Here is a 72089-nt window from a genome sequence, read left to right on the forward strand (position 1 = left end):
GACTGTGTATGTACGTGCGACACATAGTCGAGCTTCGAGCGAGCTTGGAACTCACGTCGTTCATGGGAGAAGCCTTTTTTGTTGGTTCTTTTTGGTTGTATAAGACGATAACAGAGAGGGTCTCGACGAGGCAGCTGGAGGTAGCAGCAAAAGCAGCTTGGTTTTGGAGTGACGAGGTCTGTTTGGACGTAACAGAAGCAGGAGCGAGAGATGGAGGAGGAAACCATTGGAGGTTCGACGACGGGGGAAGATGGACGAAGCAGCAGGGGGTCATTTGGGCGTGAAAGAGAAGGTGGTGGAGGGTTGTTAGTGCTGCTGCCATGGACGAGGCGATGAAGAAGACGAAGCAGACGAAGCAGTGGCAGCGGGGTCGTTTGGTGTGGCTATGGAGGTTCGACGATGACTGTGTATGTGTGTGGTCGTTTGGACTGGGGTGGTGGTGGTTTTGTAGAAGGTGTTGGAGGTGTGAGGGGTGGCAGCCATGGTTGGCTGAGGTTTGGATATGGTGGAGTCTTGGAGAAGAAGAAGAGAGGGTGGCGGATGGGATTAGCTTTTAGGTTTTAGGGTTTTTTGTTTTGTAAAATGTAAGATAGGGGGGTGTTGGGTATTTAGGTTATGGACCGGGTCGACCCGGTTTGAAATGGACCGGGTCATGGGGAAGGTTGGGTATTTTTTGGGCTTGTGGCTTGAATTTGAAGAAGAGCCCAATTCCGATTTTCTTTATATTGTTTGCTCTCTTTTCTTCTTTTATTTTTCTAAAACTAAATTCTAAAAATCCTTAAATTATCATATAGAACTAAATTAAGTTATGAAAGCGCAAATTAACTCCCAACAACAATTAACACACAATTAAGTAATAATTAAGCATGAAATTGTACAATTGGACATTAAATGCTAAAAATGCAAAAAATGCCTATTTTTGTGATTTTCATTTTTTGTAAAACAAACTTAATTATTAACAATTGTAGGATTAAATCCTAAATGCAAATGCGATATATTTTGTATTTTTTATTAATTTAACAAATAAACATGCACAGACAAATACAAATGATACAAGAAAAATAACACAAAAATTCTCAAAATTGCACACCAAGGAAAATCATTTTATTTTGAATTTTTTGGGAGTAATTCTTTCATAGGGCAAAAATCACGTGCTTACAGCTGCCCCTCTTTGCCCGAAGACACGAAGGGTTTTCGTGCAAAGATAAAGTGAGCGATTTTTGCCCATCCGAGTACTCCGTGTGAAGCATTTTTTGAAAAAGATTTAACCGAACCTTTGCTTCAAAGGTTTCCTACATATCCCTGGCTAAAGGGGAATCAGGTTAATGTAGTTCGGGAAATTTTGGTAGCTGGGACTACCGTGGGACTGCAATGTTACTGCTGTTGCATGCTATTACCACTGCTTACCGATCTCCTTGTTACACCGTGCTTAAAGAAAACAAGAAGCTAGGCTAGACTACGGATCATAAGATCATCTATCTTCAACTTGTTCTTGTTGCCTTGCTTTTTTGTCGGCTTGTGCTTCCTCCGGTGCTTTTCTTCTGTGAATTTGGGGATGACACTGGCCTTTTGCCTTTCTGAATACCAGTTTTCATCATTTTGTTCGGTCCACTGGGGATATGGCTTCCTTCATTAAGCTTTTCGGCGGTTCCTCTGGGGATACGGCTTTCTTCATCAGATTTGTTATGCTGGGCATAATTTAATGTTCACAAGCCGCTTCTTTCAAGACGCGTCTTTTCTTCCTTTTGACTCAGGCGCTTGAATTTGTGCTGGGACCTCTTGTTGCAACATTCTGCTTCCCGGTGCTGGGGATTTTTATTGTTTCCTGCTGGGGATTCCTATTGTAAACTTCTACCTTCCGGTGGGTTACTGATTTCAAAATCTGCAGTATAAGACTGAAAAGTATTCCTCTCGTTATACAGGTGGGCGCCTGAAACATGAAATGTAAAGACTGAAAATTATTCCTCTCGTTATGTAGGTGGGCGCCTGAGACATGAAATGAAAAAAAAACTAAAAAGTATTCCTCTCATTATGCAGGTGGGCGCCTGAGACATGAAATGTAAAGACTGAAAAGTATTCCTCTCGTTATGTAGGTGGGCGCCTGAGATATGAAATGTAAAGACTGAAAAGTATTCCTCTCTTTATGTAGGTGGGCGCCTGAGACATCAAATGTAAAGACTGAAAAGTATTCCTCTTGTTATGTAGATGGGCGCCTGAGACATGAAATGTAAAGACTGAAAAGTATTCCTCTCGTTATGTAGGTGGGCGCCTGACATGAAATGTAAAGACTGAAAAGTATTCCTCTCGTTATACAGGTGGGCGCCTGAGACATGAAATGTAAAGACTGAAAAGTATTCCTCTCGTTATACAGGTGGGCGCCTGACATGAAATATAAAGACTGAAAAATATTTCTCTCGTTATACAGGTGGGCGCCTGAGACATGAAATGTATACCCTCATTATACTGGTGGGCGACCTAGGACATGAAATAAACACAGAAATGTATACCCTCATTATACTGGTGGGCGACCAAGGACATGAAATGTAAAGACTGAACTGTATACCTTCATTATACTGGTGGGCGACCTAGGACATGAAATGTAAAGACTGAAATGTATACCCTCATTATACTGGTGCTGGTGGGCGACCTAGGACATGAAATGTAAACACTGAAATGTATACCCTCATTATACTGGTGGGCGACCTAGGACATGAAATGAAAACAGAAATGTATACCCTCATTATACTGGTGGGCGACCTAGGACATGAAATGTAAAGACTGAAATGTATACCCTCATTATACTGGTGGGCGACCTAGGACATGAAATGAAAACAGAAATGTATACCCTCATTATACTGGTGGGCGACCTAGGACATGAAATGTAAAGACTGAAATGTATACCCTCATTATACTGGTGGGCGACCTAGGACATGAAATGAAAACATAAATGTATACCCTCATTATACTGGTGGGCGACCTAGAACATGAAATATAAAGACTGCAAAGTATTCCTCTCGTTATACAGGTGGGCGCCTGTCTTCAACAATAACTTTGAAAATAAAATGCCATTCCTTTCTTCAGGTGGGCTCCTGATTTCAACAACAATTTTGAAAATAAAATCCTATTTGAGGGCGGATGAACCCAACATATCCTATTTGAGGGCGGATGGACCCAACATATCCTATTCGAGGGCGGATGGACCCAAAATATCCTATTCGAGGGTGGATGGACCCAAAATATCCTATTCGAGGGCGGAAGGACCCAAAATATCCTATTCGAGGGCGGATGAACCCAACATATCCTATTCGAGGGCGGATGAACCCAACATATCCTATTCGAGGGCGGATGAACCCCACATATCCTATTCGAGGGCGGATGAACCCGAAATATCCTATTCGAGGGCGGATGAACCCGACATATCCTATTCGAGGGAGGATGAACCCGACATATCCTATTCGAGGGAGGATGAACCCGACATATCCTATTCGAGGGCGGATGAACCCGACATATCCTATTCGAGGGCGGATGAACCCGACATATCCTATTCGAGGGCGGATGAACCCGACATATCCTATTCGAGGGCGGATGAACCCGACATATCCTATTCGAGGGCGGATGAACCCGACATATCCTATTCGAGGGCGGATGAACCCGACATATCCTATTCGAGGGCGGATGAACCCGACATATCCTATTCGAGGGCGGATGAACCCGACATATCCTATTCGAGGGCGGATGAACCCGACATATCCTATTCGAGGGCGGATGAACCCGACATATCCTATTCGAGGGCGGATGAACCCGACATATCCTATTCGAGGGCGGATGAACCCGACATATCCTATTCGAGGGCGGATGAACCCGACATATCCTATTCGAGGGCGGATGAACCCGACATATCCTATTCGAGGGCGGATGAACCCGACATATCCTATTCGAGGGCGGATGAACCCAATATATCCTATTTGAGGGCGGATGAACCCAACATATCCTATTTGAGGGCGGATGAACCCAAAATATCCTATTCGAGGGCGGATGAACCCGACATATCCTATTCGAGGGCGGATGAACCCAAAATATCCTCAAAACTTGAAAATGTCTTACCTCGAAAACTTGTTGGGGATTATTTTGCTGGGGATGAATTTTCCTTTTATCCCTTCCCCACTCTGGGTTGTCCGACCCTCTTGAAACTTGGTCGAAAATTTGTCGAAGATGCTTCTACATCTCGATGATCCGCTGGGGATAATACTGCGAACCGATGAGTAACGATGTTGGGGATAACACTGCTGAGTAAAATATGTTATCTTACTCCTTCCAAAACTACTTCCTTTCAAGTAGGATGTTCCATTCCTCTGCAAACTGTTTTCTTTTGCAAAACTGTTTTTTTTTTGCTAGCTTCTTCCTTCGAAGACTACCTCCCTTAAAAACTCATTTTGCTTTTCCCCGAAAAATCGTTGAGGATACCAATTTTCACCAAACTTGTGTTGGACTCCTCGAAAATTTTCGAAATGAACGAAAATTTTCTGCCCCAGTTTGACAATCTTTCTTGCGGCACCTCTTTCTGTCATCGGTAGCCTTCCTTGTCCCTGCTTTAAATCAAAGGAAATTTGGTCAGTTTAAAACGTGGTGGTTGGTTGCGATACTCCTGCTGGGGATGCCATCAACCATTCTCCATCTATGCGTTGTCTGTCCATCTTGAAGCTTGGGCTGATACCTTCTGCCCTTCTTGATGATTCATTATTCCCAAGCCTCTTAACCATTTTCTTGGTCTCCTTATCTGACCTCACGAATTTTCATGACAGCTGATGTAACTTGAAGATCGTGCATGTTCATTGAGATGATCTGCTGGGGATAACACTCCAAATCTCTATTTATTCGTGTCACTGAAAGCACCCTTTTCTGTTGGGGATATCCCTCTTCTTTTGCGGCATAGCAAGTGAAACTGGCGTTTCCCCCGACCTTTTATATGAATTTCCCAAATCATGCCCATTGCTCTCCGCGTTGTTCTTTCTTGATTTAGACCATTTGGATGTTCTAATCGGATCTGGTCTCGCATAATTGGAAAGCTGATGGCAGATTTTGAAGTCATTTCTCACTTGTTCTGACCAAACAGACTCTACTGGGGAATTTTTCTATGAAAGGAGAAAGATAAACAAAAAGGGAACCGAACAAAAGACAAAGGAAAAAGATGACTCTTTAACAAGAGCAACTATAAATAAAAGCCTATGAAACGCAGATACCGACTCTAATAATCATGACATGCACATGTAGCCGATCCTCTGCCGTCAATCGTCTTTCAAGATCTTCCCTTGGCGATTCCCCATTTGATTCTCAATCTTATTCGACTTGTAGTGCCCGAAGGGTTTTCACTATCAAGCCTCTCTCATTTTGGTTTTCTCTTAGCTTTCATCGTCTTATGGTGTCTGTAAAGATTTTCACCGATAAGACTCTCTCATTTGTATCACTTTTCAGCTGGGGATTTGGAGTGTTGCTGATATGACTCTTTCCGCTGGGGACTCTTTTCGGCTATCAATTCATGTCCAATCCATGATCCTTTTTTTCTGTTTGGGAGTCGGGGTGTTATCCCCGACTTCCGTTTGTATGACTTGGCATCTTTCGAAGATTGGTCAAAAGGTCTTTCTTTGGACCGTAATGTGGGGTTTTGGATATGGTTAGAAAGAAAGGGTATTAAAGGCTCAAAAGCAAAATAAATTTGGGGTTCAAAATTACAACCTTCGGAACCATATTTGCTAACAACAAGCGCAACTCTTGCCCCAGTTTCTAGCTTGGGGATTTTTTATTTTTGTTATACAATGTTACATTATGCATACTATGCACATTATGCACCCTATGACCGAGCCGTGAGGCGCCTACGTATCCTCTTTGAGGAATCAGGTCAAACGTAGTTCCCAATTCCTCTTTTTTCATTTACCTATTATTTTATTTTCTTTCCTTTCTTTTTCTTTTCTCCCCCTTTTTTTGTCGTTTTGTTGTTTTCTTTTCTTTCTCTTTTTTTTTCTTTCTCTTTATCTTCCATGTTCGTGTTTCTAACCTGTTGTTACTGATTCCGAATGAGGGGTATGAAAAGAACAATAAATAAGGCTCAAAAGGGGCTAACGAAGGATAAAGTGTTTAGGTAGCAGAATAAAATGTCTTCGTCATTCCAGTCTTCAAAACATGCCAAGTGCAAACAACACAATTAAATAAAGATTTGTAGCCTCTTCTGATGGTGCTGGACTTGACAATTATATTTACACATTTGCTTTTTCATTTGTCATCTCTAAAGCACCGTTGGGAGACACTCTCACTCTCATTATCATGAAAGGCGAATCTTGCTTTTAACGGTTTTCTTTGTGTTTTACTTGCCCTAGTTCCGTATGACTCGAGCTCCGAATAATCTCAAACCGTCCTTATTTCCTTTAAATGTTCTGATCACCTTTCCAGGGTTTTATGATTAACTTTTAAGATTAGGCCCAAACTGCATGCGTATGTCATGTCACTAGAATCGGCGCTGAACAAAAATGATAAAAGGACTAAACAAAAAGGTGACTGAAAATAATAAAAGACCGGATTTTGTATTAGACTACCGGTGAAATGGTTTGAATAACAAAACAAACAAAAACAAACCAGAATAAAATCCTAAAATAACCTGGACAAAACTTAAACAAACCGCTATGACAAAACGGAAAGATAAGACAGTTTGACACAAGACAATATCCGAATTACAACCCTAATAATCCGAACAACAGAAATGACAACAAAATAAGCCACCACAAGCTTCTCTCTTGCTAATCAAGGAACGGAGCGTCCTCCCATTTTATCAAAACTGGCATCTCAACCACTGAGCTTCGCATCAGTATTGCCCAAACCATTGCCAACTTCAATATCATCAACCTTAGTCAACAAGTCCCAAATAGGATTCGAATGCTTCTGTTATCAGGCCTGATCCCCGCAAAGTGTGTATCATGATGTGCAGGTAAAGGATTCTGTGCGATATTCTGGGTGTCATTGTCCGGCTGACCACAAACCAACCACCTTAACTTTCTTTGCGATTCAAAACAAAACAGGTTAGAATGGACTCAGTCGGTCCTCATTATTAACAACATCCCTTTTTTTCTTCTTTTTTTCTTTCTCTTTCTTTTTTCTTTCTTTTTTTTTTTTCGATTTTTTCATCATTTTTTTTGTTCTTTTTTTTGTTGTTGTTGTGGTCGAATCTTATGGAGATTGCCTACGTATCATGACCCCGCATGAATCAGACCTTGCGTAGTTCGGACAAAAATGAAAGGTAACAACAGTGAAACATTTTTTTTTATCAATTTTCATAATAAAACAAACTGGGTTTCAAAGGTTTAAAGATGACTTACAAACTCGAAAATCAAACAACCCACATATTCTAATCAAAAGATTTACAAACTCAAAAACAAAAGGCCAGCTTCCTTTCTCCGTTTGACAAATGCAACCGAACGGTTATTTTTGCAAATGTGGCCCTTTCCAAATCTCACATGAATTTTGAGGTCGGGGAGGATTATTTTATGACACTTTACAAACTTGTCCGTTCTTTTACGAAAATAGCTTTTCGATAACTGAAAGATACTCTAAGGCTATTTCGGCAAGAACGGTTTAAGACGCGGCCGAAGCTGGCTCGGTTTATTTTTGACTAAAAATCCCAACGGTATTCACCGGACCGCTGACTCTTTGTTTTTTTTTTCAAATTACAATAAAAACCTGGTGTTGCAAACACGGCCCTTCAGCGCCTCGGGGACGAAGATTTTTAAGGCTGTGTGGGTCAACTGTACCAAAATCCTAAAAAAATGACCCAAGGTGGCTGTTTATACAAAATCAGCCCTCCGGCGTCCCTTTCGGAAACATTCGGCTATTTTTGACAAAAACAGCATCACCCGACTTATTTATGACTCTTTTTATCGTTTTTCAAAATAGAAAACTCAATATTGCAAACACGGCCTTTCAACGCCTCGGGGACGAAGATTTTTAAGGCTGTGTGGGTCAACTGGACCAAATCTTAAATATGACCCAAAAGGTGGCTGTTTATGCAAAAGTCAGCCTTCCGGCGTCCCTTTCGGGAACATTCGGCTATATCTTGACAAAACAGCGTCACCCGACTTCTTTATGATGAAATTAAAATTTGACATATATAATTTTTTGCTATTTTTTTTTTTTTTGCAAAAGGGGAGGTTGGACCCGATGAGGGTTGCCTACGTATCTCACATCCGGTGAGAATCAAACTCGCGTAGTTCGGGACATCATGAATAAAATAAATAAACTAACTTTTTTATTATTATTATTATTATTATTTTATTTTTATTTATTTTTTGAAGGAAAGACTTATAAAGAAGAAATGGAGCATTTTCCAAAGAAGGATCTCTAATTTTTTTTTTTTTTTGAATTTTGAAAGAGAAACTTCTAAAGAAGAAAGAAAATATTTTTGGAATTTTATTTTCAATGAAAGAAATGCTTCTAAAAAATATTTTTGAATTTTGACTTTTCTTTTCAATTTTGAAAGAAGAATGAAAATATTTTCGGATTTTTTGGAAGAAATTTAAACAATATATTTTTATTTTTATTTTTTATTTTTATTTTATTTTTTAACACAATTAAAAAGACTTTCTAAAGACATCAATAATGGAAAATATTTTTGGATTTTTTCTTGAAAATTGGGGGTCTAAAAAAACTTTTTTAGAAAGGAAATAAAGAAAATACTTTTTGGATTCATATATATATATATATATATATATATATATTGCAACAAATAATAAAACCGCGTTCAACGCAAGACTCTTTTTATTTTTATTTTTGGCATTTTCATAAACAAATAAATAAATAAATAAAATTAAAAAAAAAAACATTTTTAAAACAAGACTCTTTTTTCATTTTCATTTTTCATGGCAAGACAAACTATTTTTCTTTTTTCTTCTTTTTTTTTCATTTTGAAAACAAGGCAAAGTGAATATTTTTTTTCCTTTCAACAAAATGACCAAACTATTCTTCAACCTAAAAATAAGAGACTCTTTTCTATTTTTTCTTTTGCTTTTTTGAGTGAAACAAACTATATAAAAAAATATTTTTCTTTTTTTTTCACTTTTTCCAAAATTTCGGCAGAATTTTGCCAGTATTTGGGGCATTGGGGTTTTTTTTATATTTCTAAAATAGGCAATTAACTCTCTACACAGTTACTTCTCTCTTTTTCGCAATTTTCCAATATTCCCGATTTTTCAAAACCGGTGAGCATGCAAGTCTGAAGCAAATAAGCGCATAAAGCAAACGGGATGCAGCAGGATGGTCTTTTCATTTCAGGTTGCTAGTCCTAGACGGACCCAACCCCTGTGTTGAGTCCCTTAAGTCAAATGCAACATGATGCAGATAAGCGTTCCTACTAGGGATCCGGCATGAAGTTGAGTTATTCTAGATTCAGAACCTGGGTGTTTGTTCTAGACCTGGCTTACCTGAGCGGACAGCTCGAGCCGAGGGGGGCCAGTGTACCGGGAATACAGAAGCTTCACCGGCTTAGCAACTTGTCCGAACCTCGTTCTAAATTGGGATTTGACACTATACAGAAAAGAAGTCGTACGAAGTACACCCTTCTTCATGATTCAGAAGACTCAGAGAGGAGATGGGTTGCGACACAGTTTATATACAGTTCATGTAATATCAAAGCGGTAAAAGGCAACCAATTAGAACATTGAGCCCAAACATGTAACAAAATCAGATAAAACCAAATATAACAATTTATCTAAGCTCGAATTTTTAACCCTGAACCGGTGGTTCTGGGTCAACCTTCCCCAACTGAGTCGCTAGAGCTGTCACACCTCCTTTTTCCGCCCCCGCGAGGGGCGTAGGAGTTTTTCTAATTAAAGGACAATCGAAACGGGATTTGTTTATTTATTTCAGAGTCGCCACTTGAGAGATTTAGGGTGTCCCAAGTCACCAATTTAATCCCGAATCGAGGAAAAGAATGACTCCATATTACAGTCTGCGAACCAGAAATCCGGATAAGGTATTCTGTTAACCCGGGAGAAGGTGTTAGGCATTCCCGAGTTCCGTAGTTCTAGCACGGTCGCTCAACTATCATATTCGGCTTGTTTATCTGATTTTATACAATTATACGCTCTTGTGCAAGTTTTATTTCTTTACCGCTTTTATTATTATATTTTAAAAGAATGTGAACATCGTTTAAAAACATGTCTTTGGATTGCGTCACATGAAATGCACCCGCAATCTGGAACACATTTTTATTCATTGTTTTGGGATTTGGATTTGGGTCGCATGAAATGCACACCCGAGTTTAAGAAGGTAAGATTATTAAAATGCGCGCCTAAAGCGATTAGCGTATTTATTATTTTTGGGTAAGGCCGTGGAGTTCGCTAAGCGACCGATCCCGAGTTCTAAATAATTAAAGCATACATTTTGTGAGGGCCCCGCAATCTGTACGTTTTATTTGGCGAGGCTCGTCTCATTTTATTTAAAAGGATAGACCTATAGTGACTATATTTTTTTCTATTAAGTTCGTTTTCTAAAATAAATAAAGAAAATGTCCTACTTTATTTACATACTTTCGAGTTATTATAGTCAAGTTTCGAAAATGAGTCATTTAAAGAGTTTACATGGACAACGGATATAATGTTCTATATACAGATAGTAAAAGAAAGAAAAGACTACATTAAACTACAACTTCAAATCTTTCTCATTTTTGCATTCATGCTTCGAGTGGCTTACAAGATGAACCAGTGTATCAGTTTGTGTACCTGGTATTTGGAAAGCAAGGAAAGAAGATGAAGATCAGTAGAAGCAGCAGTAGTGTAAATACACAGCAACAACAGCAACCCAGCAGCAATTCGACCCAGATTAAAGGCCCAGAAAACTTTGAAGAAAAACCGAACAACTCAATAGAACAAACCCAAAAGTTTGTAAACAAACTAAACAGGAGCAACCCATGCATGTATTAAACTTGAAAACTAAACACGTTTCTCACTTTGTTTTTTTGTTTTCTCTTTTTAAACTCTCCAACACTCTGTTAGGATTTTCAGAATGTCTTCCTCTCTTTCTAAGTAAGTCTTTTTAGTTCAAGTCTTTTCTCTCAAGTCTTAAAAGCTCCCTCTAAAATGTGTCAAATGACTCTATTATAACAAGACTCTTGTCTTGAATCCCCAATCCGAAATATTCCCCCCAATTGCATGCTTTTCCCCACTACTTAATGTTTTCTTTACTTTAAACCCTTGTCCCCCGTGCTTACATAAATAATTACATTATTCCCACCCCGCTACATTATGTCTTGTCCCCCATTATATTAAACAATTATATTAACCCCAATCCATTACATCTTGTCCCTCATGCTTAACATAAATAATTACATTATTCCCACCTCACTACATTATGTCTTGTCCCCCATTATATTAAATAATTGTTCAAATGTTTAATTCCAAAAATACCCCTCCGACCTTACTGCAATTACCATTTTACCCCTGAACGTACTGCAATTTACCAAACTACCCCATCAGCTATAACCAATCACCTAATCAATCTTAACAAAAATACAGTAAATATGACCAATTTCTAAACCAATTTCAACAACAAATCTCATGAACACAGATGAATCATACAGCTTCAAATTAACGGGAATAAGTTAACCATATTGGGAACCAATCCGGGTTAACTTAGATCAAAAATGAATGAGCAAAGAGACAACAATATCAACAACAAAAATAAACTGAAACAATATGAATCACAATTAATGGAAATGATGCAAACTGAAATCATACCATGAACAACAAAAAGCATGAATTATTTTGACTGAACAAATTTTTAACAATAATCCTACTTTCAGATTTAACAAAAATAAGAAATTGATCATAACAAACAAATAGATTCAAACTAAACTAAACACTCGCTTGAAAAATTCAAAAAGCAGCAAACTTTAAAAAAAATGCATGAACACAAATTTTCTCCAATACAAACAAAGAACCTGGGTTCGAATGGCAACCTCGACGCGTTGTAACTCGACGAACTCGAACTGTGTATGAACTGTTTCGACAAACTCCGACCAAAGCTTGAATAGGCGAGATAGTGAGTCTCGTTTTTTTTTGGACTGGAGGCGCCGGAAAAAGGGTGAAGCAGCAGCAACGCAGCAGAAGCGATGCTGGACGGGGCTTGACGTTGACGAAACAGCCGGTGAAGGCTGGCCAACGATTGTGTGTGTGCGTGCGACACACAGTCGAGCTTGGAGCGAGCTTGGAACTCACGTCGTTCATGGGAGGATCCTTTTTTGTTGGTTCTTTTTGGTTGTAGAAGACGATGACCGAGAGGGTCTCGACGAGGCAGCTGGAGGTAGCAGCAAAAACAGCTTGGTTTTGGAGTGACAGGGTTTGTTTGGACATAACAGAAGCAGGAGCGAGAGATGGAGGAGGCAACCATAGGAGGTTCAACGACGGGGGAAGCTGGACGAAGCAGCAGGGGGTCGTTTGGGCGTGAAGAAGAAGGTGGTGGAGGGTTGTTGGTGTTGCTGCCATGGACGAGGCGATGAAGAAGACGAAACAGTGGCAGCGGGGTCGTTTGGTGTGGCTATGGAGGTTCGACGACAACTGTGTGTGTGTGTGGTTGTTTGGACTGGGGTGGTGGTGGTTGTGTCGAAGGTGTTGGAGGTGTGAGGGGTGGTAGCCATGGTTGGCTGATGTTTGGAGATGGTGGAGTCTTGGAGAAGAAGAAGAGAGGGTGGCGGATGGGATTAGCTTTTAGGTTTTAGGGTTTTTTGTTTTGTAAAATGTAAGATAGGGGGTGTTGGGTATTTGGGTTATGGACCGGGTCGACCCGGTTTGAAATGGACCGGGTCATGGGGAAGGTTGGGTATTTTTTGGGCTTGTGGCTTGAATTTGAAGAAAAACCCAATTCCGATTTTCTTTATATTTTTTGCTCTCTTTTCTTCTTTTATTTTTCTAAAACTAAATTCTAAAAGTTCTTAAATTATCATATAGAACTAAATTAAGTTATGAAAGCGCAAATTAACTCCCAACAACAATTAACACACAATTAAGCATGAAATTGTACAATTGAACATTAAATGCTAAAAATGCAAAAAATGCCTATTTTTGTGATTTTCATTTTTTTTAAAACAAACTTAATTACTAACAATTATAGGATTAAATCCTAAATGAAAATGCGATATATTTTGTATTTTTTATTAATTTAACAAATAAACATGCACAGAAAAATACAAATGATACAAGAAAAATAACACAAAAATTCTCAAAATTGCACACCAAGGAAAATCGTTTTATTTTGATTTTTTTTGGAGTAATTCTTTCATAGGGCAAAAATCACGTGCTTACACCTGTACCTTTTGGTTTATGGCACTGAAGCCATAATACCCGCGGAAGTTGAAATCCCTTCTCTCCGAATCATTGTTGAAGCTGAAATTGAAGACAGTGAGTGGGTCAAAACCCGTTTGGAACAGTTAACCTTGATCGATGAAAAGCGAATGGCCGCAGTCTGCCACGGGCAGTTGTATCAACAAAGAATGGCCCCGTGCCTACAACAAGAAAGTGCGGCCTAGAAACTTTGAAGTGGGGCAACTTGTTTTAAGGTGTATTCACCCCCATCATCAGGAAGCAAAAGGAAAATTTGCTCCCAATTGGAAAGAACCATACATTATCAGAAAATGTTGCCAAAAGGGGCATTGTATCTGGGAGACATTGAAGGGAATGACCCTGAAACAGCTGTGAATGCAGATGCAGTCAAAAGGTACTATGTCTAATCCTTCTGCAGCAATAGCATTATCCGATTCGGATGACGAAGGCTTTCATTCTCGCTACCCCAAACACTCCAATCTTTTGCTAACCCTTTGAGCCGGTTACCTTTCTTTCATTACCCTCTTTGGAACTCGAAGACACTTAAATAAAATGGAAAAATGAAAAAAATGAAATAATGTAAAAAAAATAAAATGTTTCCCTGAACTATGTTTGACTTGATTCCGAAAGGATACGTAGGCAGCCTCTCTCCTGGGGTACAGTCACACCAAAACAAAAATCAAATTTTCCTAGAAAAGTGAAACTGGGGCAGATGTTATAATGGTTCGGCGATGATCCCGCCTGGATGGTTCCAAAGTTGTAATTCGATCCAAGTTCTTTTTACCCAAACCTTGCTCAAGTTCTTCCGATCAATCGGTGAAAGGTGTTCGAAATCAGAGAAACACAATTGTTTGGATTCGATGCAATCAAGATGAGAGAAATAAAATAAGAGTCTTATTGGTAAAAACCTACGGGCACCGTAAGGCGATGGTGAGCATAGAAACTGAAAAACGAGAGAGTCTTGTTAGTGAAAACTCGTAAAGAGCACTATAAGGCGACGGTGAGAAGAGAAATGAGAGAGGTCGATTGGCGAAAATCCGCAAAAGGCGCCGTTGATCGAAAAGAAGAAACCTCTCACCACCATTGGTACTGAAATAGTCCTGGAAAAGTTTCTTGGTTTTAAAACACGGGTCGCAATGGGTTTATGAGAAGTTGGATAGTTGTGCATATCAGGTATCCAGTCCAAGAAGCATGTCATGTCTATTGAAGTCCGCATGCACTCCAGATAAGTCTTTCTTTCCTCCCTAAAAGGGACACTTCTCCTTAAATTCACTTTCTTGTCCTTTCTTTTATTTTCTTTGAATCCCTTTCGGTTTAACTCTGTTCTGAAACTAATACAAAGAAAATGTGGCAAGATTGGTCTTACCGGGTTATGCTTAACAAAATCCAAGTCCAAAGAAAAATACCCAGCCTCAGCGGGTGCATCAAGTCGATCCCGACTGGCCATGATGACTGATGCTCTGAAATCAGAGTTATTAAAAATGAAAAGAAATACAAGGTCAAAAGCCCCTAGAGGCAAAATAAGGTGAAAGGGCCAAAAGCCCACATGGTTGAATCATCACTTGGAAAGTTTGGAAAGTTGAGTTCCTCGGTTTTAGGAGAGAGATCAATCTTCAGAAAAGCTAGCAAGCAACAGAGGTTCTCACTAGAAGAGTTGGGCCGCGATCAAGTGATCAAAACAATCAAGGCCACAAAACCAACCACCGTTTCAAACTAACAATTGTTCTTTGTTTGAAAAATTAAAACAGGTACAATCTAAAGCAACCGTGCAAGAAGCAGGTGCAACCAAAAAGGAAAAAGAAATGTGCAAGCGCTAGAAACAGTTTTGCAACAATAATCAACCCAAAAGGGAAGTCTCCTCCAAATTCTTTCCTGCATTTTTTTTTACTAAAAAAATGAATTGAACTGAAAGAAAATAGATAAGAAGAAAATCAAAAAAAGAAGAAGGGTAGTTTAGAAGCCCCAATATCAGTCTTTTACCTTTTCGCCAACATTAGGCTCCAATCCCTGAGTTGAGATTTTTAGACATAGGGCCTTCATTCCCTAGTCACCTTTTGCCAACATTAGGGCTCCAATCCATGAGTTGAGATTTTTAGACATATAGCCTCCATTTCCTAGTCGCCTTTTTGCTAACATTAGGGCTTCAATCCCTAAGTTGAGATTTTAGATGTAGGGCCTCCATTCACTAGTTGCCTTTTTGCCAACATTAGGGCGCTAATCCCTAATTTGAGATTTTTAGACATAGGGCCTCCATTCCCTAGTCGTCTTTTGCCAACATTAGGGCTCCAATCCCTAAGTTGAGATTTTTAGACATAGGGCCTCCATTCCCTAGTCGCCTTGTTGCCAACATTAGGGCTTCAATCCCTAAGTTGAGATTTTTAGACATAGGACCTTCATTCCCTAGTCGTCTTTTGCCAACATTAGGGCTCCAATCCCTGAGTTGAGATTTTTAGACATAGGGCCTCCATTCCCTAGTCACATTTTGCCAACATTAGGGCTCCAATCCCTGAGTTGAGATTTTTAGACATAGGGACTTCATTCCCTAGTCGCCTTTTTGCCAACATTAGGGCTCCAATCCCTAAGTTGAGATTTTAGACATAGGGCCTCCATTCCCTAGTCGCCTTTTTGCCAACATTAGGGCTCCAATCCCTAAGTTGAGATTTTTAGACATAGGGCCTCTATTACCTAGTCGCCTTTTGCCAACATTAGGGCTCCAATCCCTATGTTGAGATCTTTAGACATAGGGCATCCATTCCCTAGTCGCTTTGTTGCCAACATTAGGGCTCCAATCCCTAAGTTGAGATTTTTAGACATAGGGCCTCCATTCCCTAGTCGCCTTTTGCCAACATTAGGACTCCAATCCCTGAGTTGAGATTTTTAGACATAGGGCCTCCATTACCTAGTCGCCTTTTGCCAACATTAGGGCTCCAATCCCTAAGTTGAGATTTTAGACATAGGGCCTTCATTCCCTAATCGCCTTTTTGCCAACCTAGGGTCTCCAACCCCTAGTTGAGATTTTTAGACATAGGGTCTAGTTGAGAGTTTTAGGCATAATACCTCCATTCCCTAGTCGCCTTTTGCCAATATAGGGCTTCAATCCCTAATTGTGATTATTTTTAGACATAGGGTCTCTATCCCTTTGTCGCCTTTTGACAACATAGGGTCTCCAATCCCTAGTTGAGATTATTTTTAGACATAGGATCTCCATCCCCGAGTCGCCTTTTGCCAACATAGGGTCTCCACTCCCTAGTTGAGATTATTTTTAGACATAGGGTCTTCATCCCCTAGTCGCCTTTTCCAACACGGGGTCTCCACTCCATGGTTGAGTTTTTATAGAAATAGGGCTCTACTCCCTAATCTCTTTCTCCTAAAGACACACGATCCTTGTTTTATTGTTTTCAATAGAGAAATAGTGTAGGGTTTGTTACAATAACTCACGAAATTTTCCTCGTGAAAACTGGGGCAGAAAAATTTCGTTCGTTTGTTTGTTTTTGGTGTCTGAGCAGGTTTTACCTCGAGGCACAGGGTTCGAGACGACCAAAAGAATTAGTCTCAATCCAGAACAAAGAAAAGAACAAAAATAACAAAAAAGAAGTGAACTCAAGGTGTGGAAGCGGATAAAGATGCGGGTTGCTCAAGATATGATTGAAGTCACAAGCTTCGCATGTCCCGCCTTGATCCGAAAAGCTGAAGAAGAAAGAACCAGCACATACAGCTGATGAGCATCGAGATTCAGATCAGAGTCTTCATGAAGAACCAGATAAGACTCAAGATCAAGCTTCAAAAGACTCATAGATATGAATCTTTTAACTCGTAGCTGATGGGCTTAGTTAGTCTTTTTTTGATTTTGATGTAATGACAGGACCACGGAAGGAGCCTCGACGGGACCTCACTCAACTCTCGAACTCTTCACTCCATCATTTTTCTTGAACTACACGCGACCTGATTCTCTTATATCCCGGGATATGTAGGCTGTCCAAAACCAAGACTCGGTTGCACCCTTTCTCTTTTTTCTTATCCTTATTTCTTCTCTTTTGAATAAAGATATGTTCAAAAATTAGTCAAATGGCTCACCTTATCTTTGCTTGAAAACTCTTCATGTTTCCAAGCAACGAGGGGCAGCTGTGAACACCTAATTTTTGACAATATTTAATTTTTTGTCACTTCTTCTATATAAATATTTTAGGGGTTTTAACCTACAATATTTAACTTTGTTACACTTTTTATAATAGGTTAAAAATACAAAATTTTAGAAGGTGAATTATTACTATTAATATTATTTTATTTTTATTTTTATTTTTAAATAATAAAAAATCCAAAAATTATTAAATTTTTTTAAATTTTCGGGAGAGTTTTAAAAAAGAAGAAAAGGGAAGTATGGAATTAAAAAAAATAAAAGTAAAAGCAGGTGGAATTCTCTTTTAAAAAAGTAAAAGAAAGTGAAAAATTAAAAAAAAATAAAAGTAAAGTTTTGTGAAAATTTTAAAAAATAAAAATTAAAAGAAAGTTGGAATTAAAAATAAATATAAAGGTAGCTGAAAATTTAAAAAATTTAAAGTAAAATAAAGTAGAATTTTTTAAAAAGAAAAGTAAAAGAAAGTGGATTGTTTTTTTAAGAAAAGTAAAATAAGTGGAATTCTCTTTTAAAAAGTAAAAAAAAAAGTGGGATTTTAAATAAGATAAAATTAATTAAAGTTGGAATATAAAAAATAAAATTAAAGAAAGGTGGGAATTCTTTTTATAAAAAAAATAAAAGCAAAATGTAAGTGGGATTTCTTTTAAATAAAAAATAATTAAATAATTAAAAAAACTGAAAATTTTCGAAAATTCTCCTATAAATAGAAGAGAAATATTTGAAGAAGAAGAGAGAGGAGAGTAGAGAGAATTGAAATAAAACATATTTTCTTCTTCTATGCAAAAATAGAATTTCTACTATTTTCATTCTTTCTTCCTATTTTTTTCAAAAAAAATTCAATTCATTATCTTGTTTAAGATAAAAAAAAACAAAAATTGGCTCTTTAAATACCTCAAAATTATCCCCAAAATAACCATAAGTATTCGTGGCATGAACCCATTTTCCTTTGAGTTTTAGTTACAGTCAAGTAACGAAATTCAATCTGTCGAGGTTGCCGGTTCAAGGTTCAGTCAATAGCTCGTTGTGTCCAACTCAATTTGGAGTTTTACATTTGGAAAATATTGATCAAAGGTCCGTTCTAATCTTTGCCATTTTTGTGTACTTGCATGAATAAATTTACACTATACTTAATGAATATTGTTCTATTTAAATTGTGTTTTGCAAGTTATATGTTAAGTTGTATTATTCTTTGAATATTTTCATGTTATCCTTCTTAATAATAAAATTTAAATATATATATATATATATATATATATATATATATATATATATATATTCATTGATTGGGTTATATATATATATATAATCATCCATTGTGGCCACATTAATATGATTTTGCATGTTTTGATTTACTCTCTGATTTTAAATGTTGCCCTCTTTTCATTTTATGTTTTGGGATACTCTACATATTTGTTAGGAAATGTTTTAAATATTCATGATTTGTTTTTTTCTTTCTTTTTGTTTGTTAGTTGAAATGCAAAAATATTTACAGAAGTTTAAATCTATTAGTTTGTGAATATGGAAGATAGATTAATTCCTCTGGAAGCAACCGTGCATTTCTGTATCATATTTTGCTTTTAAGCACATCTTTTTGATCCTTCAATAACTACGCTATAAAATATTTTTATATAAAGGAAGAGAGATTTTTACTTTTGCTCTCTGACTCTTGAGGAGATGGATACCATTGAAGAGAAACAAGTTTTAATATTTCATATTGTCCATCATATCTCCTAAACCAAACGTTGTAGTGTTATTTACAATTGTGTTGCAAGGGTTAAATGTAAATTTAGAATATTGATATGCATAGTGCAGGTTATCATCACTTCAAAATTGTACAATTTTCTCAAAATCCATAACTTATGGCCCTCACAAAACTAGTTAGCTTTTTATAGAAAATTCGAGGTGTGCCATTTAGCTGAATTTTTCATGGCCCTCGCAAACTTGAAAGTGCATAGTTGCTTTAGGCGCGTAATTTAAATTAATTTCCTTAAACTCGGGTGTGCATTTCATGTGACCCAAATCCAAATTTCAACAATGCTAAATAAAATGTGTCGTGGACCACAGGTGCATTTCATGTGGCGTGATTCAAGACGTGTTTTAGGTAACGTTTAATCTTCCTAAAATTAATTAAAAGCGGCTAATAAGTTAAAAGTGTACCATAGGTTAAAACATGTATTAAAGTCAGATAATAGGCCAATTATAATAGTTTAAGCGACCGTGCTAGAACCACGGAATCCGGGAATGCCTAACACCTTCACTCGGGTTAATAGAATTCCTTATTCAGAATTTCTGGTTCGCAGACTTCAAAAGGAAAGTCCAAATTTTCCTCGATTTGGGATTTAACATAAATCGGTGATTTGGGACACCAAATAAACTATCCCAAGTGGTGATTCTGAAAATCAAATAAATAATCCTATTTCGAATAATGTTACTTTAATTGAAAAAACTCCATTATATTCCCTCGGATGTGTAAAAAGGAGGTGTGACAATCATCATACTCTGCACTGGTTAACTTCTGATTACTTTCCAAATGAGTCCAAGCAGGTTTTGCTCCCCCTAAGCCTGAATCTAAAATCAAATGCAGAGCATATTTCCTTTGGTTCATAAGTATTCCATGTCTGGACCTTGATAATTTTGTTCCCAAGAAAAACTTCAACTTCCTAGATCCTTTATTTTGAAGGATTGTTGTAGTGTATTCTCAATGTCACAGACTAGCTCATCATCATTCCCACTAATGAGTAAATCATCAGCATATACTAAGACAACTGCAATCTTGGACCCTACCCTCTTGATTAATAAGGAATGATCCAGTTGACTCTGCAGAAAACCAGACTTCATCTGTGCACCTAATAACTTCACGTTCTATTGTCGAGATATTTTCTTAAGACCATACAAGGACTTAATAAGCTTACATACTAGGCCTGACTCCCCCTTGCTGTGAAATCCTTGAGGAAGTTACATGTAAACTTCATCATAAAGGTCCCCTTGTAAGAAGGCATTATAAAAATCCATTTGGTGGATGTGCCAGTCTTGAGCTGCAGGAATGGATTACACTGCCCTCACTGTCACCATCTTTACAACTGGTGAAAAAGTGTCTTGATAGTCAAGACCTTCCCTTTGGTTGTACCCCTTGGACACTAGCCTTGCTTTGTACCTTTCAACTTCTTCATTTTCCATGTACTTGATGTTATATATCCACTTACAACCAATAGCTCTCTTGTTTGGTGGTAATGACACTATCTCTCAAGTTTTATTGTCTGCAAGAGCTGTGAGTTCAGCCTTTATGGCATATACCCATTTGGGATCTTTGCAAGCTTCATCAAAGGAAGTAGGTTCAACTGTTGTAGAAAATGCTGCCAGATGGGCCTGACAGCTATGTGATAGACTGTTGTAATTCAGGTAGTTGCTCAAGGGGTAAGGACAAGAGCAACTGGCCTGAGAAGTCACATAGTCATGCATCCACAGTGGTGGACCTTTATCTCTAGTTGACTTTCTCTGATGAGCCTCATGGTTGTCTTCTGTAGTCACAATGTCCTGGTCCACACTTGCATTTTCAAGTGTGCTAGCACCCTCATCTGCAATTGCAACTGCCAGACCTATATCTTCAGGTTCACTTGTTGTTGCTTCTTCTGAGTGAAGATCTTCCATACCAGCCCATTGCTCATCACTGTGATATTCAAGCTGAGAATCAATTGTGGTTGTAGAAGCAGGATCAGTGGTGCTTGTAGTAGTCACATCCTGTGTGATCAAAGAATGATTAGGTTGAAACATAGTAGGTCCTTTGATCTTCAAGTCCTTGAAAGGGAAAACTGTCTCCCTAAAAGTCACGTTCCTGCTAACAAAATTATTTTTGTGAGTTAAATTAAACTACAAATAGCCCTTTTGCACAGTCAAATACCCCATTAGGACACAACCTACAACTCTTTGTTGGAATTTGTCTCCAATGACTGATGGTGTATAATAGAAAAGGTATCCTGGAACTCTCATATGTTTCATAGATGGACTTTTCTTATGAAACAATGCACAAGGAGACTTCCCTGCAAGTACTAGTGTAGGCATTTTGTTTATCAAGTAGATTGCCAACAACACACATTTATCCCAAAACTTTAATGGAGTATGCCCTTGAAATCTGACTGCTCTAGCTACCTCTAATATGTGTCTGTATTTTCTTTCTACCACCCCATTCTTTTGGGGGGTGTAGGGGCAGGACCTCTGATGGACTATGCCAAAGCTATTGAACATGTTTACACATTCAGAATTAAGGAATTATGTTCCATTATCTGTTCTAATCACTTTAATCTTAGTGTTAAACTGTGTTTTGGGCCATTAGGAGAAAATTTCTAATAACAATAATTGCATCAGACTTCAGCTTTAACAAATAAATCCATGTTACTCTAGAGTGAACATCTACTATTGTCAAAAAGTATTTATTTCTATCATATGGTGCCATTCGAATGGTCCCCATACATCTATGTGGAATAATTCAAACACACTTTCTACTCTACTTCTACTAGTAGGAAAAGGTAGTTTTGGCTGCTCGGCCAGGGGGAAAACTTCACAAATATTTATTACACTTATATATAGTTCTTCATTGATATTCAACATATGCTTCATAACCTTTGATGATGTGTGACCCATTTTTCTATGCCAAAGTCGTAAGGTATTTTGATCTAGCTGCACATTCATGGACTGTGGAACTAACTCTTGTCCTTTATTTGAAGTTGCAGTGGTCAGTAGATAGAGCCCATTAGTTTCTCTATCAATCCCCTTCAGCTTTCTAGTGTAGAGGTCCTGAAGCACACAAAAGTTAAGAAAGAATGCAGCAATACATCTTAGTTTTCTAGTTAGTTTGGACACAGATAATAGACTGTACTTGAAATCTGGGATATACAATACATTCTTAATCTCTTGCCCTTCTCCTATCTTGCATTTATCAATATGTGAAATTGTTGCCTTAGCTCCATTAGGTAAGTGCACTGTTTTTCCATTTTGAGATGTTACATTGTATAAATCAGAGAGTGAGCTAAGATTTGAGGTCATGTGATTGGTCGTACCTGTATCTATGATCCATTCATAAGTGCAACCTGCATTGTCTACTAAGTAGACAGTGGAATGAGATATACCTGACATATTAGCTGTAGTCTCCTGCACTTCTTCTTTGGTGAGCAGCTTCAGAATCTGATTGAGTTGCTCCTCTGTGAAACATAGGCCCATTCCATATCCTGAGGAATTGCCCTTCTCGGCATGATTGAGCATGTTAGATACATTCTTGTTGCCCTGCATTTGTGGGTTAGTTTCTCCAATCACTACATAATTAGTTGAACCATATCCTCCCCTCCTTTTGAATTTGGAATCAGCTGGATATCCTACTATCTTGTATCAGTTCTCCCTAGTGTACCCTTTCATTATACAGAAATCACATTGGAGATTGTAATTCTTCTTAGGTCGAAACTGACCACCCGCAGTCTTAGTAGACATTAATGCAGTAACTTCATTTCCTTCAGCTAAGTCATAAGGATTGGACATAGCTCTTTGACTCTCACGTTCCATTAACATGGAGTATGCCGTATTCACTATAGGTACTGGGATCATCATAAGTATCTGGATACGAGCTTGTTCATATGACTCATTGAGTCCCATCAGGAACTATAGCAACTTCAAACGCTCCATAAACACAATAGACTTACTAGATTTTACACAGTCACACCCCGGAGCTGGGGCCAAACTATCAAACTCTGCCCAGAGTACTCGCATCTTCGAAAAATATGAAGAAATTGAATTAGTACCTTGGTTACTTGTTGCAATTTCCCTATGAATTTGGAAGATTCTCGAACAATCGATCTTATCAAATCGCTCCTTTAGGTCATTCCAAACTTCACTGGCATTTGAGGAATAGACTATGCCACTGAGCAATTCCGGTAAAACACAATTCATGATCCATGACAAAACGATTGCGTTGCATCGCTCCCAAAATCTACGAGATTTATACCAAAATTTTCCCTTTTGCATGTACCGTCGATGAACCCTAGCTTATTCCGGCCTAGGATTTCAATCCTCATCACCCAACTCCATACGGAATAATTTTTTGGTCCTCTTAATTGGAGATATCAACATAGCTCCCGAATTGTCTATTGAATTGAGAAATAGTGGGTGATTGTGAATTAATTTCTCCGGCAGTTCATTGTCAACGGCCGCCATGGCTGAGCTCCGTCACAATTCTCCAATGAAGAATTAGCAGGTAGAAGAGTCACTCTAAACGACCACACTTATGGTTGATTGCTCTGATACCATGTCAAGTTCATCAGAGAGAATCGATCATGAAGGTTTTGAGCTAAGAGCTTCTTCTTTCTTACTGAAGAGAAAAAATGAATTACAGTGTGTATATCAACTCCTACTTTACTGTTATATAGCTAACTAACCGACTAACCACTAAGTAGTTACTAAGTTCTAGTTATTACACATACACTTATTACTTTAAATTAACTATACACTACTACCCTACTTTACTCTTGCTACTCTCAACATTATAAATGATTTAATATAGAAAAGACGCTCTATATATTTTTCTAGCAGATTTGTAAAATAAGTTAAGCGTACATGACATAACAGGCCGCCATGATATAGATTATAGAACCTAAGCTTTGAAACTTAAAAGTGGAACTCTATATTTGCATTATAATTTATATGGATCATCCAAAATATTTTCATGGGAAAACTTTGACCTATGCTCATAAACATATATTAATTAAACTTACGGGTTATAATTGCTTATAGAGTTGTTTCCACGATTCTTTTTTACATACATATAGGGGAATGGAAATAGTGTTTCAATTTTAAAAATCTTTCAGACTTTTTCTTTGTGATATCCGACTTATGGCGCTGACTTTATAGAGAGGGTGATGAGAATTTTAGAACTATAGAAGAAAATGAAAGGATCTAGTGGACTTACCATATCTTTTAAATTTGTTTTTTTTTTTTTTTTGCCAATATTTGATTTTGAGATAGATGGAAAGTGTTCAAAATGATGTTGTCACTTCCTAGGAAATTTCTTTAGGCATATTTTAGCCTCGGCTAAAGCAAGGAAAATATTTTAATTTATTGATCATTTTGATTTTGATTTTGGTTCTCTTAGGCTAGGCAGTTTAGTTGGGTAAAGTAATCGAATTGCGCTGCTTGATGCTTCGGTCGAAAGTAGCCATAAATGGTGCGACTGAATATGAATGAACAATATCCTGTCACCATAATTTTAAATGATCATGTTGGACCCTGAAACCATCACAAGTACGATGCCAATATATATATGTGATTGAAAATGAACAAGTACATATTTTGTGGAGTTTAGGGATATCAAATGGGCGGGTTATGCTAATTTTGAACAAGTCAAAATAGATTAAGTCAATATATGAGTCATTAACCCATCCAAAAGTTACTTAAGCTATGATAGACTGGTTAAAGATGAGCTAAAATTTGGGTCATACCCCAACTTATCCAACTCTTACCCAGCTTTAATGAATTTGTGTACTTTTCTTATATATTATTAATTAACAAATAAGATATATTTTTTGTTATAGGCATAAATACCATTTTAAAGATATTTTAGCAAAGTTACTCATAGATAATTTGGATTAAAAATCAACCTAACTTTAAATGGACTAAGTTTAACAAATAGGTGGGTCAATGACCAACCCAACCTTGGGCAGGTTGAATGGATTTGGACTCAAATTGCCACCCCAAATGCGATCAGCTTTAGTGATATATTACTTACATTCCATTGGCACGTTCTCTTCACCAAAAAATGAAATTATGAAAATATACTTCTCCTTAGAAACATCACTCGAGAATGCATGGGATCTGCACAGTATCTTTGGAAGTAAATTCTCATTCCTGTATTGCTTAACTATCTTTAATTTTTATTCGATCAATCCACATTCTCTAAATTGAATGCCAAAAAGGTTCACTCCTCCTTTAGCATGTAAAATGCAATCTGTTTCCAGCTATGTTTACCTGCACTCCTAAACGACCATACGAGGAAGAAAGATTAAGTGCGCATTATCCATTGACTACATATATTGAAGTGTCATTCTATGCACAAGAAACCTTCCAATATCTAATGGTTTAGCGTTCACTAGCTACATAGAACTTCACTACTCTAATATTGAAACGAAAAGGTAATACTAAAAAGAACAGATACTGAGAAAAAGAATAAAGCAAACCCCTAGAAATGGAAAAAAGGAGAAAGAAGGTGAAAGAAGCAATGTACAGAACATCCGGAGGCATGTTATACTCTTTCATGCTGGGCAAAGTACGCTTTATCTGCATTAGCTAACCGGTCTTGGAACATAGCCCACTCATTTCTACATCTCTCTCTTACCTAGAAAAGAAAAAGCCATTCACTTTTAGCCACTAGTACCTGAGACAAAAGCTTATCATATTTCAAACAAAATTGGCGGCAAGGAATGGATATGCTTACCCCTTCCCAGGGAGCTTTGCCATTCTCGGGCTGACCCTGTGATTCCCAAAAAGACAGGAACAGTGTCAAAAAATGAAGCAACCAATGCAATTGACAAACTACCAATCTATGTTCCAGATGGAAATTTTAATACACTAACCTGATTTCCCAGAGAAGGAATAACTTGATGCACAATCCACTGTGAATCGACCACACCAATTTTTTCATGAGCAGGCTGCACAAACCAAGAGATTAACAATAAGATTATACCAAAGGGTCCCTATTGAATCAGAAAAATATCCTAAAAGAGTGAAGAGGATTATTATTTTTCATGTCTCGGTGATATCTATGTTCTCTGGGTGCAGCGTTCTTTCTTTTACAATTTTACCATAGGGTGCAGTCTTCCGCCACCATTCTTGCATAAGAATGTATCAAGGAGAACTACTAACCTCTACGCATCTTCTTAGTGCAAAATCCAATCCCCATCCATGCACCAAATCATTCTACAACCAAACATCAAATTAGTGTAATAGTATAGGCAATTGAAGAGTTCACTCGCGACCAGAGCAAACATGTACTTGAATATATTGCACCACACAAAAATGGACATTGTGACGAGATGCAAGTGATACCAAGTGTAAGAACTACCTGAATCAAATGCCAAACACATCGCCAAGCTTCTCGAGAGAATACAGGAGCCATTATTTCCACAAAACTGTATTAAAAAAGACGGACCAAGACAATAATTATAAGTTTCAGGCTAATGATAAAGGCATCGGATTATTCTATTGCTGACACTTGTTTGTTGACGAGTCTTATGTAATCAATTTACCAAAGGTGAAATGCTACATGCAACTCAATTAGAACGTGCCAGTCATATTTGAATGCTAAGCCAACAGAATTAGGTTTGCCTAGTCAATCGAAAACACGCAAAAAATAAGAAGTACAACCAATGGCATACCTCATAAAGAACAAGTTCTCTCCCCTCTCTATAGTAATCGATAAAGTAAAAATAATTTCTGCAGTCTTATGATAAGAAAAGCTAGTCCAATAATAACCAATTTTGTAAATATCTCAGCCACCTGCCCCTCCATCCCACCCCCACCCCCAACAAGAAAAAGAATGACAAAAATGGTATTCTAGCGGATTAAATAACCAACACAAGACTAGATAGGTCAGTCAGCACTAATAGATCTATTCTTGCTTGATGAAGCACAAAGTTGCAATGGGATATCATCGCCATCAGGAGATAACATATCCTAACCATGCTGAATTGCTCAGTAGTGCTTTGCCACTACCCTAGCTGGCAGAAACAACTTAATGGTAGAGCATAGACTTGTCAAGACTGAGTTTGAGGATTCAAGTCCCTCCTTTCGCTCCTGGCTTACTCTATGGTCAAATAAGTCAGTGTGATCCAGGCAATTAAATTTGTAGGTTCACTCTAGTTGAAGGTGCATTAAATGAGTTCCACTTTGATGATGTTGCTAAGAAAAGCTGGACCAAAAAGAAGCTCTGAGATATGTGCTAAGTAATACAAATGATGGAAGTATAAAAAAGCACACGTTGTCACGTCTCTTTTAGTCTTAAGTTACGTACTATCTCAAAAAAAAGGATCATATAGGTTTAATCTGAGTTTAATCATGGTGAGTAAGCTCTAATTTTCATCAACATTGCTGAACAAATAATTTATTTTAGTATGTGCATGTTTACACAAAATAGATTGCATGCAAAGGAAACAAGAAGTTAGTGTAATTGAGAGGATTCGTTACTCCAAACAAGGGAAGCCAAGCTAATACTTTTTTTTTATAACCGTGGTGTTCGGGCCAGCTTGCACGCAACTCGACTAATTCTACGGGATACCTGCCACCTCCCACCAGCAACAGGTACCACTTACCAGGTAACTCTATCCACCAAGGCTTGGATAGATGAGAAGCAATCACCTAGTATTTTTTTCCTCCGCTGGGATCTGAACCTGAGAACCTCATGGTTCTCACCCACTTCATTGACCACTAGGCCACACCCTTGGGTGCCCAAGCTAATACTTCTATGTGCACACAAATAAGGGGTAGATTGGTGCAATTGTACCCAGCTGTTTGCATATGTTAGAAAGAGAGAGAGAAAGAGTATACGCTGCACAAGGAGGCAAATGTGGATCACTGCACCAGCCTGGTTTCTCTTCTGTATCCCTGTTTACCCCGAATACAAGTTAACTTTTAGAGTGATATCCAAATTCAGGGGAAAAGGGGTTGTTCAACACAATGAACATACTTGTGAACTTCTCTGTCACCCCTCCTCTTAGTCATCTGCCATGTGAGTCCATTGTTGGGTTCAAGACCAGGCTGAGAGATGTCAAGACCATGTTTCTTAACTAGTTGAATGTATCTGCCATATTCAGGTGATAAAATTTACATGAAAGGAGATTATAGAGACACCACCAAATATTTTTTCCTGATTTAAAAAGAATGAGAAATCATGTGACAAAAACCATGGAAAGACACCTACTTCTCTGCATTGAAGTGCTCAACTCCAAGATCCTCATCCCATATAAATATGTAATCATAGGCAGCTACAACATCTGGATTCAAAAACCTCTTTGCATACCACCTGTTATAAGAAACCAATAACAAACTGTGAATTGAAAAGGATTAGAATTAACCTATATACATTTTAAGTGTAAAGTATTTTCACACTATCAGTGTTTTTTAACTTGTTGTAACATGTAATATGTCTTATTTTTTAGGCTGCAAATCCTTTTACGGAAGGTTACATATAGTAATTTTTGGTGACCTGATAGTGAAAATTCTTTCACACTGTCACTGTATAAAAGTTAAACTCAAAAGGATTAGTTATTGTATGCAAACAGCAACATTTTCTTCATTCTTTGTCCTATACATGGAGCCAAACACGCTAGTAAAAAGAGACTTCCTGAATTGGTAAGAGCTCACACTCGCACATTATTGTTGAAATGTTGGATCAAATACAGAAGGTAATAACTAAACTCAAAGCCTTACCATTTTGTCTGCTTCCTAACACTGATGTGAACTGCACGCTTGGACCATTCAAATTGATCCCACTCACTCGTTCGACCATCATAATGGAAAAGCAAAATTTGAAAATCCTCTGAAAACTAATCCACGTATAAAATATAAGACTCAGTATATGGACTACAACGTCAACTGTCAAGAGAAACGATGAAAAAATGCTAGTGCCCTATAAAATCAATAATATCATATTCAGTAGAATTGCTTCATTTCTATAACCTTTTTGACTGCTGCATCAATGTTGTTCTTTTGATCCAAACCAACTGTAAATGTAACCAAGTACTTGGGCTTCTTTGTCAGATCCTGAAAACACCACAATTTTGTAACATGGCTATGCCAAAACAAAGCACCAACCAAAAAGAATACAAACTTATAAATTGTACGCAGTGCACAAAATCCCTTTCTCAGCCTACATTATTGTCCAATGACCAATCTGTTAATGATTGGCAAGAAACTGACAGAAGTTCCACTAATCTATGCCAATGTTTCGACACCAAGACATTTAAGATCAGAACAGGCCATCGTACATAAACAATTAAAAAGTTGAATGCAGTTCCAAAATGCAATTGTAATCCTCATGTTAGGTATACAATTGCTCTTTTTTTAAAGAGCACAAATAAGAAACTAAAGCTGACCCTGAAGCACCATTAACAACATTAAAGTATCTAGTATGAAGTTCGTGCCACAATGATATCATTACTAGAACAGCTCATGAAGGGCAAGACAATTGCAGAGAGTCTTTCACTCTTTCTTTTAACAAGAGACAGTTAAAGGTTATATAATCTATACAATTAGCACATTCTTATCTTTTTTTGTTAAATCAGGCTTAAACAATATCACTAGACATATTTGCTTCATACCTCACTTGGTTCACCCCACAACCTTCGTAAATAAAAATCTGATTCTGAGACCACAATCCCTGGTGGCAATGACTCTGCACCACGAGGATTAGTCGGGACATATATCTGCAAAAGGAAAGCAACCCATCAATATTTCAGAACAAATGTCTAGGTGCTCTGGATTCTAAATCTACCACGGCAGTCATTTCTAACTATCCTACACCACTTCCCAATGAAAAATGATCATGTCTTATGCATTTACCACTATCTTCAAGTCTTTTATTTTGGGATAATTAGATAGTCTAGAAACATCAAATTCATCCACATCTGTATGCAATTCTATAAAGTTCTGGCTCGGATTAGACCAAATTTCATAAACCCAGACAATTATTTCCCCGACTTCTTGTGAACCAAGAGAATATGTATTTCCAACTTTTAGCATTTAATACTTATCAAATAACAGGAATGGAATGACAAAAGCAAACGAAGATGCAGGAAATTAAATGCAACAGGGACAAGGGCCTTTAGTTTCATAGTGACTGTTTCTCCAACTTAGTGCTACCAATATAGTTAAAAGAATAAATAGAATGATCAGGGGATTTAAGGCATTTGCTTTAACTTTTATTGGTGTCAGTGGCTAAAACAACTGTACATGCCACAACACAACTCAGAAGCTAAAAAGTACCCCTCCCACCCAACCCAACCACAACATGGAGTTAAATGCTGTTTCCTCCCACATGGACTCCCTAAAGCTTTTTCAACGTACAAAATATATTCTGTTTTACTTACAAATGATATAGCATCAATCGACAATGAAATAAATACCTTTGGTGTCAAAGGAGTACTACCAGAACCAAGATTCTCCGGGAAACTACGCTCAGTATTACGCGTATGATCATCATTGAAAGCATAATCGAGAGTTGACATAAGGCTTGAAGGTAAATTAATCTGCAAACGACCACAAGATTGTGATGAATGAGAAACCAGAAGTCGTTTTGTAACAGAAGAACCACATTGAGCTAACATACCTTTGTTAGAGAAACAGATGGAAAAGAAATCCCGACAAAGTATCCAAACACCATTCCCATGATAGTGGTTATAACAAGTCTGGCACTATCATTCGATCTTTTGAAAGCCCCACTGTATCAATAAGCAGAAGAGAAAGGTGATATAAGCTAAATCCGTTAACCATAAGCTTAATGTTGAAATTAATTACAGAGACATGCAAATATTGTCTACGAACTTGCGGTATGGGGTTCCCATTTTGACAAAAGTTGCTCAACTCAAAGGTCACGCACTAAGCAGAAACCAATTCCTTAAGCAACCTCAGAAACACATATAGCATCCTCCAGCTCCAGAAAGCAAACTTCACATGCCTGAAAGTGTAAATCCTATTAGTCAGTATTCACAGGGGAATAAGTTACACATCACCATCACCCAAGAAAAAGAAAGTCACACTCTATACCTCCAATATTTCACCTAATTATTTAACCTGACACTGTGATCAACTGTCAGTAATTTCTTGGCAAGATGTTTTATTCCAAATTGCATTATCTGATAGCACATATGAACCACAATTATACAGCAAACGTGACAAACTTTTCAGACAACTATTCTCCCAAAAACTCAATGTCTCAATTCAATTTACTAGCAAGATAAAAGTTTTACAATTAAGACATGCTTCCTTTAAAAGCAACTTAAGTTTCTCCTGAAACTTCAAACGGCGTAAAGTCAAAAACCTCTATGAACCAAGTATACAACAACCACAAGTATTACTACGCCTCAGTCCCAAACAAGGTAGGGGCAGCAATATGAATCATCACTGACCAGGTTACTCCATTTAAATTATTCTCATACTGATGTTATGCAAATAAAATAAAAAGTATGAGAAGTTCTGTATATTTTCTACGAACCAAGTAAATATTGCAACTTAAAGTTACAATTTTTATAATAACATTAAAAATGGGGCTAAAAGATCTTGCTTCAATTACTGATCCCGGCCATACACATCCACTCTAGCATCAAAACTAACGATTTTTTATTTCTTTAAAAAAAAAAAGCTCTTCACTCTCCTACAAATATTACAATGAGTTGATTCGAAATTAGAGTAAACTAGCAATAATGCTGATCATATTCAATGCAAGAATTCATTTTGAAATAGAAAATCTTCCAAATATAAATAAAGTTTTTAACTAAGCCCAAAAAACCCTAAAATTTCACTAAATTCCATTACTACGATCTGTCATTTGAAAAATATTCAAAAAAAATTCGAATTAACTGTTAAACATAAAAGATTGAATCGTAAATGAGAAAGCATATAAAACTAGGGTTTGAGAGAGTCTTACAGGTTGCGCCGATGATAAAGAGAGATCTTCCTGAGAGATCGGTTATGAAGGTTTTCGATTTATTGGGAGGGGAGGTGTATTTCTTGAATTTTTTGAATTTGTGAAACTGAAAATTGTCTTTTGCTTTTATTTTATTTTTATTAATATATATATTGCTTTTTATAATAAAAACAACTTATACATGTTCATTTGCGCCATAAAAAGAATTACTAAAAAAATATTTCAATAAGAAGAATCAAGTTCGAATCCTGAGTAAAAATTTATTTCTTCATTCCTAACATAAGATTTATAGTGTGAATTCGAATTCAATCAAACGTGAGTACTAAACATTGGACGGAAACTAAGACATTCAAATTTATTTATTTTATAGATTAATATAAGAAGAATAAAAAGATCTAATAAGCAGGGTCGGATCTAGGGCATAATATATGGGTTCCCGAGAACCCAGTAGCTTTTGCGTAGATCCTATATTTTTGTTAAATTTTTTATTAAATATCTATTTGTGAACTCAGTTATTATTGTATATTAATTTGAGATTGCGACAGGAACTCATAAACCTAAAATCATGGATCCGTCTCTGCTAATAAGACAAAGAGTTTATTATCTTGCAATAATAATTTGTATTTATACCTACTTTGCAGCATTTGGTTACCAAACCATGCTTATAAGCTTATCTTTTGTCCTCTTACTTTGTTTTTAGTTGTTAGAACTTAAGAGTACTAATTTGTTATCCGTTCAACGTGTCTTGATTTAGTGTAAAAGCTGAAAAAGTTTCGTATAAATTAAACACTGAACTAGAACCGGCCAACAACTATTATAAAATATATTATTAATTATAAAAAACTTAACTCAAAATCAATAAATTAATCACATGAGATGGATGGTTTAAACTTATGTCCCAATCTTTTGCCTTTCAAAACCATTTTACAGCAATCTCCATCATACGGACAAGGACGAGTTAATATATATGTGCTATTCACATTATTAATGAACAACTCACGACAATATTATTAGATGAAATTAGTATGCGTACCTGTGCGATGCGCGGATCGTATCAAAAAATATTAAATTGTGATTGGATTTATTTGAACATATTGAATTGTATTGTTTCAGTAAATTTCCACGATCATTTATCAATAATCGGTAATATTTATTTGTGTTATTTACTTCATTTTTTTAAAAAAAAAATTAAAATATAACATCGCCATTATTTTTATCTCATGCTTTGTGCATTTTTCCTATTTATCGATGATTATTTTTTCCAGTTAGTTACATATAATTTGAATAATACGATATTTAAAATCTAATTAAGACTTTAATTCTATAATAATGAGATAACAATCCTAGTTCTTTTGACAAAAATCTCGGTGAAATACGAATTGAATTGATCCATGCTTAATGTTAAAAAATTTGGTAACCTTCTCTAAGAAGAAATCATAAAGTGAAAGCTAATCAGTTGTTGCAAAAAAAATAATCCAACCAATTCATGCACTGATAATATGACTTTTGTTTGGTGTAAGTATCACAAATTGTTTTCTTCATCCGTAAGTTTATTAAGTAGATAAACTTTATAAATTTGATGTAGTTGATGAGCCATATGAAATGACACATAAATTACTTCTATAAAGTATAGTCATTACACGTTACCTTTCTATACCTGACAACTTGAAAATTACACAATGAATGGATAGTATCTTTAACAAAGTAAAAGCCAAGACAATACACAAAGAAAGAAGAAAATATAAGAAATCATATCGAAGCCACTCTACTTTTGTCATCTTTGCAAATTTCACAACACTTCACTTTCATCATAAATTGCTAAAACCACTAACCCAAAAAGACAAAACCTACAAAAGACAATGTTAAAAAATAACACTGACATCTACTACTAAATAGCATTTGAAAAAAAAAAATAATCAATTTCTTGATCAAGATTAAGCCTTTTTAAAATCCGAATACGTGTCGATAGTAAGACAACACAATCAATAAGAGAAAGAAGAATAAAAATTTGTTGACTTGAGAATTTCGCATGGCAACCACAATTATTGTATAAAATTAAAAATATGTTATCGCTTGTATAGCATGTCGTGTAATATTACAATCATTCATTTTAGCACTCAAATTTCAGTAAATAAGTGCAAGCATAACAATTTAGGCTAAATGAAATATTATGTTTACAGTTCAAATGAAATGAAAAAAATATTTTCATTTTTGTTCTGAAATTTGTTGGCTCATGAAAGCATGCAGTTAGCTGCGAGAACTCTTATTTCAGATTTAGAATTTCTATTACCAAGACGAATTTCAAAATTTTAATACAGAAGAATCAATTTCTCTTTTCATGTTGAACGAATACAATTGTAATCAAAATTTGTTTATTTATCTATTTGCGCCGCAAAATCTTCTCGTCCATCTCTTTACCTCTCTCCTTAATTAATATATCCCGACAAAACTTTGAAAAATGATAAATTATTATTAACGTTGAACTTTTAAACAAATCAAAGAAAAAAGAAAGAGAACGTACCTTTGTATAAAAGACACAAATAGACGTTAAAGTGGTCACTGTAACCGCACTCTGCATGTATACAATATAGTTCTGCACATTTCAAAGTATTTGAGGTAAAACCCAATTAAAAAAGATTGTGTACATTCTTTACGTGAGAAGGGCAACCGAAATAACTTACTTGGTCTTATGCATATCGCCAAGCAAGTGTTCATTCGGATTAAGCAAATACATATTATATGAACTTCTATTCTATTATGATTAATGCCACCACTAAATTTGTTCAACTAATAGGAGAAAAATATAAAAGAAGAATGAAACATTCTTGATGACCTTTTGCATTTTCTGCATTTCAAAAATTTATATTGCAAGCTAATGCATTACAAATCTACACCGCTATCCATCATCTTATTCTAAATAAAAATAACTCCAATCACACAAATTAAAAATTGATCGTACTAATTCAAAAGCTAACTATAACAACACTCAAATATAATTTTTTTTAAGAAGGTAACAATGTATAACTATTAACCAATAACTTAAACACCCTAATTCTAAAACAATAATAACAATAACATGGCTAGTGTAATCCCACAAATGGAGTCTTGAAAAAGTAAGATGTACGCAAATATTACTCTTACCTTTGTAGGATAGAAAGACTATTTCTGATAGCCTATTTTGTACAATACTAATACACCTAAATAACCCGAAAAAATATATTGAATTTATTATGTTTTCTTCAACAGAACATAATCCATTTTGCTACTACAAAGATATTACTCCATATATGTATATTTTAAATAGTATCAAGAAGAAAAATAAACTTTTAATAGAAAGATTTTTATATTTGAAATTTTTTGTATGTAAATAGTATACACACCTCACCTAATAATCTAAAAGGAACAATCTATATAGGTTACCATCTTATTAAGGATATCTTTTGGTTGTAAGTTTATTTTTCCTGCAGACAAAAATTAAATATCATGATGCTAAATACTGGACAATAATTTCAAATTAAATATAAAATCAAATCTAATGATAGAGGAATAACAATGATTAATTAAGAGATTCTTTTAGAGAATAATATCTAACCTTATGTTGCTAAAAATTCTCGATAAATGCTCTTATCTAGCAACATAAGTAAGAAGCCTATAATTTTCTTCAAGTACAGAAGATTGTGTATAATCCTAAAACGTGAATATAAGTTGTAACTGTCTTTAATTTAAAAAGTATAACTAAAATTTATTTTTAAATTTAAAGAGTTAATGTAAAATATCTGTAATATCTTTTAGAATGATACTTAGTTAATGTATTAAGAAATTTCACGGATAAAAAAGAAAGAGGAGAAGCAGATCACATATTGGGGGTGGGAGTTCGTGAGATGTGCTCCTTAATTTTAGGTTCTTACGCAACCATGGAAGTTTTATTTCTAATGGTAACTTCCTAATTATTAATTACTTATTTAAATTGAGTAAATAACTACCCCTACTTCAAATAATAGATATTTAAATATTTTAATTTAAAATTAAAAACTAATAACTAATTAACTAAGTTTTGTCCTAAAAACTAACACATGGCATTCTCCTGTGCTTCCACTTGTCATAATTCTGAGTTAGACTTCCTTCTTTTTAATAATATATAGAATATAGAATAGATATAGATGATGAACGAGAAAGACATTTACAACATGCTTCTTTCATGTTTTACCTTCCATACCAAATGCTTTACCTCCTGCTACTACTTTTATGGTAAAAATGACAATGAAAACTGCAGAGAAACGCACGAGAAGAAGTAGGTTTCTTTTGGTAATTTTTCATTGAAAAATTTAACCCCATTAATGAGATGTACGTGATGATATATAGTCCCCTTTTAATTTTCAAGAGACAAAGTTGCTTAGGTAAACCATCTAAATCTCTACAAGGCAAAATTATATTTTCCTTGATGGGAAAATGACATTATATAACACACACATATATATATATATATATATATATATATATATATATATATATATATATATATATATATATATATATATATATATATATATATATATATATATATGTATGTATATATATATATATGTATGTATATATATATATGTATGTATGTATTCTGTAAGTTATATAAAAATTATACAAATTTTATACACTTTTTTGGCTATAAAATATAAATAGTTCCTGGCGTGGGCTAAAAGTGAAAAAACCTATTTCTTGATTACTAAAAGAGAATTTTCATAGAGCACTATAATTTAGAGCCTAATAACTGTAGTTTGACTGATTACCATTCGTGGCTAACTAAGCAGACGCTCTAACCAACTAAGCTACGAGAGCTTGTTGCTCTCTTGTTTCAGTTCAAACAATTAATCTCTTATTTCATGGATTTGCTATAAAATTCAAATATAACTACACATAGTAAATTTGCTATACGATGTATATGTTTGATGTGTAGCCCTTACTAAAAGTACTAGCGTCTTGCATGTTATTATTTCTGGCCCACTTTGCTTAACATTGTACTTCTTTAAATTGAGGGGTTTGGCAATAATAAAGTATTATCTCAGAAACTGTGGCTGACAACTACAGCATCCACTTCATTTTCATGGAATGTTGAGACTTGAACAGACATTTTCTATGTTGGTTTCAGTTGGCAAGACTCTTTCAATCACCACATTTCACAATCACAACCAACTAATACTTGAGTGCACTTACCATGTATAGATTTTTAATGGATCAGGGTAAAATGATATACAATACTAGGTATTCTGCCTATAGTAGTCCTAATTTGGTGACCTAAAACTGCAGAAAATAACATGCTATAAAAAAGGGCAGCCCGGTGCACTAAGCTCCCACTATGCGCAGGGTCCGGGGAAGGGGAGGACCACAAAGGTCTATTGTACACAGCCTTACCCTGCATTTTTGCAAGAGACTATTTCCACGATTCGAACCCATGACCTCCTGGTCACATGGCGGAAAATAACTTGGTATAACTGGTTAAAAAGAAAGCAAGCTGGGCTTCCCCTAGTGGTTAATTAAGGCCTTAATGATTGTTGCTTCCAGATTTAATAGGTTCAAAAATCTTTTGAATGTGGCTGTTGTTCCAGTATGCTGATTGAAACTAGAAATTTGTTGCAATGACATGATAATCCAAACATCATAATTTGGAGTCTAAAATTTTCAAGACACTGACAAGTAATGAACAAAGGCAATGCTAAACTTTTTGGATGAATTTGTCTACTTTCATTGATTGCAAAATGAGGCAAAAGAAGATGATACAGAAAGCCAATTTTGGCTGCAATATTACAAGAGTACATTCTCATCAGTAGTCATTCATAAAGAATCCTTATTCCCCTTACTTGCATGAGAAATAAAGCTGAATCAAACCCTCATCTTTCTCTCCCACCAATTCCTAACTGTCATTTCCACCAAGTAATGTAACATGGCAAATTTGGGAGAGAAAACAAAAGAATTAATTTGTGATCATCGGACGAGTATGGAGTTTTCAGAATCTTGCACAATGTGAAGGTAAACCTGTGTCGTGGTGAACGGCTACTATCTCCGTTGGACTGCATTGAATAACATCTTTCCCTAGTTTTGCTCCTGCTGCTTTTAATCCCTTTAGAGAAACAGGCTGATTGAAGAGGTTCAATGAAGGCAACTTTGTTACCGGAGGCATTTTTCCATTTGGCAAAAGGTTCTTGAAATCTTCCTTTAACAATGGCACTTCAAAATCAGCCTTGTTATGCTTAACCACATTCTCTTTAGCAGCAATATGTGCACCTGGTTCCATATGATTTGTTGAAAAGCTCGTTTGATTTGGAAAGTTCGGATAAAGGCTAACGTACCCTCTTAAGTACATCATATCTATCAAAAACTTTTTCCAAGAAGCTTGCCAACCATTTGTTCTTGATTTTGGTATCTGAACAGGATTTTGCTTTGGATCTTCAGTGAACCTCATGTTCATGTAAACATAGAATTCCTTCCATTGCTTGGGAAAGAAAACTGCACCCCAACTACAAGGCAATTGGTGGAGATAAGGTGTGTTTGGATGAATTTGCTTGAAGAAATCTGTTGCATTCCATTTAGGCCTTTCTTTTACCACTTCCACCAACCGTGGCGTGTAAAGAGAGATCGATGAGAGTTCAGGAAGTGATATTTGAGGGTCATAGTGGTAGGCCAAGACAGCATATTTGATCCAGAGGTAATAGTAAGGGGAGACTTCGATATCATCTTCGAGTAATAGGCCAAAATCATCATCCGATGAAGGGTACCAACTCTCACTAACAGCTCGAATTAGACCTCCTTGGATGATTCTTCTTCGAAGACTTTTAGGTCCGTGAGGCCAATTGAATGAGTTAACAAGCTTTATAGTTGCTTCATCCACTTTGCTATCCATGTTGAAAGTAATAGGAACTTCATCGCCTATATAGTATGCGTCGCTGAGAGCCTTGAGAAGCCTTGCTAGTGAATTAGCTCTATTCTGTGTGATGATATTTATGGAAAGCCTCATACGATTCCAATCTACAAGTTCAAATTGCATTTTTTTTCAGAATTTAGATCAAACGCAGGAAAAATTAAGGAAACTGTAAGGCATAAGATCCATTAATAACTTACTTGGCAATGCTGTGGACCGAAGATCAGCCATCCAAAGAAGCTTAGTGACCGATGATCTAGGTAAAAGGACTAAAGATGAACTGTTGGTGTTAGCTTCTATAGCCATCTTGAGTGCTTTCTTCACATGAGGATCTGCATCAGCTACCGTGATCACAAGAATCGGGTTATGAATGTTGATTAGTCCTTTCATGCTAGCATAGACTGCTTGAACGACGGGCACTTCTGAATTTGAAATACTTGATAGAGCACCAACTCCTAAATCCATAATCTTGAATCTTCTTTCTTTGCATACAACCTTAGGCCAGTTCAAAGCTGTAACAGCATCTTCGCACGGGCAGAAGCTGCCTCCTGAGACAACAATGTAGGCCTTCTTTCCAACAGTTGACCTGAATTTCTCAAGAAGAGGCGCGAGAGCTTTAACTTCATCGACAGAGTGGGCATAGAAAAGTGCATCAATTTTCTGAGGATTCATTGCTGCCCATTGTGTTACATAACCAGTGGAGAGTGCTTTCCACCATTGATTGTCTCGGACTTGAACAGTGTCCTTGAATATAACAGTGGTTTCGGATACATAAGCAAGTCTGTGCTCACTGTCACCCCAAGTTTCTTTGTCCTTTGGATCAACTGGCAGCACAAATGATCCAGCATTTCTATACTTCTGAAGCTGATAGCTGCATTTTGTTTTTTCAGGAAAGTAAAACTTTTAGAAACTTCAACAATAGTGTTAACATGTCATAGATTATATCACCCTTGTTGAACTAATATCTATTCATCCCCTTATATCCTGTATTATGCATGAGTTTGAATTATTTTCTTATTGAAATTTTTTAAGTCATTACTTTGAAATATTGTACATGATGGATCATTGCAGTCTTTCAAAACTACAGATTCTTATAGGTTTCTGATATTTTAATGATAAAAAGGGCAGTCCAGTGCACTAAGCTCCCGCTATGCACGGGGTTCGGGTAAGGGCCTAATATTTCTGCAAGAGGCTGTTTACACGGCTCGAACCTGGTCATATGGCAGCAACTTTACCAGTTACGCCAAGGCTCCCCTTCTTAATATTTTAATGATGAAGCTGATAATAGCAAATAGGTGATAACCTTCAGAGATTGAAAAAGATCCAAGTGTCTACTTCATACAAGGATTTGTTTCACATCTGAAGGAATTTTCAAAAAGAGTCGATGAATAAGGTAAAATGAATTTATCATACAAGAGAGGAACAGTATATGCAACATTTCAATAGTGTAACTTTATCAGATAGCTTGACCACTAAAAGTTTGATCCCATGCTCAATTTTTACTACTTCTAATCAATTTTACAAGTCAAGTTGATCTTACAAAACATACCATTTCAACATAACTGAAGTAGAAAAGATTACCTTAAGTGCAAGTCTTCTCCTGTCATGAAAGTGAAGGGCGTTTCGATGAAAAGTGTCTTGACTAGTTCAGAAGAAAGAAACCAAGAACTGGAGAGGAAATCCACCTGAACAATTCTGTCAACAGTGATATTATAAGCAGGATCAGGCAAATAAAGCCCTGCTTCCTTTGATCGAAACTTCCTATAGCTCGGAAAAGTAAAATCCTTCTGTCTAAATGGCAAAATCCTACCAATGCTTCCCAAAACAGAATTCTTGTACTTGTCTATCCCTGCTACATGTGCTAAAATTTGCAACATTTTCTTCCCTGGAATCATGTCATCGTCTACGATATATACAAGATCAGCTTCTGTTTGCAAAGCCATTTGGAATCTTCCATAGTACTTAAAATCATAAGTTGAACTGATAAAACTTATTCTTGAGTCATTGTAACTATCTACAATATTCTTAAGCGATTGCTCATTAGGACTTCCAAATGCAACTACCCAAGCATGATGAAATGGGAGAGTTTGTCCAAGCAAAGAATCAAGCTGAGAACATAGAGTTTTCCTCTTGAAATGGTTCAAGATCACCGTGATTTTTGGCTTGTTTGGACCGTGCAAATCCCACTTCGACTTCATTGCCATTAGCTCAGAAAGGGTCTCAGTACCAAGATTCTTGCTTTGAAAATCTCTTAGTTCTTGATAAAGTTCTGTCTTCAACTTGATCATAAGTGCATCATTAGATTTCTTCTGCTCAAAATCAATCTTTTCATGTTCACAAACATCAGAAGGACTAATTGGCTTTAGTTGGATTTCTGTTTTATTAACTTCTTGATAATGACTGACAACATGTGGAGGTATAATGAAGTGTGTCCATGACTGCGCGATTCGCGTAGCCCATGTAAAGTCTGGTTTAGTCCTTAAATCTACTGATGGACTCATGTAATACAGAAGAAATGTTGCATAAACAGCAAAAGCAAATTGTAAGCAAGTTAATACTGTCACAAGCTTAGTTGAAGAACTTTTTGGTGTTCTCATCTTTGCTTTTCCTCCCATGTAATCACTTAACATACCTTCCAAATAATCTCCACTTTGCATATTAGGATTCCTGACTAACCCCATCTCACAAATGGAGCCAAATCAACTATCCACCTACGAAATGTTCAAAACAATTAAGTCAAAATCATATATTGAAAGAAAAACAAAACACTCAATTAGGAGACAAATTTAGGACATGTTTTATTGCTTTCGGCTTGAACTATGTAATACATGTATAAAAAAAGTTAAAACGTATACATAGAATAAGATTGACTATCCACCTACAAAAATGTTAAAGATAATCAAGTAAAAACCATATATTGAAAGAAAAACCAAACACTCAACTTAGAAACAGATTTAGGACATGTATATTTCTTTCGACTCGAACTATGAAATACATGTATAAAAAAAGTTAAAATATATATAGATACAAGATCAGCTATCCACCTACAAACATGTTAAAAATAATCAAGTCAAAACCATATAATGAAAGAAAAATCAAACACTCAATTTAGCGACAGATTCAGGACATGTAATTTATTGCTTTCGATTTGAACTATATATGTAATACATGTATAAACAAGGTTAAAATGTGTACATATAATAAGATCAAGATCATTCTGAGTCTATATAGTTGGATTCGCCTGTGACATTCATAAAACATGCACTTACCACAGAATACCAACGGTTGAAACTATGATTGAAATGAGCTTGTTAGTTCACACAACTAAAAGTTGAAGGACTTTTTACGTGGGATATGAAGGGAAAGGGGGAGGGGGGAGACTTTTGAGTATTGGAGTTTGTAGAGCAATAGGATCCTGTGCAAGAATTGTGTATATATATAGGACATACATATAAGTATGTGTGCAAATTAAAGTAATTAATAAAGTTGGAATCGAAGGAAGTACATGAGAAATTAAATGAGGCAAGATCACATGGGGTTAACGGTTTAAAGCTTATACAAATTATAAACAAATGAAATAAGCAACGCGTTATGTTGTACTACTACTATTATCTTCACATACAAGATCACCACTATAGACACTACATTAATAAAGACCGGTTTTGATGCCAGAAAATAAGGCCTTCACCTGCGTTTTTAACACTCCAAATCTAATCTTTGTACCTAAGAGTCTTAATAATAGGACCCCCCCCCCCCCAAACCCCCCCAAAGCCCCCCAAAGCCAAAATACAAGAAATGAAAAAAGACAAAATATAAAAGAGAAAAAATAAACGTATAGAGTTAATCAGCTTCTACACACATGGTAAGAGCTAGAAGTCCGAGTACGGGTTCGGCCGAACCCAGTCACTTTTTCTCAAATTGCATATTTATATTAAAAAAATTCATTAAATATGTATAAATATTGAATTTAGATCCTAGTTATTAGTATTTGAAGTTGTTGTTCTAAAATCCATAACCCATAAAGTTGAAGTCCTAACTCCGCCTCTGTCTATACACAGTAGAGTAAAAATATTTATACACTAACAGAGCAAAGATAACTATATACTAACGAGTCAAGTAAAACTATCAGTAACTGCCCTAAAAGATCGATTAGTAACCTGAAAAATAAGGAAACGAATCGATCTTTTGAGACCCCCACCATGCACAACAAAAAAGAAAAAAAAAAAGACACAATGGAACACATTATATGAAAGATGAGAAAGCAACAACAAACTGTTACTTCAAACTGATTTAAAACTTTAATCAATTATCATTATTACTAAGTATTTAATTATCAATTACTTATAACATAAGAAATACAATCTGGAAATTAAACGGATTACTTTAGGTTGGGAAAGCACCGGCTGCTATTATATACTTAAATGACCAAAAATTAGAAAGACAAAAAACGTTGAAATATAGAATATACTCAAAGTTCTTGATCACATGAATCTTTTAAAGACTTAACACTCCATAATCAGGTATATGTTTCACTTGCAGAAAACTCAAAGATACACACAATTTCCAAAATGTTAAAACCACTTAGGACCCGTTTATCCATAGTTTTTTTTTTCCTTTTTCGGATTTTTGATAAAAAAAACGTGTTTGTCCATGAAATTTTGCAAATTTTTGAAGATTTTTCGAAATGAGTTTTTCAAAGTCCATTTTTTCAAAATTTTCAAAAAAACTTTTTTTCCCACTCACAAAAATACAATATTTTTTCGAGTGAAATGGATGTCCAAAAATAATAATCTCAAATTTCATATATCATTTTTCAACTTAACTCCAAATACTACTTTTGTTCAACAATTTCAATTTTAATTTATGTCCAAATTGTCAAACCCAACTTCCAAGAATGCATGTATTTCATTTCCTTTCTCCTAATAATCTAATAAAAAAAAGAGCAATGAATATATTAATTAGAAAGTGTATGTGCAACAACATTACCTTGGGAATAAAGAAAAACGAGAATTATAAGAAACAGAATATTTGAGCCTTTTCTTTTTGAGCAAAATAAGCTTAATAAAGCAAAACCTCAAGCTTACACCAAATGTAGGTAGCTTCTAATTAAGCTGCCGCGTGGAGTTGAGAGAAAGAAGTAATCAAAATTTTGACGATTTAATAGATTGAACATGAAGACATTTATACTGGAAAATATACATAAAGAGGTTGGCAAAGGTTGACTTTAATATGTATGAACATACATATAGTAGTAGTAGTAGTATACATTTTGATGAGTAGATGTACATTGCAGCAACTAGTTTGTTATTGCCTTTTTGCCAAACTTTGGCAAAGTTGAACGCTAGAATAATTTCCTTTTGGCCATGGACTGATTGATTATTTTGCTTGCATGAGGGGCAGTTTATTATAAAGTTTCTTCTCTCTTTGTGTTTCGAGGAAATTGCAGCCAATATAATGGTTTAAAAAACTTATATTTTTGGTTTTGTCGATCTTCTTCTGATCATCCGCATCTTTGTGGCCTTTACTTATTTCAATTGATAGGTGAGTCCGATACATGATTGATTAATGACGATTCTCAAAAGTATTTATAAGATCTCGAGGCTTACTAGATGAAATTCGATAAAAAATGAAAACTTTAGATATTTTTCGTAGAAGGAGATGATTTATACCTATAGATTTGTATGTAAAAGTGCACGCTAAGAATTAAGAGGAAGCCGACATCCAATCAAAAAAAAATCACTTGCGTTAGATATTAAAGGGGAGAGTTCAAAGAAACTCGAACTCACAACCTCTTGGTTGGAAGTGGAAGTTGCTTACCATCAGAACAACCCCTCTTGTCTATTTGTATTAAAAATCTATTAAATATATATAAATAATGAATTATAAAACCAATAACTAAAACGAGATAAGTTCACTAACAAGTTCAGAACCCATAAACTTCAAATCCTAGTTCCACCTCTACTTAAAACACTGCATGACAAGCTAGGAGCAAATAGTAAAAGTAAAAGTTTAAACTTCATAAAGAAATTACGGGATTGTAGTAAAATTTCTTGTAGAAATTTGGTTTAGCCACCCTAGGATTCCTTCAATCTTGAGTAATCTGTTAGATGCTTTTGTGAACATTTACATGAAATATGGTTTCTGTTCTCTTGTCTTTTTCTAGATGATTAATATACTGAAGCAAACCCTAATAATAAAATTTAATTGCAAGAATAAACTAAAGGAATAATTAAACAGTAAAAAATTGGCTGTGACATTAAGTCACGCTAGCATGGGTAGTTGAAAGTCAACGTAAATACACCGTATATAAAACTAATTAATTAACTTAAATACAAGGTATACAAAAACTAATTACCTTTTATTTTGTACTCTTTCTTGGTCAACAATGAGATCTGTAAACAGTTTTTTAACTTCTTCTATTATTTGATGTTTTTTAAGCTATAAAAAGAAAAGAAAAAAGTTAGTACTATAATTCCTTAAAATAATAGGGATTACTTCAGTTTTTCAATTTATTTCTTTTACTTTAATTCGACTTTAATTTATCGACTTCATTAAATTAAGTACCTAATACGAAGCCTGAGTACTTTTTGTAAATGATAGAAGGAAAAAGTGATATATTGAACTGTATATGATTACTTCTTGGGTATTAAATAAATCCTGTCAGGGAGCGCTTTCCACTTGAATGGATCATACGCGGCGCAAATCCGAATTAGTCAGAGCTCCAATGTACCGGAAATTGGGTGGACAACTAAAAAAAGAAAGAAGAGAATATAATTACTTCAAGGGCAAAGATCAGCTTTACCTTGCGATCAAAACTATTTACATTCGGTAGTCGCAAAAGTATATAAAATTTGTATATTTTTGTATATAACATACATAAATATATAAAAGTGTAGTCTGGTGCACTAAGCCCCCACTATACGCGAGGTGTGGGGTCCAACCCCTTAATTTAAGGAAGATGTTTTCTTCCTTGCTTTTCAGTTTTTCAATATAGGCAGCAGCAGCCCACGTTTTCTTTGTCTGTCAAAGAAAGTAGGCTGCAGAACATTGAAATGTCAAGTATGGGAGGCTCGTTTTTGCCTATAAAATGAGAGCTTCGGCTCTCATTTTTTAGAACACAATCTCAGAGGAAAATATATCTGAGAGCTAGAAAGAAAGAGTGAGGTTTCACAGACAGGGTATAAGAAAATAGTCTGTGAAGAAAAATAGAGAGTGTGAGCAATATTGTAGTGAGGAGAAATATCAAAAGAGGGTTATTTCTTTTGAGTATTGTAGTGGTCTTTGTAGTATTTTACTCGGGCCTACAAAGTGTAAATTCCTTACTATAGTGATATCAGTTGCTCCTCTCGGGGTCGTGGTTTTTTCCTTATTCAGAAGGGTTTTCCACGTAAAAATCTTGGTGTCATTGTTACTCTTTTATTCTTGTTAATTACCGTATCTCGGTGCTACATTATTATTCCGCTTTTATTACCGTGAATATTATTTTGGTAGGGGATTTTTTCCCAACAACTGGTATCAGAGCACAAGTTCTGCTCGTTCACTGAAATACTATTCACTGTCGGTAGTACTATACTTGGTGAAAAATAAAAATGTCCGGAGTAAAGTACGAGGTAGCAAAATTCAACGGAGATAACGGTTTCTCAACATGGCAAAGAAGGATGAGAGATCTGCTCATCCAACAAGGATTACACAAGGTTCTAGATGTTGATTCCAAAAAGCCTGATACCATGAAAGCTGAGGATTGGGCTGACTTGGATGAAAGAGCTGCTAGTGCAATCAGGTTGCACTTATCAGATGATGTGGTAAATAACATCATTGATGAAGACACTGCACGTGGAATTTGGACAAGGTTGGAAAGCCTATACATGTCCAAAACGCTGACAAATAAATTGTACCTGAAGAAGCAGTTATACGCCCTACACATGAGTGAAGGTACGAATTTTTTGTCACATTTAAATGTGTTTAACGGACTAATCACACAGCTTGCCAACCTCGGAGTGAAAATCGAGGAAGAAGATAAAGCCATCTTGCTATTGAACTCGTTGCCATCTTCGTACGATAATTTGGCAACAACCATCCTGCACGGTAAGACTACTATTGAGTTGAAAGATGTCACATCGGCTCTTCTACTCAATGAGAAGATGAGAAAGAAGCCTGAAAATCAAGGACAGGCTCTCATCACAGAAGGTAGAGGCAGGAGTTATCAAAGGAGTTCGAACAACTATGGTAGATCCGGAGCTCGTGCGAAGTCAAAGAACCGATCCAAATCAAGAGCCAGAAATTGCTACAACTGTGATCAACCAGGTCACTTCAAAAGAGATTGCTCAAATCCAAGGAAGGGCAGAGGTGAAACCAGTGGCCAGAAGAATGACGACAACACAGCCGCCATGGTGCAAAATAATGATAATGTTGTCCTTTTTATAAATGAGGAAGAGGAATGCATGCACCTGTCAGGTCCAGAGTCGGAATGGGTGGTTGACACAGCGGCATCTCACCATGACACACCGGTAAGAGATCTTTTTTGCAGATATGTAGCAGGTGATTTCGGCACAGTGAAAATGGGTAACACAAGTTACTCAAAGATTGCAGGGATTGGTGACATTTGTATCAAGACAAATGTCGGATGCACATTGGTTCTAAAGGATGTGCGGCATGTACCTGATTTGCGGATGAACTTGATCTCGGGAATTGCTTTAGACCGAGATGGATACGAGAACTATTTTGCGAATCAAAAGTGGAGACTCACTAAGGGATCATTGGTGATTGCAAAGGGAGTTGCTCGTGGCACGTTGTACAGGACAAATGCAGAAATATGCCAAGGTGAATTGAACGCGGCACAAGATGAGATTTCTGTAGATTTGTGGCACAAAAGAATGGGTCATATGAGCGAGAAGGGATTGCAGATTCTTGCCAAGAAATCACTCATTTCTTATGCCAAAGGTACAACGGTAAAACCTTGTGACTACTGTTTATTTGGTAAGCAGCATAGAGTCTCATTTCAGACATCGTCTGAAAGAAAATTGAATATACTTGATTTAGTATATTCTGATGTTTGCGGCCCAATGGAAATTGAATCAATGGGCGGTAACAAATATTTTGTTACTTTTATTGATGATGCTTCACGAAAATTATGGGTTTATATTTTGAAAACCAAAGATCAGGTGTTTCAAGTTTTCCAGAAGTTTCATGCTCTAGTAGAAAGGGAGACGGGTCGAAAGCTAAAGCGTCTCCGAAGTGACAATGGAGGTGAGTACACTTCAAGGGAATTTGAAGAGTATTGTTCAAGTCATGGGATCAGACATGAAAAGACAGTTCCTGGAACCCCACAGCACAATGGCGTAGCCGAGAGGATGAACCGCACCATTGTGGAGAAGGTGAGAAGCATGCTCAGAATGGCTAAACTGCCTAAGTCATTCTGGGGTGAAGCAGTTCAGACAGCCTGTTACCTGATCAATAGGAGTCCATCAGTTCCGTTGGCGTTTGAAATCCCAGAGAGAGTTTGGACCAACAAGGAGGTGTCCTACTCGCATCTGAAGGTGTTCGGTTGCAGAGCTTTTGCACATGTACCAAAAGAGCAGAGAACAAAGCTGGATGATAAATCTGTTCCCTGCATATTTATCGGATATGGAGATGAAGAGTTCGGGTACAGACTGTGGGATCCTGTAAAGAAGAAGGTCATCAGAAGCAGAGATGTAGTCTTCCGAGAAAGTGAAGTTGGAACTGCTGCTGATATGTCAGAAAAGGCGAAGAATGGTATAATTCCTAACTTTGTTACTATTCCTTCTACTTCTAACAATCCCACAAGTGCAGAAAGTACGACCGACGAGGTTGCCGAGCAGGGGGAGCAACCTGGTGAGGTTATTGAGCAGGGGGAGCAACTTGATGAAGGTGTCGAGGAAGTGGAGCACCCCACTCAGGGAGAAGAACAACCTCAACCTCTGAGGAGATCAGAGAGGCCAAGGGTAGAGTCATGCAGGTACCCTTCCACAGAGTATGTCCTCATCAGTGATGAGGGGGAGCCAGAAAGTCTTTAAGGAGGTGATGTGCCATTCAGAAAAGAACCAGTGGATGAAAGCTATGCAAGAAGAGATGGAATCTCTACAGAAAAATGGCACATACAAGCTGGTTGAACTTCCAAAAGGTAAAAGACCACTCAAATGCAAATGGGTCTTTAAACTCAAGAAAGATGGAAATGGCAAGTTGGTCAGATACAAAGCTCGATTGGTGGTTAAAGGCTTCGAACAAAAGAAAGGTATTGATTTTGACGAAATTTTCTCACCTGTTGTCAAAATGACTTCTATTCGAACAATTTTGAGCTTAGCAGCTAGCCTAGATCTTGAAGTGGAGCAGTTGGATGTGAAAACTGCATTTCTTCATGGAGATTTGGAAGAGGAGATTTATATGGAGCAGCCAGAAGGATTTGAAGTAGCTGGAAAGAAACACATGGTGTGCAAATTGAATAAGAGTCTTTATGGATTGAAGCAGGCACCAAGGCAGTGGTACATGAAGTTTGACTCATTCATGAAAAGTCAAACATACCTAAAGACCTATTCTGATCCATGTGTATACTTCAAAAGATTTTCTGAGAATAACTTTATTATATTGTTGTTGTATGTGGATGACATGTTAATTGTAGGAAAAGACAAGGGGTTGATAGCAAAGTTGAAAGGAGATCTGTCCAAGTCATTTGATATGAAGGACTTGGGCCCAGCACAACAAATTCTAGGGATGAAGATAGTTCGAGAGAGAACAAGTAGAAAGTTGTGGCTATCTCAGGAGAAGTACATTGAACGTGTACTAGAACGCTTCAACATGAAGAATGCTAAGCCAGTCAGCACACCTCTTGCTGGTCATCTAAAGTTGAGTAAGAAGATGTGTCCTACAACAGTGGAGGAGAAAGGGAACATGGCTAAAGTTCCTTATTCTTCAGCAGTCGGAAGCTTGATGTATGCAATGGTATGTACTAGACCTGATATTGCTCACGCAGTTGGTGTTGTCAGCAGGTTTCTTGAAAATCCTGGAAAGGAACATTGGGAAGCAGTCAAGTGGATACTCAGGTACCTGAGAGGTACCACGGGAGATTGTTTGTGCTTTGGAGGATCTGATCCAATCTTGAAGGGCTATACAGATGCTGATATGGCAGGTGACATTGACAACAGAAAATCTACTACTGGATATTTATTTACATTTTCAGGGGGAGCTATATCATGGCAGTCTAAGTTGCAGAAGTGCGTTGCACTTTCAACAACTGAAGCAGAGTACATTGCCGCTACAGAAACTGGCAAGGAGATGATATGGCTCAAGCGATTCCTTCAAGAGCTTGGATTGCATCAGAAGGAGTATGTCGTCTATTGTGACAGTCAAAGTGCAATAGACCTTAGCAAGAACTCTATGTACCATGCAAGGACCAAACACATTGATGTGAGATATCATTGGATTCGAGAAATGGTAGATAATGAATCTCTAAAAGTCTTGAAGATTTCTACAAAAGCGAAAATCTTGCGGATATGCTGACCAAAGTGGTACCAAGAGACAAGTTTGAGCTATGCAAAGAACTTGTCCGCATACACTCAAACTAGAAACTGCGGTGTTATCCCCTTCAGGTGAATGGGACTGGAGGGGAGATTTGTGGGGTCCATCCCCTTAATTTAAGGAAGAAGTTTTCTTCCGTGCTTTTCAGTTTTTCAATATAGGCAGCAGCAGCCCACGTTTTCTTTGTCTGTCAAAGAAAGTAGGCTGCAGAACATTGAAATGTCAAGTATGGGAGGCTCGTTTTTGCCTATAAAATGAGAGCTTCGGCTCTCATTTTTTAGAACACAATCTCAGAGGAAAATATATCTGAGAGCTAGAAAGAAAGAGTGAGGTTTCACAGACAGGGTATAAGAAAATAGTCTGTGAAGAAAAATAGAGAGTGTGAGCAATATTGTAGTGAGGAGAAATATCAAAATAGGGTTATTTCTTTTGAGTATTGTAGTGGTCTTTGTAGTATTTTACTCGGGCCTACAAAGTGTAAATTCCTTACTATAGTGATATCAGTTGCTCCTCTCGGGGTCGTGGTTTTTCCCTTATTCAGAAGGGTTTTCCACGTAAAAATCTTGGTGTCATTGTTACTCTTTTATTCTTGTTAATTACCGTATCTCGGTGCTACATTATTATTCCGCTTTTATTACCGTGAATATTATTTTGGTAGGTTTTTTTTCCCAACACGAGGTTCAGGAAAGAACCAGACCACAAGGGTCTATTGTACGCAGCATTAATGTATATACAATTATTTATTTATTTAGCTACTATTTAGAGTGACTATATAATGTCATTTTTCCTTACTTAAACCTAGCTATTATTGACTTCCAAAGTGATTTATTTATTTGGTGTTGATTGTCCAACTCCTGCTAGTGCTTTATTTGGTATCTTTTGTTTACATGATTGACTCTTCATAAGAAGGGTTTAGGGGTTTGACCAATCTTATGGAAGAATTAAACAATATATTATTTAATTACTTGGATTTAGTTTATAATGATATATAGTAACTGATCAAAAGGATGCCATAATTCCCTAATGATAAGTGGCCGGTACAGGTACACGTGAATAGATCCAATCTTTACATGCAACTTCATGGTCAGTCTGAATCTAATTATAAAAGAGTTCAAATTTTAGATATTGATAATTAAAAGAATTTTAACACTGTCAATTTATTTAAAGATAATTGCATGTGACCACTTATAAAAAGCGAGATTAATAAACTATAAAATAAATAAGACAAATGTTATCTGTTATAACATATTAAAATATACGTTAGTGTAGAAATTTTTTACGCTGTCAATATATATAAGTTTAATCCATTACAAATTAAATTATGGATCAAGAAATCCAAGTAGATAAAGCATGGCTAAAGATGAGAACTATACTAGTGTTGCCTAACCCCCCCCCCCCCCACATATGGCCTAATCATATAAATAACCAGTTAGATTTAATGTTTATTTTTTCTAGTCGGTATGCATATATTATATGTTCGTCGACTATTTTTAATTTAAAAGATTAAGTGAGCAATTTTTGGGTTAATTCTTCTATAGCAGCTTAATTATGTGTGTGAAATCAAAGTCTAAGCTTCTTCATGTGAAACTCTTTTCTTTGTTAGACAGAAAATATGTGATGCTTTTAAGCTAGAAAAAGAAATGAAAAAGTTAGTATTGACTCCTTCAATTATCAATTCCTTTCATTTACTGCATTCAACTTTAATTTATGGACTTCATTAATAATATAAATATTACGAAAGCCGAGCAGTACTTCTTTGAAAAGATGGAAGGAAAAAAAGGTATAATATTGAACTATATATGGTTAATTCAACTTAGGTATTGACTTCCAAAGTGCTGTTCCTTTCGCTTTTGTTCTGTAGTAGTACATGATTGACTCTTGAGAAATGAGAAGGATTTAGGGTTTTGACTATTCATAGTCCTGGAACAGAAGAAGAAATTAAAGCTCATTATTTAATACCAAATTTAGTTTATGATAATAAAAGGATGCCATAATTTCCTTATGATTATAAGTGTGGCGGTAGGTACACGTGAATAGATCCAATCTTGCGTAGAACTTCATTATCAGTCTGAACCTATGATCTAATTTTATAAAGCTATGGTTCAAGAAAATTTAATGCTCAAAAAATAATGATCATAACATGAGAATTATGATAGGGGTTGCCTAGTTGCATATGGCCTAACAATATAGCAATTAATGTATGTTTGAGATCAAAGTCTACCCGTTTGTCCATAGGTATTTATTCGATTTTTTTTTTTCAAAAAACGTGTTTGTCCATAAAATTTTATAAGTTTTTCAAAAAAATTCGAAAATGAGTGTTTTCAAAAATCAAAAAGTAATTTTAACCACTCAAAAATTTGTTCCCCACTAAAAAAATTATAATATTTTTCCCAAAAATTACAATTTATTTGTCCAAATGCCTACTAAGTTTCTTCATGTGATCCAGAGACTCTAGGATGTGATGGATGAGCTGGTGGACAATTCTCAATCTGCTTTTGTCCCAGGTAGAGTCATTTCTGATAATATAATCCTAAGTCATGAACTGATGAAGGGTTATGAGCGGAAAGGGATCTCCCCAAGGTGTATGATGAAATTGGATATGCAAAAGGCGTATGACTCAGTAGAGTGGGTATTCTTGGAGCAAGTGATGGATGGTTTGGAATTCCATGAAGGTTTACAAGGTGGATCATGCAATGTGTGAAAACAAACTCCTACTCAGTACTGATAAATGGTCAGCCTTGCAAGTCCTTTGATGCCAAAAGATGTCTAAGGCAAGGCGACCCCCTATCGCCTTTCCTATTTGTGTTAACTATGGAATACTTCATTAAAAGCCTCAAAACTCTCAAAAACAATCCAAATTTCAATTATCATCCCAGATGCGAGAAAATGAAGATTGTACAACTTGATTTTGCGGATGATATACTTCTTTTATATAGAGGAGATGCCATCTCTGTCCAGCTCTTATTTGATTGCTTTCTAAATTTTTCAAATGCTTCTGGATTAGTAGTAAACAAGCAGAAGAGCTCTATTTACTTTAATTTGGTGGTGTTCCTGAGGTAGTGCAGAATGACATCCTGACAAAGCTGAACTTTACTAAAGGGCAGCTACCAGTTAGATATCTTGGAGTCCCACTAAGTACAAGGAGATTAACTGTTGTACAATGCTACCCTCTACTGGAGAAAATGCTAGGAAAAATTGAATCATGGACTACAAAGTACCTATCCTATGCTGGGAGGGAACAGTTGATAAAAAGTGTCCTATTTTCTATACAAACTTTCTAGGCTTAGGTGTTTGTTCTCCCAAAGAAGATTATTCACTTGATTGAGGCAGTGTGTAGGAAGTTCTTTTGGACAGGGGGTGCTGAAAATAATAAGAAAAATTTGCTGGTATGGGACAAAATTGCAGACCACTCTCTACAGGGGGACTAAACATGATTGATATGCATACTTGGAACAAAGTTGCTATCAATAAGCATTTCTGGAATTTGTGCAAGAAGAAGGATAAGTTGTGGATCCAATGAATTCATACTTATTACGGGAATAACAGGCCAATATGGACATAAATCCGACTCAAACATCCTGGATGGCGAGGAAAATATTTAAGGCCAAAGAATACTTTGCAAATGCTGGGTACATTCCTGCGGATATAGTAGAAATGAATTTTTTTTCTATAAAGAAGCTATATCAACAAATGCAAGGGGACTACCAGAAAGTCTCATGGAGAAGGCTTGTATGTAATAATGCTGGAAGTCCAAAGTGGATCTTTATATTGCGATTAATAGCTCATGAAAAACTAACACTAAGGACATGCTTGCAAAATGGGGTATTGTGAGTAATATGGTCTGTCCACTATGTGAAAGTGAGAATGAATCCAGAGAACACCTTTTTTCTGTGCAAATATTGAGAAAGTGTGTGAAGCATATTACTAAAATGACAGGGGATAAGAAGGAAACCTATGGGATGGAGTATGGAGTAAGAATGGGTTGAGAGATATGCTAGAGGCAAAAATGGCAGTGCTGATATATACAGAATAACCTTAGCTGCATGTGGCTACGCTATTTGGAAAGAGAGGAACCTCAGAGTATTTCAAAACAAGAAAAGAGATTCTGAATGGTTTTTGACAAGATCAATTGTGTAAGATGTACATGTGCGAGGTGAAAACAAGGTGAAGATTGCAAGCAATTGGGAACGCTGAATTGGTATCCATGACTATTGTACTAGGAGAGATAATATCATCACGGCCCAGATTTCCCACCTTCGGGAGTCGTGATGGGGCCTACTAATGTGAACTAGGCAAGCCAAACCTTTAATCTAATTACTTCATTAACCAATTATTTCTTTTCAACAAATATAAGACGATAACGTGGTAACAACGAAAATTCAAATTTAAGCAGAAGACAACAATAAGACTTATGAAAAATGCATCTATTACAAATATTTAAGCCTTAACCACCCAAAACCTGGTGTCACAGTGTCACAGACTGTCTAAGAGATTACTACATATAAAGTCTGAAGAAAATGACAATACACTGTTTTTGAATAAAAGGAAAATGAAACAGGAAATAGGAATAGAGGAAACGCCAAGGCCTGCGGACGCCTGCAGGTCTACCTTGGATCTCCGCATGGACTGAAGGTAGCCTCCACACTACGGTCCAAAAGCTGCTCCGGGAGCTGCACATAGTGCAGAGTGTAGTATCAGCACAACCGATCCCATGTGCTGGTAAGTGTCTAGCCTAACCTCGGCGAAGTAGTAACGAGGCTAGGACCAGATTACCAAATAAACCTATGTAGTTATATAATATACAGCGGAAAGTAAAGCAGAATAAACAAATAAAGATGGGAAGGGAAAACATGCTTCGGGGAAAACAGGTAAAACAGAATATCAAGAGAACTATAAAGGAATCAAAATCCAACCACTAACAAAATAAGGAAAATAAAGGCAGATTTCACTTTCTTTTCATATTTTGTTGCAGGCGTGCAACCCGATCCTATTTCCTGTATCTCGTGGCAGGCGTGTCAAACTCTCCCATTTCATTTATCTCGTGGCAGGCGTGCCACCCGCTCTTATTTTATTTATCTCGTGGTAGGCATACCACCCGCTCCCATTTCATTATATCTTGTGGTAGGCGTACCACCCACTCCCATTTCATCATATCTTGTGGTAGGCGTACCACCCGCTCCCATTTCATCATATATTGTGGTAAGCGTACCACCCGCTCCCATTTCATCATATCTTGTGGTAGGCGTACCACCCGCTCCCATTTCATTATATCTTATGGTAGGCGTACCACCCGCTCCCCATTTCATTATATCTTGTGGTAGGCGTATCACCCGCTCCCATTTCATCATATCTTATAGTAGGCATACCACCCGCTCCCATTTCATTATATCTTGTGGTAGGCGTAGCACCCGCTCCTAGTTACAATCCAACAATAATCACAAGGAATCCTGGCAAGGAAACAAGAGTAATATAACAACTTCCCGGCAAGGGAACAAGAGTAATATAACAACTTCCCGGCAGGGAAACAATGATATTTCAACAACATCCCGACAAGGTGATGTACTTTCAAGGTTTTGCACCTCTCAAGTACAAAGAAGAGAGAAAAACAAAAGCACCCCGCTAACGTTTTTCACAAAACTAGCGAAAGCGTTCTTCAAACTCACGTTAGAAGAATGTAAGATGGAAAGAAACCTCATCCACACGTTCCCCAATCCCGCAAGATTGCAAGAAGAGTTGAATAAAGGAAGAACAATGAAATATAAAATAAATCACGTTTTTGAAGAAATAATTTAGAAAAACTAATCACCAATCTTTATTTCCAGCATATTAAGCCCTTTAAATAGGCCTTACAATGAGTAAAATTGGTAAGGTTAAGGAAAACTAATCCTAATTAGACTAGAATAAGAATAAGGCTAAGAAAACCTATCCTAACTAAAATAGGAAAAAGAATTCTAGTAGAAATGGGATACCAACTAACAATCCTAGTTTGACTAGAACTACAAATATAACCCTACTAAAACAAAAATTAAATTCCTAGGAAACAAGAAATAAGAAATCTCAATCTTTAAGGAAAAGAAATCCTAATCTTGAATGAATTCTTAGACTTCTTCAATTTCTTGAAATTCTTGGGCCTCAATTGGACTAAGGCTAATTAGTGTAAGCATTTTAAATTCATGGCCCAATTCTCTAAATTCATTGGCACCTTCATGAGCCCAACAAGCCTCCATTGTTGTAGAAAACATGGCCTCTATATGTTCATCATTCTCCCCTGGTTGAAAAGGACTCTCCCTCGAGTCATCAGAATAGTAGGGAGCAAGATCTGCTACATTAAAGATAGGTGATATTTCAAAGTCATTGGGAAGCTCCAAGCGATAAGCATTATTACCAATCTTTTGTAGTACCTTAAAAGGTCCATCAGCTCGCTTCTGTAATTTCGAAAACTTGCGGTTGGGAAATCTCTCATTGCTCAAATGAACCCAAACTAGGTCGCCTTCCTTGAACACCACATGTTTCCTACGTGTATCAGCCTTTTCTTTATATTTAGCATTTTGCTTCTCGATATGTGACCAAACTTTTTCATGTAGTTTCTTAAGTTGCTTTACTCGATCAACAGCATCTCCACTAAAAGAATGAGTAACCAGAAGAGGGGAACGATCAAGCAGTCCAAGAGGATTCTTACCATAAACAACTTCGAATGGACTCCTTCCCGTAGTGCGGTTGGTTGACTTGTTGAAGGCAAATTCAGCAGTAGGAAGTAACGATTCCCACTCTTTGAGATTCTTCTTTATTAACCCACGAAGCAAAGCACCTAAACTTCGATTGACAACTTCGGTTTGCCCATCAGTTTGGGGATGATGAGAAGTGCTAGGTGTTAGCTTAGTACCAAGTTTAGCCCATAAAGTCCTCCAAAAATGGCTTAGGAACTTCAAATCCCTATCTGAAACAATAGTTCTGGGAATTCCATGCAATTTTACAATATGATCAAAGAAGAGATCGGCAATATTTGTTGCATCCGAAGTATTATTGCAAGGAATAAAGTGAGCCATCTTCGAAAATCGATTGACAACCACGAAGATGGAATCCTTACCTCTTTGAGTCCTCGGAAGGCCCAACACAAAGTCCATGCTAATATCTTCCCAAGGTTGAGTAGGAATTGGCAAAGGAGTGTAAAGACTCGAATTGCTTTTGTGCATTTTTGCCTTTATGCAAGTTTCACATCTTGCAACCAGCTTATTGACATCCCGAACCATCTTAGGCCAATAGAAGTTTTCTTGAACTAGATGTAGAGTCTTTGCTTGCCCAAAGTGGCCAGCTAACCCTCCCTCATGGGACTCACGGATTATAAATTCACGCAAACTTCCTTGTGGAACACAAAGCTGCTTACCATGATAAAGATAGCTATCCCTAAGCACAAACATACGCTGAGGACCCTCCCAACATTGACCCCAAATAGCTCCAAAGTCTGGATCTGTTGCATATAATTCCTTTATGTGTTCGAAACCCGTAATAGTATTTTGCATGGCAGAAACAAAACAAGGCTTGCGACTTAATGCATCAGCTACTTGATTGACCTTCCCAGCCTTGTGTTTAATAACAAAGTGAAATGCTTGCAAAAATTCTACCCACTTAGCATGCCTAATGTTGAGTTTTTGTTGGCTATTCACATACTTCAAGGCCTCATGATCAGAATAAAGCACAAATTCTCGAGGTAAAAGATAGTGATTCCAATGAGATAGAGCTCGGACGATGGCGTAGAACTCCTTTTCATAAGTAGAATACTTTAACTTGGCATCATTCAGCTTCTCACTAAAATAAGCAATAGGTCTACCTTCTTGACCAAGAACAGCTCAATCCCAACTCTGGAAGCATCACATTCACCTTCAAAGATTACATCAAAGTTGGGCAAAGCAAGCACATGTGCTTGAGTCATCCTTGTCTTAATCATTTCAAAACTCTTTTGGGCAACATCCGTCCATTTAAACGAGTTTCCCTTCAAACACTCGGTAATAGGAGCAACAAGAGAGCTAAAATTCTTTATAAAACGCCGATAGAAAGAAACCATACCATGAAAGCTGCGAATCTCAGTTAAGTTTTTTGGAATAGGCCAGTTAGCAATAGCTTCAATCTTTCCCGAGTCGGCATGAATTCCTTCACTAGAGACAATATAACTGAGAAAAGAGATTTGCTCAGAAAAGAACTTGCACTTCTTCAGGTTGGCATAAAGTGTTTGCTCTCTTAAAACTTCAAAAATCGTCCTCAAGTGCTTCAAATGTTGTTGATCATCCTTGCTATAAATAAGTATATCATCAAAATAAACAATAACAAATTTTCCCATGTATGACTGAAACATTTAGGTCATGAGCCTCATAAATGTGCTAGGAGCGTTAGATAGACCAAACGGCATAACGAGCCATTCATACAATCTCTTGCCAGTCTTGAATGCAGTCTTCCATTCATCACCCTCTTTCATTCGAATTTGGTGGTAGCCGCTCTTCAAATCAATTTTAGAAAATATCTTGGCCCCATATAATTGATCAAAAAGATCATCAAGCCTAGGAATAGGAAATCTATATTTGATGGTGATCTTGTTAATAGCACGACTATCAACACACATGCGCCAAGATCCATCTTTCTTAGGAACAAGCAAGGCAGGTACATCACAAGGACTTAAACTTTCCCTTATTAGTCCATGATCAAGTAGTTCCTCGACTTGTCGTTGAAGTTCCTCTTGCTGTGTTGGATTCATTCGATATGATGCTTTATTAGGAAGTGGTGCACCTGGAATTAAATCAATTTGATGTTGTATTGACCTCATTGGTGGTAAGGAAGAAGGTGTAGTATCAGAAACAATATCATGAAACTCATCCAATATTGCTTGAAGTCGTGGGTCATTGACTTCTAATGACTCTTTCTTGGTGATAGATTCCACCTCCTTAGGTACTACAATAAGCACTTCCTCTCCTTCCTTCAAGCGTTCTTCTACCTTAGCTCTTGTAATGTATGTCTCCTTCATTTTAGGATTTGACTTTAAATCCTCAGGGTTCATTGGGAGCAATTTGATCTTCTTTCCATCATTGACGAAATAGTAAGTGTTCTTGAAGCCATCATGAATTGCCTTTCTGTCATATTCCCATGGTCTCCCAAGCAGTAAGTGGCAAGCATCCATAGGCATTACATCACACCAGACCTTATCTTGATAATTCTTGCCAATAGATAAAGGAATAAGGCATATTAGTGTAAGCATTTTAAATTCATGGCCCAATTCTCTAAATCCATTGGCACCTTCATGAGCCCAACAAGCCTCCATTGTTGTAGAAAACATGGCCTCTATATGTTCATCACAAGGGAACAATACTATCGAAACAAATATCCTAGAAAGGGATCATTAACATCAAACAAACATCCTGGTAAGGGAACAATGGTGACAATAATATAGGAAGCGCAATAAACCACAACGGAGTCATAACAATTATGATACAAGACTCACGGGCATGCTTGACACCAACGTATAAATACTCGTCACCATGCCTATACGTCGTACTCCACAATTAACATGTATCAAATAAGACACAACTCCTAATCCCTCAAGCTAAGGTTAGACCAAATACTTACCTCGATGCCACGAACACAATTCACTATTTAACTATAGCTTTACCCCTTGATTCCACCACCAATTCGCTATATCTAGTCACAAGTTACTTAATTACGTCAATAAACGCTAAATGAATCAACCCCAATGCATGAAAATGAATTTTCTAAAGTTTTATCCAAAAAGTCAAAAATCGCCCCCAGGCCCACATTGTCAAAACCTAAGGTTCGAACCAAAACCCGATTACTCATTCCCCCACGAACCCAAATATATAATTTATTTTGAAATCGAACCTCAAATCGAGGTCCAAATCCCCAATTTCTGAAAAATCCTAGGTTCTACCCAAAACACCCAATTTTCCCCATGAAAATCATTGATTTTGAGTTGAAATCATGTCAAAAGATGTTAACGATTGAAAAAAACGAGTTAGAAATCACTTATCAATGTTTTGGAGAAGAAAAGTTATTTGAAAAATCGCCTTTTATGTTTTTGGGATTTTGAAAAATAAAAAATAATTGAAAATCCCGTCTTAATATACTACTTTCAGCTACCCTGTGCGGACCGCACAAAATCAATTGCGGCCGCACAACTCCCATGTGGACTGCAGTGACATGCTTTAGTATTTTGTTAATAACTTTCTCTACAAATATCTAAATTGTGATTTCTTTAGCTTTCCAAAAACTAGCCACGAAGGACTACAACTTTTGTTCTTGAATCATCTCAAAATTCCTTGTAGATCAAAATATATAGGCTTCCGAAGTCGGACCAATGAAATGTTCTTCACCGCGGACCGCACAGAATCTATTGCGGCCGCAAAGCCCTCACCGCGGTTCGCACAAAATCTAGTGTGGTCGCACAAGCCCCTCCGCAGCAGCTTTCCTTTTTGTGCGGACCGCACTGGTTTGTTCAGAGGCCTTCCACTTCTCTGAACCTGCAGCAACTATGTTTTTAAGCCTAAGACATCCCGGAACCTACCCGAAACTCACCCGAACCCTCGGAACTCCAAATCAAATGTGCATACTAACTCGAAAACATCATATGGACCTACTCGTGCGATCACATCATCAAAATAACATGTAAAATCATGAATTAAACCTCAAAACTCAACATTTTCATCAAGAACTCTCAAAGTTCATAACTCTTCAATCGAAAGTCCAACTCATGTCAAATAAACTCCGTTTTTCACCAAATTTCACAGTTATCTTTCAAATACTATAACAAGTTTGTACCGGGCTCCGGAACCAAAATACCGGCCCGATAACAATGGTTTCAAACATTAATTCTTTTCTTTATTTCTTAGATAATTCAGTAAAACAATTTCTTTCAAAAATTGATTTCTAAGGCTTGGGACTTCGGAATTCATTTTCGGGCATACACCCAAGTTCTATATTTTACTGTGGACCTCCCGGGATCATCAAAACACAGATCCGGGTCCGTTTGCTAAAAATGTTGACCAAAGTCGACCATAATTAAATTTTTAACTCTAAAATTTCTATTTCTAATATTTTCACATAGAAGGCTTTCCGGGTATAGGTCCGGACCACGCACGTAAATCAAGGTGGGGTAAAAGGGAGTTTTTTTTAGGCCTCGAAATACTGAATTCACTTGTAACACAAGTGATGACCTTTTGGGTCATCACAAATAAAGCTGATCAATAGATAGATACCAGTAGCTTAGCTTCTTTTCGAGTAGTTACTACAGTCTGAGTCTGCTGATTATACTGTAGGGGTTTTTGTTTTGAATTGTACAATAACAACTTTCCCTGGTAATAAAATTTTATTTACCAAAAAAAAAAAGTTTCTTCATGTGAAACAATTTTCTTTATTGTTTTTGGTTTTTCATCAAGTGTTCCAGTATAAGTATTGGGGCCAACTTAATCCGAATTTGTGTCGAGAGGTTTTATCAAACGTAAAGCTCTTCGTAACAACAACGATTCTATACCTAAAACTTGAACTCGAAATCTCTTTAATTAAAAAATGAAGGAGTTCCTACCATTCTCCACCACACGCATTTGTCAACTTTTTTCTATATTAGATAGACATAAAATATAATTTGCTTATCTCTTGGTCAAGGTGAAGAATCTGTTCCTTAAGGCTCAAGTGGGTGTTAGATTGAGTATTAGTGGAGTCGTTCCTAATTGTATCATTCTCGAGGCATTTCACATGCTAAGGAGACTTCTCTGTCCTTCGAATTTTCAAAGGGAATAATATTATAGTCTCTTTTAATTCCAAAATCATAAATAGAGGGTGATTTGTTTAAGTTCTTGTATTCTTGATTTGAGTCTAATTAATGCTACCAATATAAGGTCAAAAACACTTGTCTTGATTTGCCTAGTTGGTATTGAAGCTAGGAGTATCATATATAGTAGTAATAAAATTTGTTATACAACATAATTGTAATTCATTTGTGGTTCCAATCAATTTAATGTGCAGGCTAAGATAGTAGCGAAGTCAGGAATATACTTTAAAACTTAATAGTTTATCTATATATGCAATGTCCCTTAATATAGGATTCTCTAATAAGAATTCAGACTTGGCCGGAACTCAGTGTAAATACCGAATACCAATACCTAGTGAGGAACAAAAAAAAAAAGGCCTATGTAGTGTTTTGACGCTAGGGGCCATAGGAACGTCGTCGTACTATGAAATTTGGGAGTACCATAGTTGTTTTTTTAAAATAAAATTAAAGGATTAGCTATTGTTATTATGTTATATTCAAAATTAGAGCTGTCAATATGGGCCGGACCGGGCTAGCCCAGCCCAATCCACGTGGGCTTTAGTAATTGATGGGCTGGCTAGGCTAGCCCATCATTTTGACGGGCCTTATAATGATCAGCCCATCCCAGCCCTATGTGGGCCGCGGACCTCCACGGGCCAGCCCATCATTTTTAAAACTATAATTTTATATTTTTTCTTTAAGTTCTAACCTAAAAAAGATAATTATTTAAAAGTTAAAAAATACTTGTTGGAAAAAATTCGCAAAACTTAATAACTTTTTATATTGTTTCAATATATCACAATAAATGCTAAAAAAATTAAAAGACAAGACTATATTTCATTCACTAAAAGTCAAAACATAAAACAAATTATTCAAGTGAACGTTCATGATGCTTATGAGATATCCAACACATCATCTTTATCAAACACATTTGAATCTGGTTGTGGCAAGGTTGTCTTAACATCTTCACTTTCATCTACAATTCATATGCAATATTAATTAATTAAATATTAAAATAATAAAATTTTAAAAATTAATAATATTTAAATTCACATTAAATAAATATTACCAGTTTGAGTTTCGGAAAACCTGTACAGCTAATTTCGAGTAGTAACAAGTGTTTGGACATTTTCATAATAAATGCAACTTCTATACTTTGTAAGAACACGCCACCAATGCTAAATATTGATTCTGATGATACAATGGTAATAAGAATACTAAGTACATCACGCACCATCATTGAAAGATCGGGATATTTTCTAGAATGGTCCTTTCAATACATGACAACATCCATCTCTTGAAACTTCTCAAGATCACGTTTTGGTTCCTCTTAGTAAAGATCCAATTCTGATTTTCCATCTCTAACGGCAGCATACTTTATTTTTTATATATTTTAAATAAATATTTTATTAGGCCCACGGGCTGGCCCGGCCCAGCCTCAGTCAAGCCTCATGAGGCACGGGCTTACTCGGGCCGGGCTTAAAAGCCTCGTTTTTAAACGGGCTCCAAATATTCTAGCCCAGCCCTGCTAAATCACGAGCTGGGCTGGGCTGGTCCAACGGGCCAAGCCCATATTGATGGCTCTAGATTTGATAACGCTTGTGGTATTAATTGGACTAGGACATTAGTTGTAACACTATCTATAAACTAAGGCAAGTTGAATATTTCATATGTGCCTTATTCTTTTTATTATTTTCAAGATCATTAAAAGAAATTGTAACATTACTTTGGTCATAGAAATTGGATTTCAAATCAGATTTTGCATTTGGCAAATGACTCAGAATACCACTGTGACAACAAGTGCGATGGTAGGGAACTTTTAGTGGTATTGAATAGTGATGCATGCATGTCGGCTTCTTCGTAACTTTGACAATCTTTGATATCTTTTAAACATTTCAAATATTTCGTACACTTTAAATACTTTCTAGTGTAATTTATATGTAAATTAATAGTTAGTATAATTCAACTGGTCGTTTAGCCTAAAAACAAGAGCAAATTTTATTTATAGTCGGCCAGTGGAAACTATTATTATTCGCTAGCCATGAATTGATCCATGCAATTTAGTCTCAAACAAATTATAATGGCTAGCCTCAATTTGCTCAAATGCGGTAGATTTTGTTGCCATCGAGTCATTCCAATCATCCATCAATGATATGCAAAATCAGTTTTTTTTTATTGTCAAAATACTGCTTATGGCATTTAATCTTTGAAAATAATAAATTTTCATGTCATTTTAGGTACCTAACGTTTTCTGACTATCAAAAGATTATGTAAATTGTTTTTAATTATTGTTGTTGTTGGCTCTTAATTGGCTAAATTAAAGCAGTTGGTCATTTTCAAAGTAATATATCCTTATTGTTATGGTTCGTTTCATGTGTTTATTTATTTATTAAATACACAATAATATGTTCTTCACTCTTTAAATCAAATACCCCTTTACGTACAAAGAATGTAAATGCACATTCAAATAAATACTATATAATAGATATAAATTGTCAATAACTATCATCATTGTAATTTTTAATACAATATTAAATTCTAGAAATCTTTCATATATACATTTTACTATATCATTATGTAGTAAAATGCACGATACACTTTATATATACAAAAATTATACATCGTAGAACAGTCTATATACTTTGAATACATAAAAGTGCTCGGGATACATTAATGATATATTTGGTTACATTGCAAGATGCACGATACAGTCTATATACAAATTTATGCAATGTATATACTAAATAGACTGTCACTGTACAAAAAATATACCAAAATAGACTGTTACTATATAATTTATATACAATAGATTATCACTATGCAAAATAGACTGTCACTATATAAAAATATACTAAATAGACTGTCAATATAAAATTTATATACGATAGATTGTCACTATACAAAATATATACAAAATAGACTGTCACTATACAAAATAGATACTAAATAGACTTTCACTATACAAAAAATATGCTAAATAGACTGTCACTATACAAAAAATATACAAAATAGACTGTCACTATATACAAAATATACAAAATAAATATTTCGGGCTATTAGATGTAATATGTTTGGGCCGAAGGGCCATTTCGTGTCAGTGTAAAAAAAAAATATGGGATATTAAAATTTTGAGGAGCTATAGAGGGTGGTTTTCTAAAAAAAACAAAGCGATATCATGCATAGAAGTACTGAAGACCCGTCCAGAGAGCTGAATATTAATTTAACGGGCTCCGGATCACACAACGTACTATAATAATATATCACAGAATTTACGCAGAGTGATTTTTCGCGCGTCTGGTATTTATTTTGAGCAAAAAGTATCTATAATCACTCGGTGAAAACTAATGACAACTGGTATTCATAAAATAAGGCATACAATTCATAACCCAAAAGGTCAAAACCAATTATAAGGGCTAGCAAGTGAAACCCAGAAAACCAACCTTCTTTTACACTTAATATTAGTAGTCAAAATATTTAAAATCCCGCCAAATCACCCCAAAAATTCTTCAAACCTAGTGAAATCCCCATCAAAATCCATCCTTTCAGCCCAAAAATTCCATTAAACCCAACCGTCTTCTCCATAACCACCAAAATCCTTTTTTTATCTTTTACAAAAAAAATTAATTTTTAGTGATCCAACTAGAAAAATATAATATTGTATAAGCAAAAATACCCATGATATAAGAATGGAGGAAGAATGTGATGTATAGGTTGTACACGTGCTATACACATTATACACTAGTATAAAGTGTATATATACTTTTTATACATCATAGAATAATATATATACCATTATACACTTTATATACAAAATTATATGAATATTGAATTTGTATAAAAAGTGTATATGCATTATATCAGTGTAGACACACCTTTCATATAAATGTGCATACATAATATATACATATTATATACAATATTTTCAACACTCATCATAGTCATCGTAATCTTTCACATCCAGTTTTGTATAATTCATATATAATAAATGTATCATTAGTGTATAATGTATATACATCGATCATACACTATATTAAATAATTATTATATACTGATTACTCAATGTATAAATAAAGGAGCATTGACGATAATGGAGGACACCGAACTTGGCCAGAAAAAGTTTTTTTTCCCCGCAGCAGCTATTTTATTTTCTCCATTTCTCATCTTCTTGCAAAACTCATCCGAAAAAATATCATGCAATACTATATCTGAAAGTGGACAGAACGTGAAGAAAGCGGCAACCACCGCTAGACTTTTGTCAGAAATTACTCAAAGAAGATAGATATTTCTCTATCTAAGTAAAAGAGGTGGAGATCGCAAAAAAAAGAAGAGAAAATTAAAAAAAACGTGTGTTGATGTCGCTATAGGAGAAGAAAAGAAAAGAGAAAAAAGGAGGAAGTGAAGAAGGGAAAGATAAGAAGAAAGGGAAAGATGGAAGATTGGAGAAGATGAGGAGAGAGAGAGGGAGAGAGGAAGGAGAAGCAGGCGGTTGAAAGAGAGTGGAAGTGTATTGGGAATAATGGCTATAACTTGTCAATAAATTGGGGCTAAAGACTATTTCGGGTCCACGGGGAAAAATATGGGCTAATAAAATTTTTGAAGGGTTATAGAGGGTAATTTTTTCGTTTATATTTTACTCCATTACAGAATATGTTAGTTCATTAGCCATTATGCTTGTGTATGATCGCCAAAATTTCAGTCACTAATATTGAAAAATCCTAACGATCTGTTAGAATTTATGGCCAAATTCGTGTGATCGCTAGGAATATTTTTTACCAGAAATCCTGACGATCACCGTAAGAATCTGACAATTGCCAAGAGTGTGTTTCTAAATTCTGGTGTGGAGGCTATTCCCAAGATTTTCTTAGAGGGATCAAAATCTAAATGGTGGCACCGAAAGATCCAATTTGTGCAAATATCCCCCCACAATATTATTGCGTGCTGACCATTTTTCAGTCTTGAAATTGAAAAATGGATTTTTACATACATATACACTATTTGAAGTCTTATTACGAAAAATGTCCATGTTTTGATATTTACCCGACCTAAACACATTTTAGTTATAAAATATATACAATCCACACACACACGCACACACACACACACACACACACACACACACACACACACATATATATATATATATATATATATAACTAATTACGTATATATTATACAACTTATCTACATTTTTCATACATTATTTCTACCCAGTTATATATAACTACAATGTCATACAACTTAAATACAATTTTTATACAATATTATTCAACTTTCATACAATATTTAAATACAAAAAATATATATAAACAACATAATCGTAAGTATAATGTATGTCATTTCTTTTTTCTTCTTCTTCTTCTTCTTCTTCTTCTTCTTCTTCTTCTTCTAGTTTCAATCTGAAATTCAGCCAAAATCAAGTCTAATCTTCACCAAAACACCCTCAAAATTGAGATATAAACTCTAAACCATATTCCCAATTGTTTGTAACAACACCAAATCCAAACAAATAATATTTTTTGAAAACCTAAATTCGAATTCAAAGCTTTTTAATGACTGTCAATGGTGGAATTGCCGCTCTCTTTTCCTATACTTCACATTACTGGAATTAGGGATTGAGAGATAGAAAGAGATGTAGAGAGAATTTCCAATTGTTTGCAACAACACCCAATTCTACAAGATTCTTCTAGGAGTACTTAATAAAGCAGTAAGTAAATGAGGCAGATGATTTTTACGTGGAAAAATCCCACACAAGGGGATCAAAAAACCATGACCTACACCTGTAGGCTTTTAACTTCAGTAACTTGTAATCTTACCTATTACAAGCCACTTTACAATAATTCCTATTGCAAAGGATTTACTCAACTAACTTGTGGTACCTTTTCCACAAGCCACTTTGTGAGTATCCTAGTTACAAAAGCTTTTTCTAACTTGTGATGCTATCACCAGAAGCCACTTTGTAATTCTACGATTACAAAGACTTTTCCTTATGACTAAATCTAGTCACAACATAAACTCAATGAGTTTACGGATTTATAAGAGGATTCCTAATTAGAATGCTTCTAGGTAAGCGATTTAGGAGATGCAATAAGTACAATTACAAGGTTACAACTCCACTAGGACAACGACAATCTATCTTTTAGGAACTGGTCCGCAGTGGCATTCAACCTTGTTCTTCAAGCTTGTGATGATGATTTCTCTATTTTTTGCAAGAGCTTGAATAATAAACAGAACCCTTCCAGTGATGTCTTTTGTATAAAGCTCATTGGGTACATCTTGATCCCATCACTTGAAATGATGTGAGTACTTTGTTTGGTTAGAGAATGAGTGGGCTAACAATGTAATGCAGTGCGGCAGAAACAGTGCCATCAGTCACTTTACTTCCAGCTGTGTCCAAATAACTTTGTACTGCTATGAGGAAACCTCAAGAGCATCGGGTCCTTGTTTTGGTTCCTAGCTCCTGAAGCTGTAGTAGTACACCTTTAGTTGGAATCCATTTAAAGTGATGCAGCAATCCAAGTAGGTCAGGTTCTCTATTTGGTTCTTAACAATAAGTTTGTTAGATCATTAAAATATAAGGCAATAGTATTTAAGATCTACCATAAGACCTTCAAAATCCCTCCGTACCTAAAAATATATGACGACACGACACACCCTAAGGATCATGTGACTCACTATGTCACCGCAGTAAAAGGCAACGACCTTGCCAAAGAGCAAGTACCCTCCATTTTATTGAAAAAGTTTGGCGAAACCCTCACCGGAGGTGCATTAAGTTGGTATTCACAGCTGCCTGCGCGCTCAATTGAACGACAAGTTTGTAACGGCCTATGCCGGAGCCAAGAAGGCGGAGGCAAGAGTAAATGATATATTTTCCATCAAACAATCACTCGGAGAGGGACCAAGGGACTTCCTTGCTCGATAAGGATGACCTTACCAAATGTATTGGAAGGAATTGCCGTGGCTGCTTTCCAGAACGGGTTGAACAGAAACGATTCAAGGGAGACCAGAAAGCTGCTGAGTCGGCTCATGAAATATCCCCTAACCACTTGGGACAAAATACACAATGCCTATTGCGTCGAAGATCGAGCTGATGAAGACGACCTGAATGGACCAACCCAATAGCTAACCTCATTACAAGCCGAGTCCAGAAAGGATCGGAGAAAAGACAATAGAAGGGATATAGCAAATCCCCGACCCAACCAAGAAAGACATTAACCATACGTCGTAGGCGCCCCCATGCCGCCTTCCTTCCACGACGAGGGCCCATCCAGGCCAAGAATAAGGATTCACCAAAATGAGAGAGGTATGCCTCCTTATTATCTGCTCACAATTTTTGTGTTTCGCCCTCCAAAATAGTCTACGCGCTGGAGAAACTCGGCCCAAAAGTGAAGTGTCCACAGAAGATGAGGTCCAACCCAAGCACTAGGAAGTCAAACGCCCTCTGCGAATTCCATCAGGATTGAGGTCATAAAACCGATGACTGTATCACCCTAAGGCAAAAGGTAGTGAACATGCTTCACCACGGGCACTTGAAAGAGCTATTAAGCAACAGAGGAAGGGGAAACTTTGCTCGAGGATGCGAACAACACCAGGGTCCACCAAAATCGCCTTCTCCAGCTCGAACCATTCAAATGATCATTGGACTGGGTGATGACGCAACAATCAACAGTGTAAAGTTCTTGACCACCCACAAGCTCAAACGGTCGATCACTCATAAACGGTACGACGAACTCGAAAACGTATCATCTTTGATAAGTCAGATACCCACGGTTTGGTTTTTCCTCACTATCACGCTTTTGTCATCACTTTACGCATATTGGATACATATGTGAAACGTATTATGTTGGACGATGGGAGAGGCACGTGCATTATCCATCCTCGAGTACTTGCACAAATGAAATTCGAGGATAAGATAGTGCTACGCTACATCACACTAATGAGTTTTAACAATGTAGTTGAACGAACATCTGGAGAAATCACACTCCCCGTCCTGGCCGGCGGCATCACTCTGGAAACCACATTCCATATTAGGGATCAGGACACGGCGTATGCCATTATAGGCTGACGTTGGATACATGCAATGATAGCCATCCTCCCCATTTTGTACCAAGTCATCAAATTTCCCACCCCATGAGGAGTATTCAGCATCCGAGGGGAACAACACACTTCCCGAGAATGCTATTGCATCACCTAGGATTGCACATACACCCAACAAATTAAGGGCAAAGCCAAAGAGGTATAACAATTAACAGGGTCGAGGTCGAGGTCGAGGTCGAGCAGTGATGAAGGGAAGGACGTCATCAGAGACCCCGAAATCATAAAGGCCACGGGATCAACCGTAGAAGATCTTGACCTCGTCCAACTCGATAAAAATGACCATAGCAAGAAAGCCTACATCGGCCACAAACTTCAGGAACCAGGTAAATTCCATCATTTCTTAGCTAACAACGCAGACTTATTTGCCTTTTCCCATGCAGATATGCCAGGCATCCCGAAGGAGATAGCGACATACAGGTTGAACGTCTACCCACTTTATCCTCCGATAAGGCAAATTAGGCATAAATTTAATTTTGCAATAAACGATGCAGTCCGCGAGGAGGTTGAAACAACTGCTAGAAAATGGCTCCATCAGAGAATCAAAGTACCCCCAATGGGCCGCCAATGTAGTCATGGTGAAAAGAAGAACGAAAAATGGCAGATGTGTGTGGACTTCACAGATTTGAACAAAGCATGCCCGAAAGACTCATTCTCGTTGCCCTATATCGACCAGCTTATTGACGCAACAGCCGGGCACGAGTTATTAAGCTTCTTAGACGCTTACTCGGGCTACAACCAGATCCTCATGGAAGAGGAAGACCAGGAAAAGACCACCTTCATCACCCACTAGGGGACGTATTGTTAAAAGGTGATGCCTTTCAGACTGAAAAATGCAGGGGCAACATATCAGAGGTTGGTGACAAAGATTTTCAAAGACCAACTCGACAAAACCATGGAGGTCTACATTGATGATATGTTGGTCAAGTCAAAAAGGAAAGAGGATCACATCAACCACCTGAAAGAAGCCTTCCATATACTCAGGCGACATGGAATGAAATTGAACCCTGAAAAGTGCGCCTTCGGCATAACCTCGGGGAAATTCCTCGGTTTACTATTATCATAACGAGGTATCGAAGTCAACCCCAACCAAATCAAAGCTATAGAAGGAATACCGGAGAGCAGTAAGAAACAGATTTAAAGACTAACCGACCATATAACCGCCCTATCGAGATTCATCTCACGGTCCTTCGACAGATGCCACAAGTTCTTCCGCGTACTCAAGAAAGACAACGACATCCAATGGAGCCCTGAGTGCGTCAACACCCTGAAAGATTTAAAGGCGTACTTATCTTCACCCCCACTGCTCTCTAAAGCAGAACCCGGAGAATTCCTCCTCGTTTATCTGGCCATGTCTGATGTGGCGGTGAGTGCAGTCATGGCCCAAGAAAATAAAGGTACACAATCCCCCATCTACTACATTAGTAAAACTTTAGTCTATGCCGAGACGATGTATCCACACCTTGAAAAGTTGGCCCTGACTTTGGTTGTAGCTTCACGAAAGCTTAGACCCTACTTCCAGTGCCACCCCATCTCGGTAGTCATGACTTTTCCCCGAAAGAGTATTTTCCATAAACCCGAGCTAT

The 72089-nt window shown here is 36.5% G+C and overlaps 2 protein-coding genes across 4 annotated transcripts; both read right to left on the reverse strand.

Annotated features, from left to right (window-relative positions):
* Nucleotides 1–25523: 25523 nt before the first annotated feature.
* On the reverse strand, nucleotides 25524–32328 carry LOC104232580 (uncharacterized). Of its 2 annotated transcripts, XM_070162809.1 has the most exons (16): nucleotides 32165–32328; nucleotides 31285–31373; nucleotides 31063–31195; nucleotides 30848–30959; nucleotides 30645–30767; nucleotides 29841–29945; nucleotides 29200–29283; nucleotides 28951–29066; nucleotides 28442–28543; nucleotides 28208–28321; nucleotides 28069–28125; nucleotides 26588–26654; nucleotides 26389–26442; nucleotides 26100–26174; nucleotides 25961–25996; nucleotides 25524–25861 (listed from the first exon to the last, which is right to left on the reverse strand). In XM_070162809.1, exons 3-16 carry the CDS (start codon nucleotides 31080–31082, stop codon nucleotides 25769–25771), a joined length of 1158 nt encoding a protein of 385 aa, XP_070018910.1. In that variant the 5' UTR covers nucleotides 31083–31195; nucleotides 31285–31373; nucleotides 32165–32328; the 3' UTR covers nucleotides 25524–25768. The 2 variants fall into 2 exon arrangements, with proteins under 2 accessions (XP_070018910.1, XP_009784116.1); XM_009785814.2 differs by lacking the exon at nucleotides 31285–31373.
* A 5556-nt stretch (nucleotides 32329–37884) lies between these two features.
* Nucleotides 37885–44179, reverse strand: LOC104232581 (uncharacterized). 2 transcript variants are annotated; one of them, XM_009785816.2, is made up of 4 exons: nucleotides 44061–44179; nucleotides 40656–41785; nucleotides 39275–39945; nucleotides 37885–39181 (listed from the first exon to the last, which is right to left on the reverse strand). In XM_009785816.2, the coding sequence occupies exons 2-4, from the start codon at nucleotides 41753–41755 to the stop codon at nucleotides 38163–38165; spliced, it is 2790 nt and encodes a 929-aa protein (XP_009784118.1). In that variant the 5' UTR covers nucleotides 41756–41785; nucleotides 44061–44179; the 3' UTR covers nucleotides 37885–38162. The 2 variants fall into 2 exon arrangements, with proteins under 2 accessions (XP_009784118.1, XP_009784117.1); XM_009785815.2 differs by lacking the exon at nucleotides 44061–44179 and adding an exon at nucleotides 42344–42575.
* Nucleotides 44180–72089: the final 27910 nt, after the last annotated feature.

Source organism: Nicotiana sylvestris, chromosome 11 (genome assembly GCF_000393655.2).
Source record: "Nicotiana sylvestris chromosome 11, ASM39365v2, whole genome shotgun sequence".
NCBI classification, from domain to species: domain Eukaryota; kingdom Viridiplantae; phylum Streptophyta; class Magnoliopsida; order Solanales; family Solanaceae; genus Nicotiana; species Nicotiana sylvestris.

Coding starts and splice junctions, on each gene's coding strand:
- LOC104232581 (XM_009785816.2), bottom strand. CDS start 41,755: ATGGGGTTAGTCAGGAATCCTAATATGCAAAGTGGAGATTATTTGGAA. Junction 39,946..40,655: donor GGAGAAGACTTGCACTTAAG/GTAATCTTTTCT, acceptor AACAAAATGCAG/CTATCAGCTTCAGAAGTATA. Junction 39,182..39,274: donor TCGGTCCACAGCATTGCCAA/GTAAGTTATTAA, acceptor TTGAACTTGTAG/ATTGGAATCGTATGAGGCTT.
- LOC104232580 (XM_009785814.2), bottom strand. CDS start 31,082: ATGGGAACCCCATACCGCAA. Junction 28,322..28,441: donor GAGCACTTCAATGCAGAGAA/GTAGGTGTCTTT, acceptor TGAATATGGCAG/ATACATTCAACTAGTTAAGA. Junction 26,443..26,587: donor GTGTTTGGCATTTGATTCAG/GTAGTTCTTACA, acceptor GTTTGGTTGTAG/AATGATTTGGTGCATGGATG.